At 37.1% G+C, this 72,089-nt stretch overlaps 5 protein-coding genes across 6 annotated transcripts; 2 read left to right on the forward strand and 3 right to left on the reverse strand.

Annotated features, from left to right (window-relative positions):
- Positions 1 to 5,766: 5,766 nt before the first annotated feature.
- LOC120089061 (probable H/ACA ribonucleoprotein complex subunit 4) lies at positions 5,767 to 6,507 on the reverse strand. Its single transcript, XM_039046487.1, has one exon. The coding sequence runs from the start codon at positions 6,505 to 6,507 to the stop codon at positions 5,767 to 5,769; it is 741 nt and encodes a 246-aa protein (XP_038902415.1).
- A 5,101-nt stretch (positions 6,508 to 11,608) lies between these two features.
- On the reverse strand, positions 11,609 to 18,104 carry LOC120089062. The gene is made up of 2 exons (XM_039046489.1): positions 18,022 to 18,104; positions 11,609 to 12,323 (listed from the first exon to the last, which is right to left on the reverse strand). Exons 1-2 carry the CDS (start codon positions 18,102 to 18,104, stop codon positions 11,609 to 11,611), a joined length of 798 nt encoding a protein of 265 aa, XP_038902417.1.
- Positions 18,105 to 24,242: 6,138 nt separating this feature from the next.
- On the forward strand, positions 24,243 to 30,252 carry LOC120087675 (pentatricopeptide repeat-containing protein At5g27270). The gene is made up of 8 exons (XM_039044531.1): positions 24,243 to 24,891; positions 25,261 to 26,659; positions 26,802 to 27,110; positions 27,780 to 27,884; positions 27,976 to 28,063; positions 28,178 to 28,299; positions 28,491 to 28,555; positions 29,016 to 30,252. Exons 1-8 carry the CDS (start codon positions 24,346 to 24,348, stop codon positions 29,568 to 29,570), a joined length of 3,189 nt encoding a protein of 1,062 aa, XP_038900459.1. The 5' UTR covers positions 24,243 to 24,345; the 3' UTR covers positions 29,571 to 30,252.
- Positions 30,253 to 32,566: 2,314 nt separating this feature from the next.
- LOC120087677 (NADH dehydrogenase [ubiquinone] iron-sulfur protein 6, mitochondrial) lies at positions 32,567 to 42,992 on the forward strand. The gene is made up of 3 exons (XM_039044532.1): positions 32,567 to 32,802; positions 42,427 to 42,511; positions 42,618 to 42,992. Exons 1-3 carry the CDS (start codon positions 32,686 to 32,688, stop codon positions 42,725 to 42,727), a joined length of 312 nt encoding a protein of 103 aa, XP_038900460.1. The 5' UTR covers positions 32,567 to 32,685; the 3' UTR covers positions 42,728 to 42,992.
- A 2,312-nt stretch (positions 42,993 to 45,304) lies between these two features.
- Positions 45,305 to 52,538, reverse strand: LOC120088786 (ATPase family AAA domain-containing protein 3). Of its 2 annotated transcripts, XM_039046224.1 has the most exons (9): positions 52,084 to 52,538; positions 51,373 to 51,468; positions 50,703 to 50,813; positions 50,297 to 50,606; positions 49,018 to 49,108; positions 47,560 to 47,890; positions 46,720 to 46,868; positions 45,913 to 46,431; positions 45,305 to 45,633 (listed from the first exon to the last, which is right to left on the reverse strand). In XM_039046224.1, the coding sequence occupies exons 1-8, from the start codon at positions 52,408 to 52,410 to the stop codon at positions 45,915 to 45,917; spliced, it is 1,932 nt and encodes a 643-aa protein (XP_038902152.1). In that variant the 5' UTR covers positions 52,411 to 52,538; the 3' UTR covers positions 45,305 to 45,633; positions 45,913 to 45,914. The 2 variants fall into 2 exon arrangements, with proteins under 2 accessions (XP_038902152.1, XP_038902151.1); XM_039046223.1 differs by lacking the exon at positions 45,305 to 45,633 and having other exon boundaries at positions 45,699 to 46,431; positions 52,084 to 52,537.
- Positions 52,539 to 72,089: the final 19,551 nt, after the last annotated feature.

Genomic DNA, 72,089 nt, shown 5'->3' on the forward strand with positions numbered 1-72,089 from the left:
ATCTTCAAGTATAACATAACAAATTTGAATACCTTTACAAAAAATGAACGCTTCATTTATATTAAAAGATATTGTATATAATTATTCTATAATACAAGCTATAGATATCAAATTCCTCTTCATAAAAGGTGCATACAAAACATTTTTAAGTACTAGATATATATCTTCAAAAAAAAAAAACTTCAGATCTCCCACTGCTTCAGCTGAGACAACCTCTCTTGTTCCAACTTTGAGGGTTATCTCACCTTCTTCAAGCTTTTTCTAAGAACTAGTATCCTGAAACGAGAAACAAATATGATTAGTGGCTTCTGAATCTAGTATCCAGGTTGAACTATCATATTCCACTAAACATGTTTCAACGACCAATAAATCATATTTACCTTGTGTCGTTTTCTCAGCTTTCTTCTCTACAAGGTACTTCGAATAATTTCTCTTCCAATGCCTAGTTTTGGTTACAGTGGAAATATTTTCCTTTATCTGTATCCTTCTTTCCCTTCTTTATCTTGGGAGCCTGACCTTTTTCATTTGAGCTTTAGAGGTCTAGCTTTGGCTTTAGAGGACGATCCTCTTAAAAACTTTTTCTTAGTGGTAGCAACATTTGCTTCCACTTCCTTTCCCTTACTTAAAGTAAGGTTTTGGAATCGCTGGAGCTCGTTAAGAAGGGTAGTGAGGTTAAATTCTATCTTATTTAAAGACGCATTTGTCTCGAAAGGTATAAAACTCTTCAGAAGAGATTGTAAGATAAAGCTAACCTAGTTAGCCTCATCAATGGGTCCGCCATTTACTTCAGTGATATTGAAGTACATCATCATGTCCAGGACATGTTCTCTAATAAAGGTCCCCTCCTTCATCCGCTTCGTGTAAATGTGTTTAATTGCCTCGTGTCTAACGGACCATGATGGTTGCCCAAACATTTCTCTTAATGAATCTATTATCTCTTTAGCTTAGCTAAGGATTCATGTTTCTTTGCCAAAACATTAGACATGCTGACAAGAATGTAAACACGGGCCTTTTCATTAGCTTTGACCCATTGATCGTATGCTTCCCGAACAGTTCGATTAGCAATTGAGTCTGGGACTTGAGGACATTCCTCAGTTAAGACAAATCTTAGATCGTCAACTACCAGTATTGTGTTTAGATTTGATTTCCAGGCTGAATAATTATCGTCGTTTAGTTTCTCGGAAGCTAAGAGTTGAATTATTGAGCTATTCATGCTGAAAAGATAAAGATTTTTTAGTAAAAAAACATTAATTTTTTAAATCCAATCAAATTTAGCAAAAAAAAACTAATAATGTACCCTTCATTATTATATTTTGCAACGATATTTCAAAAGTTTAGAGTAACCTCCACCGAAGGGCAGTCGATTATTCCTCTTTTGAACCAAGACAATCTTGACTAAATGCTAACCCCAGAATAACTCTTTATTCCTATAGCACTTTAGTTATCGTTACTTTGGTCGAGAATATACTAACATCTTATTAATTCTTGTAAGTGTAACCTTCCATTTTTGGATTTCAGAAACCAGAATCAATATACTTCCGAAAGTGAAAAGTCAATATGAAAACTGATCTAAGAGAGCCTATCCAGATTTGGAGTTCGCAGTGTTCCGAATCCTATAATACAACCCTCCGAAGGGAAAGGTCACTCCAGGGCAGACATGCAGGCGCATTATAGAAATCTTACGGTGCGACCTAATGGAAGAGACTGTGGGTTGCTGTTACATACCCCTCACCCACTTACTATGAACTACTTCCCCTATTCACCTTGATATTGATCCACGAAAACACTTTCCGAAAGGAGTACGCTTCTAAGCATGGCCCAAAGCCCTGCATGGACCTCACGATGTGAACTCTTAGGGACGCTAGAGCTAAAATATATAAACAAAACCACTATATCACATATACTTGTTGGTTTCTCCCTCTTTACCTAATTCGAACAATTCAAATTATTCTATCATACTGTTCTAAGTTTATTCCATATAAGCTAGTAGGGGAACCTAATGAACCTATATATCATGGGCTTCAACGATCCGAGATTAGCTGGCTAGACTCTTTAGATGGAGCTAATCAACATTCGCTAACTCACGGGTAATTCCACTATAGTCCCGTAGTTGCACACCCTTCACTATAGATATATTTGTGTCCATATGATATAATCATGATTAGTAAGCTAATCCTTAACAGGTTGTTCGTAATCTCGGCTGGGTCATAAAAACCGTTTTACCCTCGAGACTACATCTTATTCCTTCAGTTCCACTGATCCTCTAATGAACAATTGGTTTAAGGTCCAACCTATAAACCAAACCCCTCTTGGGTCAATGAGAGGGTGGGACCCCTTGTTCAAGACCTGGATTTAGTACTAAAGGGAACAACCTATCTACTATCCCTATAACGGGTAGGAGTGAATTCTGTCTTGCACTCTATGTTCCCAGCTATCCACCTGATCTTACCCCTGAAAATGGGAGGCTTATTAGGCCAGCGATAATGAGCTTCCCTCGCCTATGCAAATCTATGGATAATTCTGAGTGAACAGGAGTTCATAGTTATCTCAGGATTAAGATTAAGTTACCTAGGTTATCAATTAACGAAATAGTCAGTTTTATAAATTAAACGGCGTTTAGAACGTAAAAAGTGACTATTTCATGGTTCAGTCTAATGTAAACTCTTATAAATCGAACCCCTCTCGAGCCAAGGAAACTCTTATTAAATGGCGTTTGGTAGTATGCATACCCTTATTCTTATCTAAAACAAACCTCTACCCAAAGTTCCCTTCTAGTTTTGAGAAGAATGTTTTACCTCTTCTTGCAAAAATAACGAAGTGTGTCTTTATGCGGTGGCCTGGTTGCGTCATCGTATAGAGAATGTTGATCATGGTTACACCCTTCATTTTGGCTTGCTCCCATGGGTGTCATGCGAGCATCCAACTTTGATTGTGTACCAATCTCAACTTCAACTCTTGATCCTCAGCCACGTTTTACTTTTGCTGGTCAGAGGAGTTGTCTCTTTTATTCTTATTTTCTTTTTTTTTTTTCATATTGCGTCAATCCTGGAAACCTACCTTTGTTTTGGCTTGTTCCCACGGGAGTCATGCGAACATCCAACTACAAGCAAGTTCCTTTCATGACTTAACTCTTATCAGGTTGGGATTTTCCCTTGCGCTGACAGCGGAGTTTTTATGATTTTTTTTTTTTTTTTTACGATAATGAACACATTTGCCTGATATTACCGCATCCGCTCAATCGCATCTGCTCAGATCTTCCCCACCCTCAAATTTAGAGATGTGCAAGGTCCTCATTGCGTTATTTTAGACAGAAAAGATAAAACACTTAGTCAAATTTTTAAAAAGAAGGTTTGAGCAGAGTCTTGAAATAGGGAAGGTAAAGTAGAGCTATTGCGGTGAATTCTCTAAGTGTTAGTAAGAAAATGCAATGTATAGAGAAATATTGCTAAGGGTATGCATACTACTCATCATGGCAGCACAATTAAACAACACAAAATAAAATACAAGAATTACCGCAATAATTGGCAAAGGATGATACAAGTAAAGAGGCTAACGCATATGGAAAGAATAATTACTCAGTTGTACAAAATGTGTCTAAGTATACAAAGAATTATAAATATCGCAACACAAAATTGTAGCACGTACAAAAGAATACAAGGTATAGCTTCTATATAAAAAAATGAAATGAATGAATGGCCGCAAAGAAAAATTGTAGAATTGTGGAGAAGGTGGCACACCCCCAAATTTAGAGTTGCGGCAGGGGATCTTGAGGAGGATGTTGCAGAGGAGCTCGTTGAGGCACTTCTTGAAATTACAAAGGTTGTTATAGATGGGAAGGCACCATGAGCCCATGTAGATATGTTGTTAAAAAGTTGAAGTACTCATGGTTGCGCTCTGCCATCTGTCTCTGATTCAAACGGATGGTAAAGATATTGCGTTGAATATTAACCATCGCCTGTCGCACCATTATATTGTTGCGTTGCAACTCTGTGTTGCTCTTTTGTAACTCCATTATTGCTTGGCGGAAGAAGTTATGTTGTTGAGAAAAGAGGGACCGCATTTCTGCTAAGTCAGCAGCAAGGGTTACAATGGTGGGTTGCGCCGTCGATGTTTCACCAGCAACGGTTTGAGGTTGAGTAGAAGGGCCTGCTCTCAAACCATGTGGGTCATCAACATGTGGCGATGGAGGTGAAAAGTGAGGTGGAGATGGATGGCTGGGGGACGCTGCTGGAGATGTGGGGTTTGAATCTGGAGCGAGGAGAAAGTTGGTGAAATGTTCAGGAAGAGGGGAAAGGGGCTCTATTGGAGGGCTAGGCGAGCGAATGATTAAAGGTAAAGGGTCCAAGTGTAGTTGGGTTTGCTCTTGCGGTGATTGTTCTTGGACTTTTTCCTTTCCTTTATCATTTCGACACTGCTTCTTTGGCTTTGGTTGTTGCGGTGCATTCAGATCTATGAGGGGCCTTTTGGTTGGAAGATCGGGGCAATGTGGGGAATCCTTGAGAAGCATTCTTAAGATCTTCGTATGGATGATGTCGTGAAATTTAGGCATGGGCTTTTCGTCAATGCCTACACCCACAGAGAGGCACAGGCTCGAAATCGTCCACGGAAAGAAGCATTGGCCTTTCACACGGCCAACAAAGCCTCAAATCTGCTTTGCAATCAGCTGGCTTACATCAATCGGAATGTCGCGCGTGATACAGTATGCAGCCATGACTCGATCTCTTGAAATGGTTTTGTCATGCATTGTCGGGATGAGTCACCGTTTCACCAAATATACCCAAAGTCGCGCCTTTGGGAGCAGCTTGTTGGAGGCGAGGATCCTAATGTCTGTTAATGATACCGACCACTTGGTGCTCGGTAGTGTTAATACCTTCACCGCATCCTCCATGTGCTCTTCTTCAGGATCATCAATTAACTTGTTACCTGGTGCTTCCGGGATGTCCTTCAACTTGTAGAGCTCATTGATGTCCTTTACGCTGAATGGCACTATCCACCCTTCAATGATCACCGCATTTTTGGTGTCATGGAGCTGGCCGTGATAAAAGGCCCTCACTACCGCAAGAATAACAATTGAGGGATATTGGCAGAAAGTCTCCCACCCATGTTCCAACACAACACTCGTGATCAGATCCGGTAGTGGCATCGACGCAGGGAAAAAACCCATTTCCATCATCATATCCTTTCTTTGTTGATGAGCGCCTCCTGGTCAACGCATGCTCGTTGCTCTCAACTTTAGCTTTGCCCTTATCTTGAGCAGACGCAAGGTGGGATTTTTGTCTTTTTTTGCGTTCCCTTTCCTTTTATTGCTCTTCTTATTCCCTTTTCCATTCTGCCACTTCTTTTCTCTTATTTTCTCTGACGCGTTGCACATTGGCTTTGCGGCGCCTTTCCTTCTTCTCTTTCTCCTTCTTCTCTTTTTCTTCTTCTTTTCTCATCTCTCTCTCAAACCGCTCCGAGGCAAGCAATATGCATTGCTCATTCTCGAGCCTTCTTCTTTCTTCTTTTGACACCCTTGCGTTGTCACGGTGCACGTTCTCATCGTGCAGTTTTCTTGCCAAATTGCCTGATGCGATGATTTGGCGCGCACTGACATCTTTTCTTTCTTCTCCTCTGCTTCTCTTTTTCTTCTCTTCTCTTCTTCTACTATGCATTGAAAGAATAGTGGGTCACTTGTAGACCCTTGCGACGCCGTATAAGAGGGGTGATGTCAGGGTCTTCTATGTCCTCAGACGCAACCATTCTGATATGTGGTGATGAAACTTGAGGTTACGCTGATGCTTTGATTTGTGTTGACATCCTCTTTTCCACCCTTGTGGTGGTTGATTCTCTGTCAAAATCTAGGTTTTCCACCCTCTTCCTTTTCTTCTCCTTCTTCAGGCGTTTCTCTTCTCGCTTGCGTTGTTTCTTTTTGCTTTCCTTCTTTTCTTTCTTCTCCTTCTTCGGTCGAGCAGCTTCATCTCTTTCCACCCGTTTTTCTTTACTTTTTCTATTCTTCTTCCCTTCAGCCATCCCTGTCTGCTTCTTCACTCCTACTACCTCCAAAATGGCCTTGATGGGTCCCTCATTGGAGTCTGTTGGAACAGTCTCCTTAGGATCCGCAATGGCCAGGGCCCTTCTCCGCGAAGCTTCCACCATTTTTTCCTCTGAAGGCAGGGGTCGGTTTACAACTCCAGCTTCTGGTAGTCCCCCCTCTCTTTCCATATTTCTCAAAATACTCCCAAATACCTCTTTATCGTCCCTTCGCTTGAGTTTGCTTTCTGTTGAAGGTATTGGGAGCGCCACCTCAGGTCTGATGGCAGGGACACTCTCCGTGCTCAGCCCCTCTCGAATGGTGAGTGGTTTGGCTACAGAGGTATTTCGCCGAGATTTTTCGGCGATTCTTGATGAAGGCTTGGGTTGGGTAGCAAAGCAGCGGCTAGCAGCAAGGAAAGTCATCTCCCGTGCGGAGATGGGTGCTTGGGAAGGTGATGATGGTAGGGAAGATGAGTATGAAGATGGGTCGGCCATTTGCTTGGTTGAGTGAAAGAGTTAGGAAAATTTTGGTCTGAGGAAGGAAATCAGAAGGGTATGGTATGCAGTGGAAATTTTAGGGCTTCTTTCGTGAGAGATTCAAATAAGCTCCTCGGTTGAAGGAGGTGAGATTTATAGGTTGGGCCTTGATAGGCCCAACGTAATCTCTGCATGGCAGGCTTCGATATTCTCAAAAAGCTTGCCGTTGCGCCCCTCCCCTTATGATTTAGCAGAAAGGACATCCTTTCGTCTGCTAAGTCATAATTTCTTTGGAAGCTTAAACGACTCGACTACTCTCTCTGCAAAAATTTTATCATTTTATTTTATTCGAACGGGCGCAATGTTAATTATTAACGCAATGCATTCGTTACTGCAAATGCATATTTGCGAAGGATGGGCACAACGTATGCATTAGCGCAACACACCCCTCAATTCAACGCATTTTTGGAGGACAGGTGCATGGTATTTCTACCAGTGCAACACTACCTCGACATAGTCCGTTTTTGCTGAGGACGGGCGCAGTGTACATACGCGCACAACTCATCCGTCAATGTAATGCATTTATGGAAGATGGGCGCAACGTGTATCTTTCAGCACAAGATACACCCATCATCGCAATGCATACCGGATGTTATTAAAGTTTATTTTTTTATTTATTTATTTATTTTTATTATTATTATTTTTTTTTTTTTTGTATCATCAACATCGCAATGCTTATCCCAAAACCAAGTTGATACGACGTTGTGGTGTTCATTTTCTTTTTAGTATTCATTCACATAAATTAGGTTCAACGCAATATTGAGATATGAATGTAAATAAATTCAACAAGGCATGAAATTAACACAACTAGAATTGTAAAAGTAAATTCAGAAAGCAGTAAAAACTAATTTAAGAAAGCAGTAAATTAAGAAATAAAGAAAGCGGTAGAGAAAAAGATAAAGAAAGCGATGAAGATAGATGTAGAGATGTTAATTGAAAGAGGTTCTTCAGGGTTACCGCAATAGCATCCATGCAGGCGGTCAGACATACCTGCACAATGTTACTACTGACATTATTCCTTCCCATGAGATCCGGGGGCTTCTGAATTACTTGGCAGCGTTCCCGGTGTTCTATTTCAAAGCTCGGCTTCTAGTTGCCCTACTTGGACCTCCAAATTCCTTATGGAAGATGCCTGCAATTGCATAACCACATCATTTTTCTCGATGTAATGCTTCAGCAAAGCTTCCAATGATGATGAATTTGTAGAGGTGTTTGATGTGGAAGGTTAGTTATGCGATTATCTTTAGTGGTGATGACTCTGATTTAGATCCTGGTCAAAATCTGGAGGGTTTCCTCGATTCCTAGAGTTGTTCTATGAATTCCTCTGGCCTTCTTGGTCGTTGTTACCTCCCCAACTAAAATTTGGGTGATTCCGCCAACCCGGATTATATGTGTTGTTGTATGGGTTATTCTAAATGGAGTACACTGTTTGCGGGTTCGATGGGCACATTTCTGCAGAATGACCCCTTTCGCATTATGCACAGCTGATTACTGCCACTTGTACCGGTGCATTGGTTTGCACTTCACCCTGAGAGAGGGTTCCTTGATTTATTTCCATCGTCTGGAGGAGAGAGGTCACTGTGGCTATTTGTGCGGCTAATGTTGTCACTGTATCAGCTGGTACAATAGCATTTTTTATTCTTCTCTCTGGGCCTCTTCCTCTGTACCCGTCATTTACCAAGTCATATGTGTTTCGCGAAATCCAAGATGACCTTGGCTTTAGTGTAGGTTTTGTCCATAAATCCTTATGCTGCGGAGGCATCAGCAACAGCTTGCGTTGATCTGTCCAGGCCATTGTAAAAGGTTTCCATCAGAATACAATCGGAAATCCCGATGTGCGGACAGTTCTTCATTAATCTTCTAAATGGCACCCAGGCGGTGCTCAGAGTCTCGTTTGCCATCTTGCCAAAATGTCCCTTCGTCTTTTTGCGTTGACGGCTGGCGGGAAGAATTTTTGCATGAATCGCTCTACCAACTAGTCCCAGGAAGCAATTTTATTTGGCTCTGGTGAATGAGCCCACCTCTTCGCCTCATCCCTCAATGTGTATGGGAAGAGGTATAATCTAATTCCCTCAGAAGTAACGCCAGGAATGGAGAAAGTATTGCACATTTCCATGAAGCTGGTCAAATGTGCATGCGGGTCTTCACCTTGCATACCTCCAAATTGCCCCGCATTTTGGATCATCTGAATCATGACTGGCTTTATCTCTAAGCGTGCATTCTCCTCAACCATGGGTCTTGAAATTCCGGGCAAGAAGTCATATAGATTAGGCGCTGCATAGTTCCTCATTGAGATGTTGCAGTCGGCAGCAAGAAAAACAGGGTCTTGCGCTGGCCGATTTACCCCTCAATTTCCATCAGGCCTCTCGTTATTATTAACATGTTTCTTCCTCGCCGAATGCGGTTCTGGCGTACTCGTGCGCAAAAAGTATGCTCGATCTCTGTGTCGGCTTCAAATTTTGGATCAGTACCAATACTCATAAACCGTCAGCCTGCTCTCCGCGATAAACAGATAGTATAGTAGAGATCTGTCCTGCAAAATACCACAAAAGATATTCAACACTAAACGTTACCAATCCCTGGCAACGGCACCAAAAACTTGTAATGATAATTTTGTTATCTTATGCTCATGTTGCATTATGAATGAATGATTCAAGTTCTTGTCCCCGGTAACGACGCAAAAACTTGTAATGATAAATTTGTTATCTTATGCTTATGTTGCACTATGAATGAATGATTCAAGTTCTTGTCCCCGGCAACGGCACCAAAAACTTGATAACAAAAATTTAATCTCTTTAAGCATGCACTTTGATGAATGAATGAATGTTGATGGCTCTATGCGCTCAAGTGCTTTGCGATAAAGATATTATTGCGATACTACGTTCTAGGTGTATGCAATGATAATAATATACTTCGTAGTATGCGATGATGTAATGTGTGTCACAAGTTTTCTTGCGCTGGAACCAAGTATAATTCCAACGCAAGTTTCTCAGATTGACCTAAGGTCGAACACAGGGATTGTTGTTGTTAATGCGATACTAGTGTGGTAAATGCGACTGGTTTATCATAAAGAATAAAGAATTGGTTTGGCAGAAATGTAGATTGCGATGAGACGTAAATTGCGTTGTCAATAAAATGCGTTAAAGTAAATTGCGATGATAAAATAAATGACTAAACTACTAATGATACATGGTGAGGACTGGCTATGAAGTTGTGCAAGATAATCTAGTGAATGTGGTGGCAAGTCTTATGAATGAATCAGAAAGAGAATGGGTTGAGGGGAAAGAACATCGCAAGTTCGTCAATCTTGTTGAGGATGCAACTAAGGTTCCACTTTCCCTTGGCTTACACCTTTCAGTGATCGATCGCGTTCCCATATGTCTATGGTGAAACAGAGATGAACATAATGAACGCAAGGTTGTTTCCATCTCTGGAAATACTTCTCGCTTTAGTTAACGCATTCTTCCAACCTTCTCTCGATAGGCGGAATAACATCTTCACTTCTGCTCTCACAGGTGAAGATGCCATCGAGCATGCTTTAGCTAAGTCGATTTCCTTAACAAGGATTAACTCCTGTCTCTTATACACATCTAGATGTGTATAAGAGACAGGTGTGGATGAAATGAAGTGGAAAGCTTCCCTCTCGGGCTTGCTTTCCAAGTAGAAGTGACCTCTTGCACAGAGCTTCAACTTCGGGAATGGGAAGAATTTTGTGCTCGGAGACTTACCTTTCAGCCTTGTCTCGTCGTTCTCCCAGATTTTCTCTGTAGTGTCTCTTCAGACCAGCCTCTTTTACAATAAATTTGAGGAAGCTATTTATAGACCTTGGCTCTTGTATTGGTGGTCCCACTTTGAAATTCTGATAATTCTTGCCATAGCGTAATGGAAATGTCCACTCTACTCCACGATCAATTTGTCAAAATCGTACAACAGAAAAGCTATACACTTGTCAGAATCTCCTGCGAATGCATTGCTCTTCACATCTTTGATCGATCACCGCATGCGGTGTAGTTGTTTTGATCTCTTGTTGATTTTCGCATGCGGTGGAAATGCGTTAATCGCTTGAATCCATGATCCATGAATTGTTTTACCTAATTCATTCTCAACTTCAGCCTTATATTCTTTGAACTTTTTAAGAGAACCAGACTTGTGATGAAGCAGGTAAACATGACCATACCTTGAATAATCATCAATAAAACTGATGAAATATTCATACCATCTCGAGCCTTAACATTCATTAGTCCACAAAGGTCTGAATGTACAAGCTCTAATGGTACTTTGGCTCAGAGACCTTTCCCAGTAAAAGATCTCTTGGTCATCTTTCCTTCAAGACAAGATTTACATGGAGGTAAAGAGTTATCTTCTAACTTACTTAAAATTCCACTCTTGACCAATTTCCCAATCCTATTGAGATTTATGTGATCAAGTCTTAGGTGCCATAGATAGGCGTTGGAAGAAACCTTTTGTTTTTTATTTTGAGTTTCTAATGTTCTAAAAATTTCAGTATTTAAAACAAAATTTGTTCTAGTTTGTCTTAACTTATTATAAGTTGTCTTCAAGTGTAGCAGAACAAATTTGAATACCTTTACAAAAAATGAACGCTTCATTTATATTTAAAGATATTGTATATAATTGTTCTATAATACAAGTGATAGATATCAAATTCCTCTTCATAAGAGGTGCATACAGAATATTTTTAAGTACTAGATATCTATCTTCAAAAAAAATACTTCAGATCTCCTACTGCTTCAGCTGAGACAATCTCTCCTGTTCCAACTTTGAGGGTTATCTCACCTTCTTCAAACTTTTTCCAAGAACTAATTTCCTGAAACGAGAAACAAATATGATTAGTGGCTCCTGAATCTAGTATCCAGGTTGAAGTATCATATTCTACTAAACATGTTTCAACGACCAGTAAATCATATTTACCTTGTGCCATTTTCTTAGCTTTCTTCTCTGCAAGGTACTTCAGGCAATTTCTCTTCCAATGCCCGTTTTGGTTACAATGGAAACATTTTCCTTTATTTGTATCCTTCTTTCCCTTTCTTATCTTGGGAGCCTACCCTTTTCCCTTCTTTTTCATTTGAGCTTTAGAGGGTTCAGCTTTGTTTTTAGAGGACGATCCTCTTATAAATTTTTTCTTAGTGGTAGAAACATTTGCTTCCACTTCCTTCCCCTTACCTAAAGTAAGGTTTTGGAATCGCTGGAGCTCGTTAAGAAGGGTAGTGAGGTTAAATTCTATCTTATTTAAAGACGCATTTGTCTCAAAAGGTATAAAAATCTTCGGAAGAGATTGTAAGATAAAGCTAATCTGATTAGCCTCATCAATGGGTCCGTCGTTTACTTCAGCGATATTGAAGTACATCATCATGTCCAGGACATGTTCTCTAACAGAGGTCCCCTCCTTCATCCACTTTGTGTAAATGTGCTTAATTGCCTTGTGTCTAAGGGACCACGATGGTTGCCCAAACATTTCTCTTAATGAATCTATTATCTCTTTAGCCGTAGCTAAGGATTCATGTTTCTTTGCCAAAAAATTAGACATGCTGGCAAGAATGTAAAAATGGGCCTTTTCATTGGCTTTGACCCATCGATCGTATGCTTCCCGAACAGTTCGGTTAGCATTTGAGGCTGGGCCTTGAGGACATTCCTCAGTTAAGACAAATCTTAGATCGTCAACTACCAGAATTGTATTTAGATTTGATTTCCATACCGAATAATTATCGCCGTTTAGTTTCTCGGAAGCTAAGAGTTGAACTATTGAGCTATTCTTGCTGAAAAAGATAAACATATTCTTTTAGAAAAACTATAATCACAAAGAAACCAATTTAATTTAGCAAAAACTAATGTACCCTTCATTATTATATTTTGCAATGATATTTCAAAAGTTTAGAGTAACCTCCACCGAAGGGCAGTCGATTATTCCTCTTTTGTAGATGCTAACCCCAGAATAACTCTTTATTCTTATAGTACATTAGTTATCGCTACTTTGGTCTATAATATACTAACATCTTAGTAATTCTTGTAAGTGTAACCTTCCATTTTTGGATTTCAGAAACCAGAATCAATATGCTCTTAAAAGTGGAAAGTCAATATGAAAAGTAATCTAAGAGAGCCTATCCAGATTTGGAGTTTGCGATGTTCCGAGTCCTATAATACAACCCTCCGAAGGGAAAGGTCGCTCAAGGGCAGACATGCAGCCGCATTATAGGAATCTCACGGTGTGACCTAATGGAAGAGACCGTGGGATATGTTGTTACATACCCTTCACCCACTTACTATGAACTACTTCCCCTATTCATCTTGATAATGATCCATGCAAACATTGTCCAAAGGGTGTCCGCTTCTAAGCACGGTCCAAAGCCCTGCATGGACATCACGATGTGAACTCTTAGGGACGCTAGAGCTAAAAGTACGCTACTACTTCTCTCTAGCTGAAGTGTTTTATAACGGTTTAGGGTATATATTAAAAAATACTTAGAGATATATTTTGTCTAAATTAAACATATCCTAAATCTAGGTGATAGATCCATTTATAACTCTTATACTAGATTTTAACCTACGATGTCTAGGTGATAAAAAAAATTTATTACCTCACATCTCTCACGCATGCTCATTAAAACTAGGGTTATTTGACTTAGACGCCAGTTTGATCTCCAGGTAGGAGGTGTTCCGTAAACCGTCATCTTAAGAACCCCCAACTTTAGACAAGATCTCCCCGGGTAAGTAAATAACTCTTTGTTTAACAAGTAATCGACCTATTCTAACTCTTTAGAAAAGCCGATTGAAATTGTACCAATTTAATCCTAGGTGAGCATGCGACTTTTACCTTTGTTATAGATTTTAAAGTCTAGGTTATTTTGTAACAATTATAAAATAAAATTACAACCATTATAATCCTAGAATCATACATCTATAACATACATTCATACTTGATTATCAAGCTTTAATATAACACTTTATATTAAAAAAAACTTAACATGCATACTATATACATTATAACATATATCAAATGCATGTACACATTAACCTATGGTGGGATTTTAAATATATATGGCATATTATATGCACAACAAGATTCAAAATTTAATTAAAACATACATCAACATGCATAATTAATTAAACACCCTAAAATAGATTGGTTTTGGCTCTTAAATTAAGCTAACAACTAAATTATTACAATAATAATTTGGTGTAGTACAAAAAATCACTCTCGAACCAGCTTCAAACACTTTTGAATCAACTTGAACCGGCCAAAAAATTCTCGAGCCGGCCCAAAAACTCCAAAAACTAGACTAAACTGATCAAACTGGCTCAACTGGACCGGTCCAGACCGTCTAAACTGGTTGGTCAACACTTGCAAGGGCAGTCAACGAACATTGGAGCGCGCGAGTCGAATCTGGCAGAGGAGGCGTGAGAAGCCAGGCGCGCGTGTGAGAAACTGGGTCGAAGCGCTGCTCAGGTCGGGTCTATCTCTTTCAGGTCTGGTGGCTATTTCAAGTCTATGAGCTATTTTTCTCCAAATTTGAAGTTGTCCTCTTTCCCAGAATTGAGCAATTAAAGCCTAATTTCAACTCTAATGACTCTAGCAAATTTACAGACCCTTTGCCACACATTAATGCTCATAAACATGTGAGCAATTACAAATTAATACTACAAAAAAACTTAATTTAATTGCCAAATTCTAAAAACCATTTTAGTTTCCAATCTCAGTTTTATCTAATAAATTGAAACCCACCACGTGCAATTGAGTAAAATTAAAACATGCTCTGATACCACATGATGGAAAAATAGGCATGCACAGCGGAAATGAGGATCAATTTTACTCTAATTGCACAAATTAAACGCATAACCCTAAATTAATTAATTAGAGTTTTTTTTTTTAAATATTATCTTTGAAGCTCTCGAAACTCTTCTATCTCCTCTCGAATACGAACCGGATAACCACTAGAGCTAATCTACTATTCTCTGGACTCAGAACCGGGTTGTGGGACCCGATGGATGAAGAACCCCAGAGAGAGAAAGAGATGGAAATAGAATATGGGTTTTTGGATTGGGTTTTGGGTTTTGATTTTTCCTCAAAAAAATGATGATTTTTTCCAGCCCAAATTTAGAAATCAATTTTGGCAAAATTTCAAATTCTTTTATCCAAATTGAAAGCCAAGATTTATGGAAAAAAAGCCATGCAAAATTGCATGAAACAAATTCATAAAAACCCAACACCTCAAAATCCACTATCTAAGTGGGCTTGATGTCTCCACTATAAGCCAACACCTAGTCCAGTATCTTGTTAGTGGAATTATCCAACAAAAATTTGGATATTCTCACTAACTTTGGTCAAAGGGCAAAATAGTCATTTTGTCAAAGTCAAACTTTGACCGAAAAGTCAACATTTTGACTTTTTATGATTTTTTCCATGTTGACTAATTTTGACCTCTCGAGCATGAATCCGCATTCATTTTCTCAAAATTCAAATCACATTTGAAAATAAGGTCGGTCAAAATTTGACTTTTCAAAGTCAAAAGTCAACTCTTTGACTTTTTAACATCTTTGACCATTTCCATTATTCCTGAGCTTTCCGAATAATGAACGTATTCATATTCTTGATATTTAAATCACATTTAAATATTAAAGTTGTATCTCTACACTGAAAAACCAACCACTATATCACATTTACTTGTCGGTTTCTCTCTTTCACATAATTCGAACAATTCGAATTATTTTATAATACTGTTCTAAATTTATTTCCATATGAGCTAGTAGGGGAATCTAATAGACCTATAGGTCATGGGCTCCAACGATCTGAGATTAGCTGACTAAACTCTTTAAACGGAGCTAATCAACATTCGTTAACTCACAGGTCATTTACTATAGTCCCGTAGTTACACTCCCTTCACTATAGATATAATTTGTGTCCATATGATATAACCTGATTAGTAAGTTAATCCTTCACAGGTTGTTTCGTAATCTCAGCTGGGTCATAAAAACCATTTTACCCCGAGACTACATTTTTATTCCTTAAGTTCATTGATCCTCTAATGAACAATTGGTTTAAGGTCTAACCTATAAACCGAACCCCCTCTCGAGCCAAGGAAAGGGTAGGGCCCCTTGTTCAAGACCTGGATTCAGTACTAAAGGGAACAACCTATCTACCATCCCTATACGGGTAGGAGTGAATTTCGTTTGCACTCTATGTTCCCAGCTATCCACCTGATCTTACCCCTGAAATGGGAGGCTTATTGGGCCAGCGATAATGAGTTGCCCTCAACTATGCAGATCTAAGGATAATTCCGAGTGAACAGGAATTCATAGTTAGCTCAGGATTAAGATTTAAGTTACCTAGGTCATCAATTAACGAAATAGTCAGTTTTATACATTAAACGGCATTTAGAACGTAAAAAGTGACTATTTCATGGTTCAGTCTTATGTAAACTCTTTACGTAGGATGCCCCCATTTTTATATCACCACATGAACGGTTTAGGATCACATCGTTTGTACTAACTATAAAATGGGTCGCATCCATAGTGTCCCCAGAATAAGGCGCCCAACCTTATTCATATACTATAGACCAATTTGGCTATATATTTGAACTTGATCCACATTTATGTCACTACATAAAGTTCAAACTTAAACTTAATAGCCTCGAATCCTTAGTTTATTGGATTCATGAATATAGAATTTAAATTTACTAAAAGATTTTCAATAATAGCTTTATTGAACAAGAATATGATATTACAAACTACGAGTTTTAGGACATAAAATCTAACACACACATCCTTCACCCATTTACTATAAACACTCTCTCCGTCCACCTTGATATTGACTCATGCAAACACCATCCGAAGGGGGACGCTCCCAGGGCACCATAAGGCCAAGCATGAATCTCATGACGTGAACATTCAGGGAGAAACATGAGTGGAATCATTGACATATCAGATACATCTCCTCTTCCCACTGAGTATTTTTTGACCTAGGGTTTAGTTTACTTAGAAAAAACACGACTAAGAATTTTAACTAAGTGACTTTTTAGGTTTGCCCAAGAGTAACATTTACCTTGGATAGTTGAAACAACTTTTGATCATCATCCATTAAACTCTTTAACAGAATCTTTGACCAACTGTCGCATACTTGCAGAAAATCTATCTAATTCACCTTTCCAGGTAGGTTCTTACGTAGGGGTGTTCTATTTCTGTCAGCTTAAGTACCCCAGCCTAGACAAAAGGTCCCTTATAGATAGATTTAATACAATTTCAATCTTTTATGCCAATCAATTTAATCCTATTAAACCAATTTAAAAAGATTAAACTAGGTTGCTAATCCCATTAGAACTTTGAACTTAGGTCTATCTCAATCCAATTTTAAAACCCTTTTAAAACATAAGTTCACCCTAAGTCCGCATGCAACTCTTTCTTATCGATTTTAGTTCTAGTTTCTATTATAACACTTATAACAGAAACAACCAAAAACATTCACAACACAAAGCAAACACATGAAAGGCATTCATAACACTTATAAACAACCTAAGTGTCATGCTTCATGTATTGTTCATTCATTGCTACTTTTTATATAACACTTATATAAAACAACAATGAACCAAGCGAAACATGCATCCATTTACCCTTATACTATAACGCTTATAATATAAAGATGATGCATGAATATGCTTACTGCATGCATAAATATACTCTTATATTTCATGATGCATGCACATGCTCTCTTGTAATTTTATCATGCCATATTATAACACTTATAATACATGATGCATGAATAATTGCACAACCTAAGGTGGGTTTCAAAACTATATGTCATACACTATGCCATATAAACCACATACATCTCATGTATGTTAAACAAAAGTTGATGAACCGGGATAATTAGCCTCAAAATCCTTAAAACTAAAAGCTAACTATTACAAAAACAAAGAGTCTCCGGTTCAAACAAGCGAACCAAGTCTTAAAGCATCAGGTCGAAGTCCGCGTCTCCAATGATCATGTACCAAAACCCAAGCGATCGTCTACACAAAAGAGTAAACGCTTTACTCAATCGTTTACCAGCACTTCCAGAACTAAACGATCGTGTACCTTTTACTATGTGATGAAGCATGAGGTACGCGATTGTGCAATGCGCTTTGCATAACACAATCTCTAAACGATCATCTAAACGACAATGATGCGGTGAAGCACAATCGTCTAAACGATTGCTGAGTGAGTGCCTAAGTATTGTATACCGTGTGATCGTGTAATTAGTAACTATGCGATGAGCATGCTAACTACACGATGGTTTAGTGTGTGCGCCTTTTATTAAATGATGAGCATCAAATGCTCCACTCGATCGTTTACCTCCAACATCTATGTGATCGAGCAACCAACGTTACGCGACGGAGCAAACACTTTACCCCATCGTTTAGCATTAGTTAAACGATCGTTTAGTAAATACTACATGATCGCATAAAAATATACACGATCGTTTACCTGAGGCTACACAACACAACTAACTCTTGGACTTCTTCTTCGCTGAGAACCACATCTCCATACTTTGAAACTTCATCACGCATGACTCGAAAAACTCAAACACTTTGAATTACATACTCGATTGCTTGTTAATTATGCCCAAAAACACAGGGAACCTTACAAATTAACACTTTGTAATTTAAAAGAAAGATTTAAAACAAAGACAATTAAACCCGTAAACATTCATCAACATCAACCACAAATGCATTTAACAATTAAATGCAATGCAGAAAATCCACCACAACTTAAAAGAAGTTCAAAACAGAATTGTAATTTGGAATATCAAAACAACCTGGTTCTAATACAAATTGAAGGAAATCGGACATGAGGATTTCCATGAGCAGCGGAATGATCGTTCTAAATTCCATTCATATTTGAACATATATAATTAGAATCAAGAAACGGAAACTAACCGGTCATGCACAAAACGAAATTACAACATGCTTCACAAAGATCGAGGGAAAGAATAAACATACCTTTGAAGACTCATCTTCAAACACCCTCGATCACGAACGCTCGTTCAATCTCTAAGACTGAAACACACGAACGCTCAAACACAGCGACTGCAACACAGCACGATCAATCAGCAAGCACCACACAAACACCATGAACTCAACGAATGACCTCCAAAGCCTCGACTTAGTCAAGTTGAGTAAGACACCACTATAATGGTTACCTTGGTATTCTCGATGTGAGAATCCATAAGTGTGGGCTCCGTATGGACTTGGTTAGAGTAGAGACCGGAGGAATAACAATCGTATAAATAATTGAGCAAGTGGGAGATGACAAAGGTCTATCGTATAGATTATGCCCAATCGTTTAGAAAAATCTTTGCGATCATATAACAAAAGATCCTCGATCGTATAGCTAATGGCCAGTTGGTCTCTCTTCAGCTATCGTTTAGTGAATCCTATTCACTTGACAGTAAAACCATGAGTCTTTTTCCATAATAAAAACTCTCATATCAACTACTAAATTTAGGAAAATATTTTTTCTTTTATCTCACGGTTACCATGAAACCACCAATAACCTCCTACTTAATTGGTTATTGGAGAAAAAGAGATAATTATCCAATAATTATTATTATTATACGATAACCAACTTACCATATTATATTTATAACCTATAGTTTTAATATTTCATCTCATGAAATATATAAACCATAGTTCTTTTTCTATTTCATGGTACTTAATGTAAATCTCATTTACATTAATCCGCCGCTTGATGTATCTCATACATCCCACCGATCATATCATATATAATCGAACTTCCTCTTGTCAATTTGAACATTTCAAATCAACACCAAGAACTGATTCTCAACTTGAATTCATTGAGCTACCAAGGGAACCTTATGGACCTGTAGCTTGAAGCTCCAACAATACGTGAATAACTGACTAAATTCTTTAGTCATGGGATCCACCATCCGTTAACTACTAAGCACTTCATTAAAGACCAATAGCTGAACTCTCCTTATCACAGATATATTATGAGTCCATATCAACCAATCAACAATGCGATAACTGTGTTATGCCCCTGTAGTTACATCTAACTCCTTAAGTACCACTGATCCCTCTAATGAACATAAGTCATAGTTCTACTATGACTGAGTCCTCTCTTCCAAAGAGAAGTTGTGGCCACTATGTTCAAGACCCGGAATCAACCCTTAAGAGAGCAATCTATCTACTTACCCCTGCTTTGGGGAAGGAGTGAATTTCATCTTGTGTAACTGAGTTCCTAACTCTCAAATCAGACAAATCCTCAAAAAGGTAGGCGTGTTAAGTTGGCAATTTGGCCACTCTCACCCATACTAATCAAAGGATCGCCCTCAAAGGCAGGAGTTCCCAAAACACTCAGGATTGAGGTCATGTCACCTATGGTCATTTAGGTGAAATGTAAGTCACAAGTATCAATGGCGTTAAATACAGAGACTAGTCATCTCGTGGTTCGGTCTTATACAAACTCTTTGTATAAGACACCCCTGCTTGCATATCTTCACATGAATGGTCAGGATTTATCATCTGTAGTAGTTCACAACACTTGCAAACCTCTACAAAGTGGGTCGTATCTATAGTGTCACCAGGATCAGGTATCTCTCCTTAATCTTTATACTACAGACCTATTTAAGTTATCACTTAAGGCATGATCCACTTGTATATCTCATATACATGCTTAATTTACATATAATAACCATGGAGCTTTGTTTATTGGATATGAGTAAATCCCAAATAAAATAACTCTTATTTTATTCATAACAATGTGTATAGATTACAAACTACGAGACTCCGGGAGAATTAAGACACCAATCCCAACAAAATCGTCATAGCCTATATTGATTGATTTAGTTGCGCATATTAGGATCGCATGTATAAAGTCTAGACTTTTTCTGACCAAATGCATGTATGCCCTAATATATTCCTTTCCAAATAAATCATGATAAGATATGGTTTTTTCAGCTTGTGGTATGTCTCAACAATTGAACCCTTTCATAATGCATTTCAATTTTAACTTGTATGTTGCTAAGAAGGAAGAGTTGTAAATTGAATTACGGCTAATTTGGTTGTATATCGAGTTTGGCCAATTGGGCTATTAGATTTTCTAGTAGATTGAGGGGTTGACAGATTCAATGTAATTAATTGATGCCCAATGAAAGAAATTGCATAGGAAACTCTCTCTTGCTCTAGAAATTAGATAGACTCCTATTCTAGATTACATTTATCTTTTTATTTTAATTTCACGCATATATCTCTTCCACACAAAACCCCTCATTTATCACTCTAGTTATAAAATTAACTTAACCTAACAAATCGCACTTTCCTGTGGATTGACTCAGACTTACCACTATTGCTACATCTTTGTAGTGATAGAAGTAGTTCAATATTTACAAATTTTCTTTTGGTCAAGTTTGAAGCTTATTAACGACGTAAGTTTTGGGCTCTATCATTCTCCAACCTTCAATCGATCCTAAATTATTTCAAAAATTAGATTGGAATCTAAATTTATTTTATCTAGGGCTAGAATATCCTTAAATTATCTTTCTGCCCCTAAACTTCACTTATCCAAATTATGCAAAACTATGTGTGTTGACACTCAATGGGTAGCATTTGGTGGGTCGAGCGTGCAATTAGGACAAACTAGGTACGTAGAACACGATAGGCAGACGGGCTCATGCATAGGCATGCACTGCTAAGACTGCTAGTGCGTCCAAACGTAAGGCAGTGTCGAGCTGGGCAGCACGTAGGACACACAGGCGTATAGAGATGGACACCTCCATGTGCGCGTGTGGCATCGAGCGAGAGCACATGAGGTCTAGGTGGTGCACAAACGAGCACTAATGAGCACCCTCTTGTACGCGTGATGCATCAAGTGTGGGCACACAGGGTTTGGGGGATGCGTACACGAGCAGCATGTGCTGTTATCAATTCATTTTTCCTTTTCATTCACCTTGGCTCCTCTAAAAAAAAAAAAAAAACAAATCGACCATATCAACTAACCGACCCGACCGATGGTCGGGCGAATTTCACTCTTTTTTTTCGATTTTCAGTGCCGGTTTTCTCCCAAAATCGACACCAACCAACGGAGTACCCCTATTCTAAGGTCACATGACATGGCATCCTATGTTTAGGCTCTTAGTCGCATATTTCCTCATAAAATCTATGATATTGTACTAACTTTCTTTGCATTAAGACTCAACTTGTATGTTAACTCAAGAGAATTGTTTAAATTAACAAAAACAATGGATTTAATAAAGAAAATAACACAAAGTCAAATGGGTGATAATACAAACTCAATTTGCTAATTAAGCTAGCTCATTCGTTGGTGCATCCACTACATCAAAATCCTTAGGAAAAGTTCAGCTCATCATGAATGAAATAAATCAATACATCATTAAAATAGAATCCATAATTATAAAATAAATGAATTTAGTTGAAAAAAGACGATAGGAAAGAATGAAAACTAACAAATTAAAATCTGGATAACAGTTATCCATGACCCTCTTGGTAATTCATACATTCAAATGGTGCTTTTTCTAGCTCGATTCAATCTCTCTCAAACATAACATCGTCTCATAACTCTAACTCATTACTAGAAACCAATCTAAGCCTAACTTTCAAAGAATTTTCGTTCTTGAAGTGTTGGAATGATTTTCTTGATTGTAGGTGTGATTTTTGTCAAGGATCATGGCCCCTCAAAAAATTGGAAAAATCCACTGACTTAAAATGATTTCAAAAATCATTTTCAATTTTTTTAATTTAGTTTTATAAAATTAATTCAAAATAATTACTTAAATAAAACTAATTTTAATTTATTTTTAATTAAAATAATATTAATTTAATATCTAAATCTTAAATCAATAAAATATCAATATCACCAATAAATCAATTTTATATTTAATTCATAATTTAAATATTAATTGATTTTTCAATTTGGTTTAATTTCAATTAAATTAAATGTTTATAATTGTATCATATACAATCAATCGAAAACACTTTTGAATTTGAACATTTCAAAATCATAACCCTAATTTCATACATCAATACTTAATTTGTTATTCCAATTTAATGAGTTAGTAGAGGGACCTAATTGACCTACAGATCATGAGCTCCAACGATCTATAATTAATTCATTAAAACTCTTTAATCGAATTAATTACTATTCGTTAACTATCAAGACACACCACTATAGCTCGATAGTTACACTCTCTTCACTGTAGATATATTTTTGTCCATATAAATCATAATCAGTAAGTCAATCCTTCACATGTTGTTCGTAATTACAACTGGGTCAAAGTTATCATTTTATCCCTGTAAATACATCTTGTTCCTTAAGTTCTCACTGATCCTCAATGAATAATTTGATTCATAATATTACTTGTGAATCATGTCCTTCTCTACCACAAGAAGGTGGGGCCTCGATTGTTCAAAACCTGGAATCAGCATTTAAGAGAACAACCTATGCTAACCCTAAAATGGGTAGGAGTTAATTCCATCTTGCAGGGTTATGTTCCCATCTATCCATCCGGTCTTATCCCAAAATGAAAGATTTATTGAGTAGTGTTGTTGGACTACTCTCACCCATGCAGATCAAAGGATAATCCCGAATAAACAGGAGTTCATAGCTAGTTTAGGATTAAGATCGAGTTATCCTAGGTTACTTAAGTATAAAATAGTCAGTTTTAACAGTAAATGGTCGTTATAAAGAAAACTGGTTATTTCGTGGTCCAGTCTATATGCAAACTCGTTGCATAGGATGCCCCCACTCATATGTCTCTACATATCTGTGGATCACGTCATCTGTATTACCTATACAAAATGGGAGCATCCAATAGTGTTACCAGGATGAGATACCCAATTTCATCCCTATACTTATAGACCATTTAGGCTATATACTTTTTAACTTGATCCTGTTTATGTCACCACATAAAGTTAAAGTATTCATATGATAGTCATGGATATGTTTATTGGATTTTCATAATAGAATGCAAAATCAACAACTTTATTAAATAATATACTCAATAATATTTCATTGATAATAAAATGTTTAACATAAAATTTACAAACTGCGAGTTCTAGGACAATCCCAACAACAAATAAGTATTTTTTCAAAAGAATATTCAAATATACACAAACTCATCAACTTATTTTAGATACAAACTCATTAAATTTGTAATTTAAGAAAATTGTTAAATATGCAATTGATTAAACATGTGGAAATCAATTAATTGGAGAGGAAATAACATTAGAAGGATTTGAACACAAAACTTTGTGGACCACATGCCATCTTAAACGATAAATCAACCCAAAACCTCAAAAGAAGATAAATATAATATTATACCATTTAAAAAATAATGTTACATCTATAGTATTAAATTTCTATCTACATGTCAATATTTCCATCGATATTTCTACGTTTCCATGGGTTTGATATTGATATAAAGAAGGAATGATATTTTCATTATATTGTAGAAAAACTCATAAAACATAATAATTAAATAACAAAATTTTTCATTAATATAAATATAATATAAACTTGTTTAAAAGTCATAAGCTGTTTTTTTTTACTAATTTTTTTTTTTTTAAATGGTTTGTTTTTATAAATTTTCTTAAAATATTTATCAAAATCGAAATTTGATCGAATATCGAAATTTGGATCCACATCATGACCGTAATAGAAACCGTAATAGAAAATTTTAAACCAATTCTTCTGTCCTCACTTATCCAGTAAGGCTCTACAGATGTCGGAGACCGAGCAACCAATTTCGCGGTAAGTTTCTTTAGAAATCTTCTTATGGAGTCCCTCAAGACTTCATTCCTCAGTCCAATCCACCTCCCTTCCCCTTCCAATCGCAGCACCCGCTACTCGTTAAAGTCCAAAAATGCCCAAATTTTCATCATCCGCTCATCGGTAACGCCCGATCCTTGGTCTCTCAGCGATGGCAATCCCGCAAGACCAAAACCCAGGTCCAAAAACGCCAAAAAGCCGCTCTCCGACGACAACGCCCGCCGAATCATCAAGGCCAAAGCTCAGTACCTCAGTGTACTGCGTCGAAATCAGGGCCCAAGAGCTCAAACGCCCAAATGGATCAAGAGAACTCCGGAGCAGATGGTGCAGTACCTTGAGGACGATAGAAATGGCCACCTCTATGGAAAGCATGTGGTGGCGGCGATTAGGCACGTGCGGAGTTTGTCTCAGAAAACCAAGGGAGAATACGATATGAGGATGGAGATGGCTTCTTTTGTTGGCAAATTGACCTTCAGGGAGATGTGTATTGTTCTTAAGGAACAGAAGGGGTGGAGGCAGGTCAGAGATGTGTTTGATTGGATGAAATTGCAGGTGGGTTATATGGAATTGTATCTTTTCTATTGAGTTTTGTTTGGAATGTTGCTGTTTTCATAGAATTTCTGGATATTGTTGGTGGGGTTTTGTTTTTCATATTATGAAACGTCTTGTTTTTTCCTAGATTCAGCTTGCGTAAGAGTAATTAAACTTGATTATTTTTTACTTGTACTGTATTTCATACATGATGATGAACAAACTGATCTTCAGGCAACCTGAACTGATAGCTTTTTGTTGGATATTTAATGAAAATCAAATCCTGCTGGGTCCCTTGTAGTTTCCTGTTGGAATGATGACTGTATATGATAGTTTTGATATGAACCATTCAATTGACTATGTTATAATAGTAGGCTTCTGTTTGGACAGTTGAGTTATCGCCCAAGTGTCATTGTCTACACAATTGTTTTGCGCACATATGGGCAAGTTGGAAAAATAAAGCTGGCTGAAGAAACTTTCTTGGAGATGCTTGAAGTTGGATTAGAACCAGATGAAGTTGCTTGTGGAACGATGTTATGTACATATGCCAGATGGGGACATCATAAGGCTATGTTGTCTTTCTATTCTGCTGTTAAGGACAGGGGAATTATACATTCTATTGCTGTTTTCAATTTTATGCTGTCCTCTTTGCAGAAGAAGGGACTCCATGCTAAGGTCAAAGAATTATGGATGCAGATGGTAGAGATAGGAGTGACATTCAATGATTTTACCTATACAGTAGTTATCAACTCACTTGTTAAGGAAGGCCATAGTGAGGAGGCTTTCAAAGTTTTCAATGAGATGAAGAACTGTGGGTTTGTTCCTGAAGAGGTGACTTATAACCTACTTATTAGTTTAAGCATTAAAAGAGGGAACTCAGATGAAGTTTTGAGACTCTACAAGGACATGAGAGATAAGGATATTGTTCCAAGTAACTATACTTGTTCTTCCCTTCTGACATTGTTTTACAAGAATGGAGATTTTTCTAAGGCCCTTTCTCTGTTTTCAGAGATGGAAAGCAAAAAAGTTGTGGTTGATGAAGTCATATATGGATTACTTATTAGAATATATGGAAAATTGGGTCTATATGAGGATGCCCATAAAACATTTGAAGAAATGGAGCAGTTAGGTTTACTTACAGATGAGAAAAGCTATTTGGCAATGGCTCAAGTCCATCTCAGTTCAAGGAACTTTGAGAAAGCTTTAGACATAATTGAGTTGATGAAATCTAGAAACATTTGGTTGTCAAGATTTGCTTATATAGTATCGTTGCAATGTTATGTAATGAAAGAAGATATAAGGTCTGCAGAATCCACATTTCAAGCTTTATCCAAAACTGGACTTCCTGATGCTCGTTCTTGTATTTATATTCTGAATTTGTATTTAAAACTAGATTTAGTGAACAAGGCTAAAGATTTTATAGCCCATATAAGAAAGGATGGGGTAGTTTTTGATGAGGAACTTTATAAATTGGTTATGAGAGTCTATTGCAAGGAGGGGTTGTCAAAAGATGCTGAGATTTTAATCGAACTTATGAAGAAGGATGAATTATTTGTTGATAATAAATTTATGGAGACATTTTCATTTATGTTTAAACTTGATGGAGGTGAGATAAATGAAAACACAATTGTCAGTTATGACCAACCTGATCATATGGCTCTCGATATGATACTTCGGCTGTATTTGGCAAACGGTGATGCTGGTAAAAGGAGTAAGATCCTGAAATTTATACTTGGGAAAGGTGGCGTGACCGTTGTGAGTCAACTCGTAGCTAATTTGATTAGAGAAGGCAAGAAAATAACTCGTATCTTTTGTACATTGGCGTGTGCACTCACACACTCATATTTTGAAGTATGATAATATCTTTTTATGGATTTATATATGTATGCTTTCAGTTTAAGGCAAGCTCGATTAATTTCTTTACTCTACAGGTGATTCATTAAAAGCAGGAATGCTTACAAAAGAATTACTCAAGCTTGACTGCCGACTAGATGATGCTACTATAGCTTCCTTAATCAGTTTGTATGGGAAAGAGAAGAAAATAAATCAAGCAGCAGAAATTTTGGCAGCAGTTGCAGATTCTTGCACATCGACATTGATTTTTGGTTCCATGATTGATGCCTATATCAAATGTGATAAAGCTGAAGAAGCATTCACACTATACAAAGAACTAATTGAAAAAGGATATGATCTTGGTGCTGTTGCTGTCAGCAGAATAGTGAATACTTTGACTGTTGGTGGTATGTTGTGGAGTCATATAAGTGACCAGCATTACTCGTTTTCTGCTTTTCTTTACTCTTATTTGATTAGTCTTCTTTTGCTGTTGCAGCTCAAACCATTTTCTTAAATAACTTAAAGGCTAAAAAGAACAAATGACTGGTTATGGAATCGACGGAGACATTAATCTGTGCTAGTTTAGGCTTTGGCTTTAAATGTTTTCATGGGAAGTTTTAGACACATCTTTCTTTCCCCACTCAGACAGAAGCTATCTTAATTTGAGAACAAAGTTTCTGAAGAGCACACTTTGTGCTGACATGGTATCTAGTATATCTATAGAGTTCTTATTTATTTATTTATAATTATATTTTAACAAAACCTTTCATTGATGGAATGAAAAAGTTACATTATCCAATGACCAAGTCGAAGTGTCCTGTGGAAATCTTAGAAATTTTTGTAGCTTATAACTATCAGAGGATAGAGCTGGGTGCTCTGCTTAATGATGACTGGCTTGGTGGAATAGATTCCCCGAGCCAACCCATCCCTTCAAGCGGTCATTAAATTTAAATTTTGTGAGAGTTATCGGATAATCTAACCAATTAAACACAATGGTCTATCTCTGATAGCATTTTAGACTTTCTTATGCATTCGCATTTGCTTCTACTATTGAGGTAGTATTGGATTATTTCCAGGAAAACATCGAGTGGCAGAGAATGTGATACGTGCGAGTCTTAATTGTGGCTTGGAGCTTGATACGGTGGCATTCAATACATTTATCAAGGCAATGCTGGAGGCAGGTTGGTTCAGTTCAAACATATTAATTAATTATGAGTGATGAATACTTTTTGAAAAACATTCACCATGATTATAACATGTTCTAATTTGCAGGGAAACTGCATTTTGCATCCAGAATATATGAGCATATGATTGCCCTTGGCGTTGTACCATCAATTCAGACATATAACACCATGATTAGGTATGAGTTGAAATGACTCCAGATTCATTGAAACTGATTGCTAAACAGCTATTGAGGCTGCCACACCTGTTAGGAAAAGATATTGATGTTGATTTTGGCTTTCTGTGGATTCAGTGTCTATGGACGAGGTCGGAAGCTCGATAAGGCTGTGGAAATGTTTAATGCAGCTCGCAGCTCAGGACTCTCTCCCGATGAAAAGGCATATACAAACCTGATTAACTGCTACGGGAAGGCTGGTATTATTCTTCTAGATTCAATCAAATAACCCTGTAAATCATTTACATAGCATTGAACTCAATTGTACTATGGCTCATGATCCTTTTTGGTGTTCCACCAATATGTCTAAGCAGTCTGTTAATAATGTAAAATATTTTAACAAAGGCAATGAAATTCTGGCGAATTAATAATTAACTGTTGCAATTTGTAGGTAAGACGCATGAAGCAAGCTTGCTGTTCAAAGAAATGCTGGAAGAAGGGATTAAACCTGGGATGGTACTTTCATAAGTCATAATTTCCCTTGGATCTGTATGGTGTTGATCATCTGTATTATTGATTAAATATACCTTAGCCTTTCCATTTGAACTTTTGGGTGCAGCGGTGATTTAAAAGATAATAGAAACCTTCGCTCTGTCGGTAGAACTAGAGTAAGGGTTGTACATGGGTAGGGTCGGGTCAGGTGTTAGAATGGCTCTACTGCACTTTAGAATTGCAACTTGGTTATTTATTTGTTTTACTTTCTAATTGAGGAATTGTGATGATAAAATGATTTTGATATCTTTGAACTTCTAACAATGTTCTAAGAGACTTTTCTTTGACATCATTCTATTAAGTTAATGGATGTAACATGTGAGAAAGAGAGAGAGAGACAAGAGACTAATCTTTGCTTTGGTATCTTAATATGTTTATGTGAATTGGTCTACAAATCGTGCTGACTTTTTACTAAAAAATGCAGGTCAGCTACAATATTATGGTCAATGTATATGCTAATGCGGGACTTCATGAAGAAACAGAGAAGGTTTTCAAAGCAATAGAGCAAGACGGTTTCTCACCCGATTCTTTTACCTACTTCTCGCTCATTCGAGCTTACACACAGAGTTGCAAATATTCAGAAGCGGAGAAAATCATTAACTCTATGCAGGAAAAAGGCATCCCCACGTCTTGTGCACATTACGACCTGTTGCTCTCAGCTTTGGCAAAGGCAGGGATGATAAGGAAAGCAGAAAGAGTCTATGATGAACTTCAAACAGCTGGTCTATATCCCGATGTTACATGCAATCGGACGTTGATGAGAGGTTACCTGGACTATGGATATGTCAAAGAAGGCATCAAGTTCTTTGAATCTACATGCAAATATGCAGGAGACAGGTTTATAATGAGTGCTGCTGTGCATTTTTACAAGGTTGAAGGAAAGGAGGATGAAGCATTGAATATTTTGGATTCCATGAAAACTTTGGGTATTTCCTTCTTGAAAGACCTTCAAGTCGGATCGAAGGTAGAGTCTGCTTGAGCCTCAGCATATTCAGTGATTCGATTCACAGAAACATTACCTGCGGAAATGTCATTTGACTGAGAAGCAAAGGGAGTTAAGAAGATGCACATACAAGAGAATGTACTGGATATGTGAATATTATACATGGAGCTATAATATATGTCTCTTGGACCAATGTGTTCATCAAACGTCTTGGAATGGTTGCAGAAACATCCCTGGTTACTGTAAGGAAATTGAGGACAATAAATGGGATCGAAAGATCACATCAACTGATTTAACTGCTGTTCTGATCTCTCTTTTCGATCTTGCTGAGATGACACGGTATTGAGGAATTTTATTGTCCTGGATTGCTTATTTGGTTATTTACGCTATACCGATATGACAGTCAGGGCTGAAAAGTGACATTGATTGGATGAAGATGACATCTTCTTGCCAATCTAGATACTGTTCTGAGGAAGTTGGATGAACTTGTGAATAGAATATTCGTTGTACTGGAAGCTGTCAAGGGGAAATGGGAAATATATTAGCAACTAGAGTGTAATCCTCATGTTGCTAGTTGATCTAGTTTGTAATTGTATCATCTTTTCATCTATCTTTTAAGTTTGTTTCTAAACTAAAGTTATTCAAATTTGAAATGCTCTGCAAATTATCATTGTACCCCTTCATTTTTAATGGAACAACTTGTCAAAATTAAAGTTCATACAGTTAAGTTTCAAATTTACGAGCCATGAGCAAACTTCCAACAATCAAATAGAAGTGCCAGTTTTTTTGTTATGTTATGATTAGGTCTTTGCAGTTTATGAACGGGTACATTTTGTCCTAATCATTTTATTAATCTATATATGTCGGAAACCCCTTCAAAACTTAGTGATATTTGCATAGGGACTAAATTGGTATAAAGTTTAAATACTAATTTGTTATCAGCTAAAGCAAAAGTGTATTTGAAAATATTTAGATCAAATTATTGCAAAGTGAAGTTTAAAGATTAAATTAACATTAAATTGTTAATTTAATGAAATTACAAAGATCCTACGAAAATCTTTTAACCTATTTTAAATATATGGTCTAAATTAAAGGATAAAATTTAAACCTTTTTATTTGTGGTTTTATTTTTAGCTATGAAGTACATATACTTCATATGAGGCAAAGAATAAGTATAAACACGTATCGGATACCGATACTTCCAGATACTTCCCAGATACGTATCTGACACGCGATTTGACATATCTATATTTTCAGATACTTTCTAGATACGTATTTGACATGCGATTTGACGTATCTATTTCTATGCGTATTTTTTTTTAAATAAAAAAGACAAGTAATTCATCTAATCTTTCCCAATCTAAAATTAGGCAACTTATTACAAAAGCTCATTACTTGAGTTCAAAACTAAAAGAAAAAAATAATAAATAACGGATCAAACCCTAGACTAGAATCCTATAATCTCCATATTCACATTTGAGTCCTTACAAAGTCCACCAAAATATAAACCATTTGGATGTCTTAACAATTCAATAAGAAGTTATTCGTTTATCTTCATACTTCTCCCTCTAATCTTCTTCTTCTTCTTTGTAATATGAGTCACTTTTCTATTGCATTTTATTAACTATTATACTTCAACATCTTAGATGTTGCTTTTTTTGTATTGTATTTTAGTGTTTGTATTCTATTTTGTACTATTGTTATTAACTTGTATGCTAAATTTATTTATATTCTATATTTTCTTAAATAAAAAAAAATGTATCTTCAACATATAAATATCCTCATTTTTTAGAAATATATATATTTAAAACATATATACAAAAATGATGTATTCTTAAACGTATCTGTATCTTAATTTTTTAGAAATTGACGAATCGCCGTATCCGATCGTATCTGTATCGTGTACCCGTATCTGTGTCTGTATCTGTGCTTCATAGATTTTTAGTTAGTAAATACATTGGCGATAGTTATTTGAGTTGTACTCATGTCGTTTAGATGTAATGGTTGTTTTACAACTCTAATATCAATCTCGGGGAAAGGAAAAAACCCCAAAATATTGTTTAATCTCTAAAATTTAACTTTAATATTAGTATTAGATTTAAGTACTATCTTGACCGATGTATTTTTAGCTTTAATTCATTTTAGTTCTTATACTTTCAAATTTTTAATTTAGTTTTTGTACATTCAATTTTGTAGAGACAAAAGTGATTGAGTTCTTAAATTATAGGAACTAAAATGAACATTTTGTAAGAATAGAGACCAAAATGAATCAAAAGTAAAAAATATATAACTAAAATAAAAAATTAGAAGTAAAAAAACCAAAATGAACTAAAGTGAAAAATAGTAAAAACAAGAGTATTTATACCTTATTATCACTCTCATTATTTATTGGTTCACATTCTATTTTGGTCACGTGTTTTGAATATGTTTAATTTTAATCTCAATACTTTCAAATGTCTAACTCTAGGGATTGTACTCTCGATAAATCTTAAATTTCAAAAATTTTAGTGAAAATGTTAATAGATATATATATATTTTTTTAAATAAAAAAATTTTATTTATTAACCTTTTTACTAAAAAGGTTAGAAACACATTTTTCTTTAGACTATTTTCAAATATAGGAAAATAAACAAAAATATTTATAAATATAGTAAAATTGACTATTTGTCATATTTCATTGTCTATTCGTAATGACAGTAAAATTTTGCTATTATTTATAAATATCTTGAAAATTAGCTTAAATTTAATATTTATTAAAAAGGAAAATTGCATTGTATAACAAATACATTTTAAGAAAACAAATCCATGACTTCATCCTTTTTATAGTTGCAAGTGTGATAATCACATAACAATCACATATAAATTAGATAGCAATCAAATTTTGAAGAGGAAGTTTTTTACCATGTTTACAAAAAAGCAAAATATGCACTCAATTTTGAATTTATTGTTTATTAAAGTTGTAATTGCCGTATTAAAAATACAGGATTGGAACAAATTTTAAATTATAGTATTTTAACCTTATTTATTTGCGAGGGGAAAAAGTTCCATCCAGAGTTTTTACTTCAGCTCCCCCTGACCTGACCGTAGCTCTTCTTCGCGCTCTCCCTCTCGCTCTCTCCCATCTCAGGTTGTGCGTTTGATCGGTGGATCAATGGCGTCGAGTCTGTTCAAAGCCCTTGTTGAATCTTCCTCCAAAATCCCATCTTCGGCTAGAAATCTGAGTCTTGTTGCCAATCAAATCGGCCAGCACACCGCCAAATGGATGCAGGTATCCACTAATTTCTCGCTTATCCCCTTTTCGAAATTTACTTCTTCTACGCCCGTGTTTGAGTTGATTTCTGCAGATTCTGTATTCTCGTTTACAATTCCTTATTCTTTCTAACTTTACCTGATTACTGATTTAGAGCTTGGGTTTGGAGTCTCCCAATTAATGTTATTATTGTTGTTGTTTTCTTAAATCGATTGTTTTTATGTGGAAATAATTCATGTTATTTGAAGAGAAGGGAAGAGAAGAGAAGAGAAGAGAAGAGAAGAGAAGAGAAATAAGCTTGTTTTCCCGCGGCATTGATGGAAGCTAAATCTTTTGATGCTTGTCCTTCATCGAAGCAAATTTATCCAAATTATACAAATATTTTGTTTCTCATTAGCGATCACCCCCTCCCATCCCTGCTTTAGATTATGACTTATCTTCTTCATGTTATGTGGGTTTTATATGTACATGAAGATTATTAGAAAATATGCCTTTCAAACTTTAGAAATATTAACTTTTCATTGATATTTAAAGTCTCGCCTCACAACATCAATCACCTCCTTTTTTCTGATGACACTCTACTTTTCTCCAGCAATAATGAGAGGATGATCCAAAACCTCTTCAATTTAATCACTCTTTTTGAATATGCTTCCGGTTTCAACATCAATAGGCAAAAATCTGAATTTCTGGGCATCAATTGCGAGGATGATTGGGTGGTCTCTATTGTCAATAGATTTGATTGTAAGGTTAGGATATGGCTTACCACATATTTAAGTCTGCCCCTTTATGGAAAACCAACAACAGTTACCTTTTGGCAGCCAATTTTAGACAAAATTGACAAGAGACTTCATTCCTGGCAACACAATTTCCTTTCAAAATGAGGCAGACTGACCCTTCTGAAAGCAATCCTATCTAATCTATTTGTCTACTACTCATCCCTCTACCGTGCCCGTGTGAAAATCATTGATGCCATTGACATGTTTTAGAAACTTTCTTTGGTTGGGTCACAGGGATAGCAAATTATCTCATTTATTAAAATGGGACAAACGGAAGAAATCACTGGATGAAGGGGGATTGGGGATCACTAATATAAAACAACAAAATAAAGCGCTCCTTGCCAAATGAATCTGGCGTTTTCATATGGAAAAAGAGGCCCTTTGGAGGATGCTTATCAAAGCCAAATATGGATCACACCATTTTGATCTCAAGGCTGCAGAATACGAAAGAATATCAACCAAAAACCTTGGAAATACATCCTACAACAAACGGACCTTATCTGTGGAAATATACAGTGTGAGATTGGCGATGGTTCCTCCACTGTGTTCTGAACAGACTATTGGCTTGTTGGTTCAGCCCTCAATTAGACCTTTCCTAGGCTCTTCCGGCTATCTACCACAAAAAATATTTCAGTTAAGGAGGCTTGGAATACTACAAATTGTTCTTGGTCCTTAAACTTTAGAAGAAATCTTAAAGAAGATGAGATTGAAGAATGGGCTGCTCTTACTCAACTTATCCCAAATCTAAACCTTACTAATAGAAAGGACCAATGGATATGGAAGCTTGGCTACACTGGTTTCGATACAAAGTCTATACTCTTCCCTCATATCTAACCCACTCTCACCATCGACCGGTCTTTTCAGGAAATTTTGGAACTGTCCCTGCCCAAAGAGAGTGAGAGTAAAATTCCTCCTTTGGGAAATCACTAACTCTTGTCTAAACACTATGGACAGATTACAAAAATGATACCCTTGGATCCACCTATCTCCCTCTTGGTGCTGCCTCTGTCAAATGAACAATGAGGATGCCCAACATGTCTTCTTTGATTGCCCCTTCTTTAGAGGGATATGGATGGAAGTCTTTTCTGCTTTCAACTAGTCCGTGGTTCCTCCAAATGATTTGCAAAATTGGTTTCACCTACTAATCGGCTGGACTCCATTCAAAACTGACAAAGAACACCTCTGGTAAGCATCACTTGTGCTGTAATGTGGAAGATTTGGGACGAAAGAAATGCTAGAATCTTCCAAGACAAGGCTAAGACAGCAAAGAACCTTATTGATACCATCATACATAATGCTTTTTTTTTGTGCAAAGATTTACAGGCTATACACATTTACAATTTTTCTTTCCTTGTTGCAAACTGGAAACACGTTTTGCACTCCCTTTGAAAGGGTTTTTTTGTACACCCTATGATTGGGGTCCTCATGTACCAATGGATATCTTGGGATTTCATTTAATCAATGAAATTGTTTCTTATCAAAAAAGAACTTTTCATTGATATTTGAGAAGTTACGAGCTATCGCTTCCTAAAGAATGCAACAAATTTAACATTTCCAAGTTGCATTTATGCTGCTAAGAAAACAAAAAAGAGAAGACCTGTCATGAATAACAAAAAAGAGGATTGATTATCGATGTTTATTTATAATGGCTTTCATACGGAACATGACTACCAAAAGAGGTTCTAATTATTAAGAACCAAGACTAAAGAATAATTACAAAGCAAATAGAGGGAGACACTTAGATAGAGGTATTGAAATAAGTCAATCCTCACACCTCCTCCCAAGAATCCTTGACCTTTTAAGAATCCTCCAATTTCTTTCAAACCAAGTGTACCCCAAAATAGTTAAATAAGCTGCTTGCCTCAGAATTTCCCCTTTACCAACGTGCAGGTATTCCTCACACACACACACACTGACTTGATAAAAAACAAATTTCATTGATGTGAAATTTACAAAAGAAGGGTGATGCCTAAACCAATGGAGTTGCAAACGATTTCTTGAATTGGTTAAATCTATCCCACATATTTATGACATTTATAGAGATCTTGCCCTGGAATTGTTTGCACAGAGCTTGCTTTCTAGCTTGAACTGGTGTGTTTTGTGTACGTATGGTCGTATGGGAAAAAGACTGAAACAATGTTTTGGGGTATGCTTTTTTTCTTAATGAGTTTGCAGCCATTTTTGGAATAGTTTTGGATTATTTGTTGTTTGAAGTTGAGCATCCATGACACAATGGATGTAGTTGTTCAGGTTGAAAATGGGGTTCTCTGCATTAGTTTATTTGTCTAGAAAGGAAAAACAGAGGAATGTTTGTGCAATTAAATGGATGGTGGGATGAAATTTAGGATTTGATGTATGCTATTTTTTGGGTTCTTAATTGATATTGAAGAGCTGGTTTGTGTTTAACCCCCCCGACCAAAAGTTGAAGTTCTTTGTTGTGAATTTTCTTTAACTGCCACCTTTGATTTGGCCTTTGCAGTGAGTGTTTATGTTTTCCTTTGTTTCTCTCGATAAAACTTGAGTTTTCTAGTTCAATTCTATGACTGTAGGCTGCCATATAACAAGAGCAAACCTCTGAAATATTAGGAATTTCATGCATTGGTAAAGTAAATTTATTGGGTTAGACTTTTAAGATGGTACTTGTTCATTTGAGTTGTTGATGACTGCCAAGAGCCTAGTTCCCTAGTTCTAGTAAAGTTGTTTTTGAAGCTCTTGCCTATTATTATCCTGGTTCTCTGATTTCTTGTCCTTTCTCTATGTTAACATGCTTACGGTACCACTGTCTTGTTTGTAGAGTGATAATGCTTAATTTAGGTGCCTTGTCAATTTTTTTAGTAACACTCCAGAGGTCTCTCCCCTACCTAGTGTTGCAGCACTTTAAGCCGTTGGATAAGGAGTAGTCCGTTTGGGCACCTCCAATGCAATTATGGTTCTTGTTGATTGTAGGAGCAATGTTTGAAAAGGCTAAAGGCGGCCTTGATTCATAGTGAGACGAGGCATGAGCCTCGAGGCCATATGAAGCATAAGCCTCATTTGAAATTAATAAAACATATTTTAATCATAAAACATAAAATCTCATATATTTTGAACATTATAACATCCCTTAAAAGTACACAACATAGTAAAAAATTAATCAAGATAATGAAAAAAAAAATCTCAATAGTCCACCAATATTTTATTACTAGAAATCTAAAGCTCATCCCCAATATCATTATCACGATCATTTCTGGAATCTTCCATAACATCATCATCATATCTCATGGTTTCATCTTCATTTTTTTGTCACTTTCAATATCTACCCATTCCTCTTCATCCAATATCATTGGAAAAAAACAGAAAAAGAAACCAAGAAAGTTTATCAAATAACTAGAAAGAAAAAAATTAAAAGAGAACTAAAAAAGAGACACAAACAAAAAACGGAAAGAAGAATAACAAGAAACAAAAGAAAAGAAAGATAATAATAGAAAGTTAATAAGTAAAACGAAATGAAAACATGCAGATTGTTGGCACGCTTGAAGTTTCAATGCATTGTATATGTATTCTTGAACCCACAGTGATTGCCCACCACCAAATGAAATTAGAAGACATGCAGATTGTTGGCACCACTTGAAGTTAATTCGCCTCAGCATGATGGACCACGTGGGTCCATGGCCCACCAGCATTCTAGACAAGGCATACGCCTTAACGCCTCAAAGGCACAGGGTGCTTGATGGTAGCAATATCCTGTTGAACATGACTTCAATTCAAGGAAGTTGCACGGTATCTCTTTCACTTGTCTTGAAGAACATGTAGTGTAGATTGAACTCCATGTTTTCAAGATCATTTCCCAACATGTCAATAATATTCTTAAATACATGGTCAATCTGTTGATCTCAATCTGTTTCGTGTCTAGTATTTCAAGGTTGCACCTCGTGAAATAATAGTCAGTTTTTTGCAATAGAAAGGAAATGAATATTGAAAGATTGTCAACAATATCATTTCTCATGTTTTGTATAATCGTTTGAAGTGTATTCTTCCATCCACCATAAAAAACAACTAGCTTTTGTTGCCAATAGACAAATTCTAGATGCCTCTTCAATAGCGAATGAACTAATTGATGATTGGACTTTCTCTGGAGGGAAGGAATGGTTCTCAAACTAGATCTAGGAAAGGCTTTTGATATCATTGATTAGGACTTTTGGATGTCGTTCATTAGGCTTAGGGCTTCGATACTCTTTGGCAGTCTTGAGTCATAGTTTCTATAGCTAATGCCAACTACCCTATCATTATAAATGGTAGAACTTGAGGGAAGATCATTCCATCTCGTGGAATTAGACAAGGTGACCCTTTTTTTACCTTGATGGAAAGGGGATCCTATTAATTAATACAAAATCTAAACCCAACGGCAGAAAAAATGAGATATCAAATCTAACCAATATCTTCGGAACAAGAAGAAAGTATTCAAATCTGGCTACTTGAATGGAGATGGATTTTTTTTCAAGTGAATCTACTGATGGTTAATGGTTAAAAGGAAAAAAAAATTGTTGATGGTTTGGTGGAGGATTGTTCTGCTTCATAAAGCTGTTGAAGCTTCTCCAGTAAAACTTGTACCTTGTCCTCCATCTTTTGAAGCTTTCTCCATCTATAGCCAATCCAAAGAGTGAATCCGCCATGCACAACAATTTACGAGCCCCATACATAAGGATATGTTTCTGCATTCTCTTTGATTTCTCTGTACTTCTCTTTCCATTTACCCAAAAACCCACTCGAACTACCACCACCACTTATCTTCTTCCTTTTCCTCAGTTTCTATTCTCAACGAATCATTACAATCTCATAAAAAAGATTCAGACCCAAAATTGAAGAAATGGAATCATGTAGATGCCCTATCAAGGATTTTGCACCCGTGATCCCTCTCACCTTTATTATTTATTTTGGTTTATGATTGCTTTAGTCACCTTTTGGCCCATAGTGCCCATTTAGAGACTATTGGGACCCATCGATTGGTATATCCTCTTTCTATTTGAACCATTAATTTGTTTATGACACCCTTTTGTTTTCGACTATTGATCGGACTGCTGTAGTACGTCTTTCTAAGTTTGTTAATATTTTTGAGAGGGCGTTTGGGTTTAAAATCAATCTATCTAAGAGTGAATTGAGTGGGATTCATATTGTCGACTCCAAGATGAAACAGATATTGTCTAAGTTTGAATGCAAATTGGGCCACTAGCCATCGACATACCTAGGTCTTTCCTTGGGAGGTAATTCTAAAATTTTTTCTTTTTGAGTAACTTCTTATTGAGGGGCATTCAACACAAGCTTCATTCTTGGAAGTATGCTTTTATCATAAAGGGTGGTAGCCATACACTTATGAATAAAGGGTGCTACTCTGATTAGTGTGCCAACTTATTATTTATCTTATTTTCGTTTTCCAACAAAGATTACAAAAATATTAGATAGTTGATTAGGGATTTTTTCTGGGAAGGTTCTCATGGTGATGGCGGTATGGATAATGTGAACTGGGAGACTATTCAACTTTGTAAGTTGATGGAAGGTCTTGACATCGGAAATTTTAAACATCGTGATTATGCTTTGTTGGATAAAGCAATGTGGAGGTTTTATACAAAAGATAGTGCTTTATGGCGGAAGCTTACTAATGCTAAGTACTATGCATCTATGATGGGACGAGGTTACCAAGACCGAAATCTGTGGAGAGATATTTCTTCTTACCTATCTTCTTTCTCTCATCTTGTTTTCTGTGTGGTGGGAGACGGTAAGGAAGCATATTTTTGGGAAGATCATTGGGTGGGGGATAGACCCCTCTTCTTTTGTTTCCTTGGTTATATTGTCTTCCTTAATAAATTTTTGGGTGTCGGAATTTTTTGGTTTGGTTGAAGAATTTCATTTCTTTCTCCTTTTGCTTTTCATTGGTCTTTGTCCAATAGGGAAACGATGGAAGTGGTCTCTCTTCTTTTCTTGATTGAGGGTTATGACTTTAGAATCGGGAGAAATAATGTTCGTGTGTGGAGCCGTTCCCCTATGAAGGGCTTCTTGTGTAAGTCTTTCTTTAAGTTTTTACTTGATCCCTCTCCGGTTGATGAGTCCGTCTTTGATGTTTTTATGGAGGATTATGATTCTAAAGAAAGCTAAAGTTATTCTCTTGGCAAGTTTTGTTTGGGTGCGTGAACATGATAGATAGGTTCGTGAGAAAGATGCCTTGGTTATTGGGCCCTTGGTGCTGTATCCTTTGCCGGAAGGTGGAGGAGAGTCTGGATCACCTTCTCTAGGAGTGTCAGTATGAAAGATCTGTGTGAAATGATTTTTTTAGGAGTTTGATTTTGCGCTTGCTCATCAGAGGGATGTTCATTTGATGATCAGAGAGTTCCTCCTCCATTCGCTTTTCAAAGAGACAGGCTGTTTTCTTTGGTTTGTAGGGGTGTACCCGATTTTGTGGGATCTTTGGGAGGGAGAGAAACAATAGTGTTTCATGGAGTGGAGAGAGATCCTAGTGAGGTTTGGTCCTTAGTGAGGTTTCATGTTTCTCTTTAGGCTTCGGTTTTGAAGACTTTTTGTAATTATTCCCTAGGCAATATCTTACTTAGCTGGAGTCCCTTTCTATAAGGAGTTTCGTGAGCTTTTTTTTTTAATGCCCTTGTATTCTTTCATTTTTTTCTCAATAAAAGCCGTTGTTTTTTTCTTTTTTCTTTTTTTTTTTTAAAAAAAACCGTGACCTATTCAGTCAGTTTTTTTATAATCCCCTTGGAGATTCATTGTCAGATTATTGACCTGGCTGCTAGTTGTGCTCAGCATTGTCTTGGTAATGGGATCTCTACTTCTTTCTGGAAGACCTCTTAGCTTAGTTGTGGTTCTATTATGATTGCATTTTTCTCATCTTTTGTCCTCGGTCCACGTTCGGAACTCTCCTGGTTCATGGACTTGGCCTTTTGCACCACCATCTATAAGATACTCTGTTTAATCCCTTACAGCTTATCTTGATTTCAAATTGGAGAACACTGTTGCAGTTCACCTATACTTTAGGGTGTTTGGAGTTCTACTCTATTTCATTCATCAACGAAATTATTTCTCCATCCAAAAAAAGAAAGGCTGTCAACTATACAATGCATGTCTCACATGAACCCCTGTGTGTTGTGAATCTCCAGGAAATCATGAGCGAGACCCTCAGATTTTTTACGGACCTAGGGTTTCTATTGAATGTTATTTACAACCCAACATTTCATTGCCTTGCAGTGGCAATATCACTGTTCGAAGAATTTGTATATCAAAGGAAACAATTATCTTTGATTGTTGTAACGGTTGTATAATCTATTGGACGGTTGCAGCATGTAGCATTCTTTTGCACTTGAAGCTTAAATCAACCCTTCTAGTGTGGTGCTTGGTTGGAAGAGTAGGGGCCTAGTAAACAAGTCAGAGAGAATGTCATTAGCAGAGGCTTTTTATCACTCTAGTGATGGATCTGATCAGCTCTCGGATAGAAATATGAGACTAAAGAACTCTTTGTTGCATATGATTTTACATCCGTGTCCATTAACTAGGATTGAGTCAGTCCAACGGTGGAGACTTTTCTTATCTTGAAGCATGTACAATTTTGTAGATTTATTAAATTATTCTAGATAGCTTGGTCTTCCTTCAAATGCTCTAGAGTATATGAGAACTATCCAAGGTTTCTATTATTTTAAGTCTAGGATTCTATCCCACTGCAGATTAGGGTCCTTTCTATGTTTTGACAATTGAAAGAATTGTGATTGCTTTGAAGTCTTCAATTAGGTTATTCATCAACATCTTCTGTGTTACTTAACTATTCTACATGTGCCATAGAGCTTATTGAGTTATCCCCGTGCTCAAAACTGGAAGTTTTTCCCAATTTCTGTATCCTCTTCAGTTACACACTGTCTTACAGGGTGTCAGTACGTTTTATAACTGCATCAATTTCAATGGCCTTGTTAAATATCTCTTCGATGTGAGCTGTGTAATAAATGGTTTGTTATTATGCTCATGGAAGTAAGCCACATATTCTTCCTTTAAGAAGATGCTCATTTTCTGTCTTAAGATTCTATTGGCAGTTTATTATAACACAAATCGAGCCTCCGTACCAGATGTCACAATTCTTCCTTTTTTAGCTAGTTAGCTAGTGATTGTGTGACATTTGTTGATTCCTTCAAGGAAAAGTTAACCCAGTGAATGGGAATATTTTTTTAGATAATAAGAAAGGTAAAGTTTTGGAATGTTATTGGCACTACGGCTGTAAGAAAATTTTGGACGCCCTGATGTAAATAAGCAGACAGAACGGGTAGTAAACAAATCTCTTTAATAACCCATGTCTGCAAAGATTGCAATGCAAGAAGGTTTGGGCGTGGATGTTATCAATTGGAAATTCTTAAATATAGTTTGTGATATCACAAACTTCTTCCTGATATGTGGTTCACAACTAATTATTTTGGAACTGAGGTAAACTGGATTCGGTATTATAAACAATGATATTTTGTAATCGATGACTGTTTTTAGCCCAAACATTTTTTTAGCTTTCTTGTCATCTAATTTTCAAGTGATATCTCATGGCTTCATTTCACTCTTGGAAATTTGTCTCAATTATGGTTCTCTTTTGATAATCGATACATTGTTTGACATGTTTGTATATTGAATTTTCTTTAGCATGAGTTCAAAATATTTTGCTTTTTATTATCTGTTTCCTTAAATTATAGAGAATCAATTAAGTTCTACTGATCGTTGAGACATGATATAGTTCTTTCTCAATTTGTTTCGTTTACTTTTAAGAAATATCCTACCGTCTTCTAGGACTCGATATTACTCTTTGTGATCCTGTCCAATGCTGAAGGATATATAAAAGTTTTATTATATTTCTCTCTAGGATACAAGTAAGAAATCACCCATGGAGTTGATAAACGAGGTTCCACCAATCAAGGTCGAAGGCCGTATTGTTGCTTGTGAGGGAGGTTAGTATATCTTCATACGTATATCCATGCATGCCTATTTTTCAAGTAATCAGTTTATTAAGGGAGGTGTGATTCCTTATTTGGATTCAAACTTTTTTGAATGCAGACAACAATCCTGCCCTTGGGCATCCAATCGAGTTCATATGCCTTGATCGGGAGGAGCCCGCCGTGTGCAAGTACTGTGGCCTGCGCTATACTCAAGACCATCACCACTAGAAAATCTGCTAGTGATCCTTCCAGCAAGCAACCCGGGACTTGGAAAGACAATACCCTACCTTTCCAAACTCGACTTCTGTAATGATTATACTCTTCCTACATGAATTTGGAATTTGAGAATTCCATTCAATCGGCACTTTGGCCGGGTCCATTGTCTTTTGCCAAATATGTTTAATTGCTCTGTCTGATGACTATCTTCTTGACTCTAATACCAATAAAAGCTTTTGATCTTTTGGGAGTCGCAAGCTTGAAATTACAAGCTAAATGGGATTTTTTCACGGATGATTCTTTTCTAAAGGCACAAATGAAATTTGGCTCAATGTTTGAAATCAAATAAAATTTGGTCTTTTGTTGACGGAAGCATGGTGTAAAGTTATTCAACCCATGAAAATGTTCGATGGACTGAGGAGTGAATGTAGATCTCGTTTCTTTTTGTTTCTTTTGTCTTTTTCCTCATCAAATTTGTAATTTTTTTATTGATTTTTTTCCTTCATTTGGACTCTCCCTCTCACTTCTTTCTTGCACAAAAAAAAAAAAAAAAAAAAAAGAGGAAAATTTTGCTAAAAGGAAGAAAAAAAGGTTTGCGTACAGATTGGAGGAAGAAAAAAGTTTTTTAGAGTTTGGTAATTTTAGTAAAAAACTAGGTTTTTAAGAGTCTGGTCATTTTAGTAATTTCATTTTAGGTTAACATTAAGCAAAAAGCCAAACAAAAACATAGGTTTCTGGAATATAGGCAAGATTTCATTTGGACTTCCAAAGAAAAGGTCATTGGTGCAATTTTCTCTCTTATAATATATCACCATAGTACAACCATAGTACATACTTTCTAGTATTACTATGGTACATATTCCTATTAATTATATGTTAAGCACATCTTAAGCGTTAAGTGGTAATTATTATTGTGACAATGGTAACAATATTTGGTCTTATTTGGTGACCATTTTACCTTTTGTTTTTAGTTTTTGAGAATTGATCCTTATCTATATTTCTTATAATGAATTGCATTTTTGTTAAGTTCAATGGTTGAATTCTTAGCCAAATTTCAAAAACAAAAACTTTTTGAAAGTTATTTTTTTAATTCTCAAAATTTGGCTTGATTTTTTAAACCATTGGTGAAAGTAGATAATAAACAAAGAAATTTAGAGAAAAAAGTAGTGTTCATAAACTTAATTTTTCTTTTTTTTAAAAAAAAAAAACTAAAATGATTACTAAACAAAGTCTTAGTTTTTTAAGTGCTAAAAGTTCACTATTTCGAGAGAATGAAAGAGGGTCATGTGCTGAGGAACACTTTCACATGTTTGAAAGCGAAATTGAAACTATCATGGATTGACATAGTGGTAAAAAGAGAGACATAATCTCAATAAATGGTTGAAAGGTGAAGGATTCAATCCATAGTGGTCAAACTCATTATTATTATTTTTAATTAATTATTAAATATAAATATATTAAATAGACCAAATAAATTTTATATAATAGCATTACAATTAAGATTTTATGATATCTTAACTATTTATTATTATTATTATTATTTAATTATTTATAGTAATTAATTTAAATTAATCAATTTAAATAATGCTAAATTTGTTTGATGATTACAATAATTGGGCTCTTATATTTAATTATATAATTATTTAATTTTGGTTTTTATATACAAAATTGGTAGATTGAACACATATTTAACTTCCAAACATTAATTATCCTACATATCCAAACACATCTAAATACAGACATTAATTACATTTGTCACAAAAACCTTATTATAATGACTCGACTTTTCGAGATCTCTAACTGGGATCATTGCTACCAAATATGAAAAAAAAAAAAAAAAATGGTACAGGCACAATTCCGCGATGGGATTAACCGAGAAATGTTGCAGCTCTAAAGAATTTGATCAAGATCAAATGTTGTGCCTTCCAAGAACAAATGTAGCAAAATGACTATATTAATTTTAAGTATACATCTTTCTCGACAACCCATCAAAGGTGTTAGCTCTATCATGGTGACTTGCCAAGTGATGAAAAGAACCTTATTTGAAAATTTCACCATCCACAAGATAATCTAAGACCTTTAAAAACGCCATTCCTTTCTCCCTAAACTTAAGTCGAGCTCCCAAATCAAAAAGTTAGAACTCATGCAAGACTTTGTTGACTCAGAGGAAACTGTCAACGTCAACTACGGCAACATCATTTAGCCAACAAAAATTTGTTGCAGACCGTCACATTTTCCGATTCAAGTCTCCCTAGATTCATTCACTTCCCCACCATTTCCCACTAACCAAGTGTATAAGCTCCGACCCACCTTAACTCCTTTCCATAAAAGTTTTACATAGAACAGAGGCTCTGAAGAGAACTAAATGGAGATTTCACAAAAAAAATGAGAGCTAAGCTTCACCCTTAGAGAAGTATCTCAACTACGGTTGGGTTCAAATGAGTCTCATGCCAACATTACATCAATATTGGGTGAAAGGATTCCAAAACTTTAACTAATCAAGTTCGCAATATTAATTGCATAAATCATAAGTGCAAAAATCCATCTAAAGTTCGTAAACTAAGTACAAATGACAAATATGTAATCTAGCCGTAATTAGACATCGATTGCAACATTCTCACAAATCTCATCTCTATATCCATATTTGGAAACCTTTGTATTTTTACAATCTCATCTTTGCAAAGATGAACTTGTAAAATATCATATCTGCCCTCTTTTGATAAATCCATGAAAAGCTCAATAATTTTTTCGCATTTTCCTCTCGGACCTTGCTTCTTGAAATTTAAAAGAATTCAAATATTTTATAGTTCAATGACTCCAAAATTTACTTATCCCACTTTAAAAACTGCAATCCTTTGTATATGTTGTACAAAATGGTCGATTGAGATGATCAATCTCAAGGGCTGAAATCTTTTCACCTACACATTCATTATTTCATGTAACTTGTTAGAAGTTTGTAAGAATACCTTATGGATCTTCTATATGACCTCTAACACTTCAATTAACAAATGACATTTTAAATACCAAAGTGGTAGGTACAAATACCACTTAAATGTAATGAAAATTCACATCAGAGATACAAAATTTCCCTCTTCAATGAATGGACAGCCTCTAAAATAAACTACCAGACAGAAACAAGTCAATTTTCCTCCATCTGAAAGTACTAGCCTCTATAATAATATCATATTATAAAATACCTTCAATTTTGCACACTGCCTTCTGATGCAGCAAGTTTCCTTCTCTGTTGATGTTCTGCAACCTTATAATCTACCACCTCACGAAATAGGCTCGGATCAAGAACACACGTCTCACTACCGTAAACAGCAGCTTGTACACTTGCCATCAACTTTGCTATTTCTCTCCCTGAAAATCCTTCAGTTTTTGCAGCTGCTTCACGTACAATATCATCAGTCAACCCTTTGATCTCGATCTTCTTTTGTTGTCCTTTAAAAAGGTTTTGGAACAAACCAGACTTCCTCAATCCAGCATTTGCTATATACTTTTCTAGATAGAGCTTCAAGAGCTTGAAGCGTTCCTCTTCCCTGGGCAAGGGGAATTCTAGGACTTCATCAATACGATCACCAACAGCTGAATCAAGATCACCAGGGCGATTTGTAGCAAGAGCAAGAACAATATCCTTTGACTGGTCACCAGTGCGAAAAAGAAGAGCATTGAGTGCACTTCTTTGGGCTTCACTCATGTATGTTTTGTTTCGCCTACAAATTGAGATAATACTCAACTATTAGTGATTGCAAGTATCATCACATCAATTAGAAAGCTTGGAAAGGGACGAAAATTTTCAATTGTATTAATTTTTGTGAGATTATAATAAATGAATGAATTATAGAAAGTTTCTATAAAATGAGAAACAATATTCATAGACCAAGAATGAAGTGCTATAGTTGATAGATCATTACATACATGATTAGAGAGAAGAAAAAGCAAAAAAGACTGAATAAAAGAAAAAAAATGACATTTATTTGTACCAAGCAAGTTTTACTTACTCGCATAAAAATGCATCTGCTTCATCAATGAAAAGCAGTAAGCCCTTTCGCGATTTCTTAGCCCAATCAAATAACTGGTGTATCTTAGTAACAGCTTGTGATCCCAGAGGAGCAACATCTCCTCCTGTCATTAATGCATAATCCAGACCCTATGAGAGTAGAGAGAAGTCCGTTATTACACAGTAAATAAGAAAAAAGCTCCCACCACATCAGCAAAAAATTCATGGCTAAAACTGGTCACTGAATATGTGCTAGCCAGAAAATCATCAATTGTACAAGCAGTAGTTCGAGTGTTCGACAACAGTTAAAAATTCAAGAATTCAATGCTTAACCACAACTAGGAAACTGCACATGTAAATCTGAATATATACTCCCAAAAAAGCCATGTAGCCCAGTTCACAGGATGTGTTCTGCCCAACATTATAAATTGAATCAAAAGAAAATTCATTTTGGAGTGGATAGCCTACAAAACTCAGCAGCAAGCCAGAATCACCACCCACTTAGGCTGAACAGTCAGGAGGGCATTGACCAAAAAAAAAAAAAAAAAAAACCCAAGAAATTCCAAGAATTCTTGTTATATCCAGAATAGTTGATGCTCCTCTAGCTACATTAATGGGTTCCTAAATCTTAGGAAGAATGAAAATACAAAAAATTTCCTTCGAAAAGATGGTCTAATTTTAAGAACCGAACATTCTTTCAATATATTACTACGATCGTGAAATTTATCACCAGCAAACAGAATTAACATTCGTGATAATGATCAAATATATTAACAATTGATGTTGAATCTATTATTTCGAAGCCTTCAACAATTTAGCTAGAGAAGATATAGACTCTTACAGATTTCTGAGCTAGCTCTCTAGCAGCCATTGTCTTTCCTGTTCCAGGGGGGCCATAGAAAAGCATATTCCGAAATGGAGCCTGATGAGACTTTGTATTTGCAGTTGCATTTGCTAGATGTTCTATCCGCTTCTGAAGTGAAGGGTGTAAAATTACATCTCCAAACCCATTTCCCTTTTTAGAGGAAGACATCTTATCTGAATGTGATACAGTGCCCTTGATACGTGAGAGCAACCCTGACCAAGGGTACTTTCCTCGAGAGGACTCTCTAATCAATGATGGCTGACCTAATATTCTATCCACATAGCTCCAAATCACCTTCGCACCTTCCCTGCGGTAAAGGAAAATCCATAAACTCTGCAGTCAGAAAACAGGCATGGGAAAAAGATGATACATATGTACAACAAAATTTATGAAACTTAAACGACCATTCATTGCAAATGGTATAGACAAACCAGATTAAAGTGATCTACAAGAAGAATTATGGTTTAGTATCAGTTCACAATAACTGCCGAGAATGCATACAGTTCATGATGACTGCCTCACTAGTGTCATGTAGCGAGGAAATAAACGTATTTACACAATTGCTTCGCATACCTGATAGTGAAACCCGTCTCCTAACCTCAAACATTACAAAATAACAAGAGACAAGACACAAAATGGAAATTGAAACAACAAATCTTCCTAATAGCATAAAGTGATAAAATAAAGAAAGCTCATCTTCCACAAAACATTCCATGAAGTTGTTTAGTGACAAATGACTACCAAGACAACAACCATCCACTCATCTTCTGATCTTCTGCAAAGATATAGTTCATTTTCTTGTTGATTTTATTTTATGTTATGTTCACTTTTGTATGAACTTGAAGAGCAACAAAATAGTAATTGAATAAATTGACAGAATAAAAGAGATTCCAAAGCACCAGGAAGCAATCAGAGGACCTCAAGAAAACCTAAAGACTGGCTAGAATGCTATATAAAGGCCAAAAAATGCAATCCCATTACAAATATCCCCCTATTATCAAAAATCAAAAGCGAACTGGCCCTAGAGTTGGACTGTAGTAGCACAGAACAAGGCATCATAATGAATATATAACAACTCCGCACCTCCCTCATCAGCAAAAACATATCCTCAAAAATTTTCTGCTGTAGGTGCCCCAAAAAGTAGCAAACATATGATCTGTCAAACAACCTTCCCTCTTATTAGGACAGAACAAAGTAAACGTCCAAAAAGAGAGGGGGGGGTGTTGGGGGTTGGGGGAAAAAACCTAACTAGCTACTTGTGAATGAATTCAAATCCAAAATCTAAATACACATAAATTGCAGTCTCAAAATTTTCATTTCAAAATGGCAAATAAACATTTGACATGGCTGAAAACACAAAATGCAGGCAATAAAGGGAATATTTTCATACAAATACAAAAATTCTCAAAAAACCTTCTAGCACTTGATAAATACCTTGTCGTGTAAATGCCTGCAGCTAATGCAGTAACTCCACCAACAGCAACTACCAATTTATTTTGATCAGTCAAAATGGCCTTCAAACCTCCTGCAAATGTGAATAATATCAAAATCAGAGCAAATACAAATACAAAAGAGAATGAGAACTTTTCATTGATGAAATGAAAAGAGGCTAATGCTCCAAATACAATGAAACAAAAGAGCAAAAATACATGAACATAGAAACTTACTTGGCTACAACTTGCTAATATGGAACCATTTTTCACACAAAATTTTATAAAGTCACCAGCCTATTCTATATGGGCTGTGGTGCATTGGCATTTGAAATAAAACAAAAAACCATGAAAGAACTCAGCCCCCAACATAAAGGCCCCAAGACACTAACGCAAACGTTAACTGTTATCGTAAAGAAAATTTCTTTTAATATTAATTATTAAATCATATTTCAAGAGCCTTAAATTGGTTATGAAGGTCAGCCATCCCTTTATGATGTAAAAAGATAATCAACTCTCTGCTCCTCTCCGAAAAGATCAAAAGCTAGGGCACAGAAAAAACATACCTTTGTCCTCCAAGAGAGTAAATTGTTAACCTTATGGCAGGTTATTCAAGATGCCACCTAGTAAATAAATTTGATTGTTTTTGACATGGCCTCATTATTGTGCGTGTGTTTGAGATTGAGCACTGATGACTTAAGGTTCACTTCACAAACAAAACATGTGAAATGGATTGGCTGGGAGAGGTTTAGAGGTAACAAATTGATGGAGGAACATATAAAGTAAGGTATACATGATTCCAATTTATTTACAAAAGGAAAAAGCTTAGAAGCACGGGCACTTTAGTTTGGCTAGCCTATTCGTGCTCGACACACATCAAACACTAGTTAACGGTATAGATGTGTTAGATACTAGTTATACAAAGTCAGAGTAGGTCCAACTTTTATTAGACATGAATCGAACATTCGTTAAGTAGTTTTTATATTAATGTATACTTTTATTGTCTTCAAATTTCCTTATTGTAGTTAAACTCATATACATTTTTTTTAATTTATGTTTTAGTAAATGTGTTCTTGCCATATCAATGTCCTAGATTTTTTTAAAAAAATATGTGGTTCCGTGTCCATGTCATATCTTTGTCTTGTATCCATATCCGTGTTTCTTGGGGAAAAAGCATATGTTTGTCACAGAATGGTTAAACTGAAATATCATCGGAAAGGTTGTTTCATCAAATACTTTATGCATATATCATTGATCTAAACTTAATATAGTTAATTTAATACCTCCAATATGATCAAAAGTAGTATTAATTGCGGCAATCCATTTTTCTCTCTCTGCATTTGCACGATCAACTAGCATTCGCCTGTTTACCTCTTCAGCAAGTTTTGCCTCATGGGCTCTTCCTTCTGCTTCTGCCATTGCCCTAACTCTGATGGTCTCACGCTCTATCTCAGCCTTCTCCCTCTCTGTTTGCCGTCTTTGGGCTTGAATTTGTTCTTCAGTAGCTCGACGTGCTTGCTCTTGCCGAATTGATGACTCTTCTTGTAGTTTTACAAGCTCTTGATTCCTGGCTCTTTGATACTCATTTTCTGCCTGGGAGCATATACGTCAAAAAAAGAAGGAAATAAAAGCCTGCATATTGAACGAATTTACACACTACTCAACACTTGGAAGTTAGCAAGCACCTACCTGCATCCTCTTCCTTGCCAACTCATCCTCGTACCGTGCCATTTGGGATTTAGTCTGTGCTTGATGCTGAGCCAACTTCTTCTGCTCATCGTATATAACCCTTTGTCTTTCCTACAATGCAAACAAGAAAAACAAATATATCGTATGTTGAAAACATAATTATTTGATGTAACACATTTCTTTTTTTCTTTTTTCTTTGTACAAATGAATAAATATTTGACAGGAATAAACACATTTTCTGTCACAAACAAAGAAGGAACTCAAGGCACCCATGAAAACTGCTTTTATTTTCAATAATGTCCGACCAATAATTAAACCTACTCATCTAAAAAAGAAAAAAAGTTCTATTTTTATCCTGATACAAGCCTAGAAATTAACGTATATATAACTGAGAACCTATTTCAAGATTCATGACACTTTAAATATGTAAAATTTTAGTATTGAATATGGTGAAGTTAAATTTTTAATAAATATAAAGTTTTTTCTCCTCTTGTAAAAATAATCTTCATTCATCTTTAGCATTTTAAAGAATTGGTCCAACACTGGATTCAGACCTTCAGAAAAATATCCAACAAAGAAGAATAGAAAGTAAACTCAACATTGTTCAAAGGACACAGAGAGGGTATTGGTATTATAAGAGTAGTCAATTGTAAGGACTTGCAGAACATACTGTTTCAGCTTGTGCTTGCATTGCTTTAAACTCAGCAACCTTTGCCTGCAACTCTACTTGTCTTGTCTCTTCTTGCTTCTTCATGACTTCAAAAGCCTACCCCCATAACAGGTCAGCAAAGGGCATAATATAAGATTTTAAAAGTTAACGAAACATAACAGTATTTCCATAACGATCTCTTCATATTACAATTGAACTACACTTAGAAACACCCAAAAAAAAGAAAAAAGGCTTCAAATTATACAAGCAACAAAATGATATTAAAATTGGAAAAAGAATTAATTAACTAGGGAAACTAAAGAACAAAAAATTTAAACAATATAACCATTTTTGTAAAAGTAGTACCAAATACTAACTTAAAGCCTTACTTAAAGCCATTACCTGACGAAGAAAAACAACAATCAGTTGAACATATTTTTTTCATATTTTTTTCAGTATTAGTATCTTATAGGATTTCCTAGTTCGGAATATCTATCTTTGCAGCTTTCCCCTTTCTAAACCGTTCTTGTTTCAGCTCTATTGTACCAGCGGAAGCCAAATATAAAAAATCAGCAACTAAAAGTTCTTAGAAGCAATTAAAAACACAAAACATACACCAACAACCCTAACCTTCCAGAGAAGAGAGCAACAAACTCCTACCCAAAAAAAAAAAACCCATTAAAGGCCAAGAAAAACAAAAAAAAAAAGTTTTAAAGCTTAAAAAATTGAAACCTTCTTGGCATGCGAAGAGCTAGTAATCTCTCTGAGAGCTTTGGCACCACGCTCGAGCGCTTCCGGATCAAACCCAGATGACGACGTCCTCGGATTATCATTACGAGGCTTTGGCGCAGACGGCTCAGAATTAGCACTAGCAGCAATCGAAGAACCAGGTGATGAAGATTGTGGAGCAGGAGAAGGGTGAGGAACATTGGCGGCAGGAGAAGAGGAAAAGGGAGGGAAGTTGAAGGGGCCATCGGCATAGGCAGAGTGATTTTGAGATAAAGACGCAGAGGCTGCAATGGCGGAAATTAAACCCATGGCATACGTCGTCTTCGCCATTTTGCTGCAAAATCCTTGGGAAAATCGGACCCCCAAGCTGAAACCTAGAGCTCGGCTCGAGGTTTCGTGCTAGTGAGGACTTAGAAATGATAGGGTTTTAAAGAGGTTTTACGGAAAAGGCTTTCCAAGGGTTTAAGACAGATCTAGTAGGAACTTTGGAAGACTTTGGGCCCAAGTATTGGGACATGGATTCTAAGGAGAAGGGAAAACTCGGAATAATTAGCTGTATGAGGTATATAGGAGTACTGTACTATCATTCCTTTTGAATTATAACAAAATAGATAAATGTAACACGAGTTCAATTTTTTGAAATTCTAAAATGCTCTCAGGTCCCTTTTTTATTTCGCTTTGCTGCCTATTAATGGGACTATAATTAATTGATCGTCGTTTTAAATTGATAATTTGTCACAAATCTTGCGATTTAATAGCTGTTTTGAATTTTCCAATTAGATATAATAGTTGTTTTACATTTTCAATCTTGTACATCAACTAATTTTCAAATCTTATTTTGAAATTTAAAATATCTTATTACGTTAGTTATCCTAACTGAAATTTGTTATTTTTATTATACTTTCTATTGATCTTAATCAAGATTCACGAGTTTTAAATTTTTTTGAACATTATATTTATTATTCTTTTGTTTTAAACATAAAATATTAGAATACAACATGTAACCCTAGCTTTCTTCATCCTCTGTACTGAGCGCTTTCTTGTTATGGTTGTTCAATGATCAAGAATTTTGTTCAATGGTAAGTGGGATGAAAACAACCACTATCATGGCTTCCAATTATTGAGGTTTCTGTTGCTATCTTTTCAATTTTCATATGTTTTTACTGATTTTATTTTTTGTTCTCAATCGACGATAAATCTACTTTAGAAGTTTGACTTAATCGATCAAATCCATTGGTGCATAGATGAAAGACTCGACTTAATCGACCATTGACCAAGAGTTCGAGTCACAAAGTCTCTTCTTTCCAAAGTGATTCCTATTGAGTCATTGTGAAAAGGTAGGCCAAGCATAGGGACGGTGTTGGTATTAACCAGTTTGCTTTGGGGGTCTTAAACCCACCTTGACAGATTCGATCAAAGAATGATGTACCATCGTCGAATATTGTTTGTTTCTCTTTTGTTCATGAGATCTCTACGATTGGCACCAACACCACATCATAATTGGTTAATAATTTCAATTGACGATTTTTAATTGGGATTTTCATACTCTAATCTAAATCAGTTTCTTTATTCATAAATGCAATTATTTAAATAAAGTTTTTATTAGTCCAACCCTTACTTTCTAAATTGATATTTTGGGTTTAGAACAAGAAAATGTATTGTTATAGAATTTTGGCTAAGTTTGGTTAATTGATTTTCAATATGTAGTGTATTTGTTTTTAAGTTTAGTATATTTGTTGGCGGTCTCTTAGTCTCCTTTAAAATGTTCTCTCAATCTCTGGGTCGTAGTTCGCCAGAGATTGAGAGTTTGCAAAGAAATCACAAAAATTACCATTAACAAACTATTTTGCCGAAGTCCCCGATAACGACGCCAAAAACTTGATGCTCGATTTTATGTGATGGAAATATGGATGCTATGCGTTGATCGAATTGTGTTATGCACTCAAATTTCCCTAGTGGAATCCAAGTGTAAATTCCTCTGAGTTTCCTGGTAAGTCCAGGGTCAAACATAGGGACTTGTGAAAATAGATTGTGTTGGTAATTTTTACAAAAAACTTTGTAGTAACCAAGTAAATAAATAAAGTGTTGGGTGTGTTGATGCATTGATGAAAAAGAAATAAATAAAGGCGGTGGATTTGAGAAAGACAGTTGCGTTGATAGATGCAATAAGTATGTGATGAACGGGTTGAGAAGATCTTTAGCTAGCGTTACTCGGGAATCTATCAGACTATGCGATCATGTTACAACCATGCACAACAAGTCATTTTCCAATGTAAATGTGATGCTTCTAAGTCTAGGACACATGTGTGAATGCAAAGTGTCCATAGAGCTTATCCCTAAGTCTCTACTCTTGTCCTATGCGTTGATGCAAAATGCATGAAAGCAAGGTGACTGCATACAATCATATCTTATCGTTAGGATGCATGCGATGAGTTAACAACAAATAGTGTTCATTCCTAAGTGCCTATCTCTCGTTTATGCGTTCTAAGCTGGTTCTTCCAAACCTAGATTTTGACCTGACCTTCCCAAGTCTAGATCCTGCCCTTAGACTACCTTTCCGAGTATCTTTAATAGACGAATGAAGCATTCATAAACAAGATAATCGCAAAAAATGAAGATTCCCTCGTTATTCTAGCTAATTGCTTCTCAACCCATTCAACTAATTTAGCTACTCATGCGTGAATAATAGAGAGTGAATAGATATAGAGAAAGAAATTCCATTCTTATAAATGAGTTGAGTACAAAATGACAATGGAAAGTAAAGGTAGAGGAGCCTGAGAATTCCTCTTGCCTGACGAGGCTTTTACACTGAATCTCTTTCTGATCTAAAGATGTTCCCCGCTTCCGCAGGTGTCGGCCCCTCTCTCTATCTTGGAGCTTCGGCACTTTCCCAAGCTTACCGGAACGATCTACGGGCACAACTTTCTTCCTTGCGTCTGCCTTAAAATGAAAGAAAATTATGGATTGAGGTGTGAACTTGTGGAACAAAAGATTAAAAGTCGTGAACCCCCATTCTAAAGAATGCACTTGATATTTATAGAAGCTTCCAATGTGAAAGGCGGCTTCTCTCTCCCTGGTGTACAGATGGGACAACTTTAATTCTTGACTGATACGTCGGATAATTGTCAACGATAAAGCTGATGTACTTCATGATCGTTATCGGCTGTCAACTTAATTTGGATCCGACTGTCATCAGCTTTCTGTCCCATCGCTCTTAATTATCCTTTCACCCGGATGCGCCCACCATGTTGCGCTGATCAAGTTACAGCGATCCTTCTCGGGCGAATGTGTGCGAGCACGATCAACGCAAAGCCTTGCGGTGAATTTGCGCTCGACCAATGAATTCCTATGATTGCAATCTTTGCATTGCGTTAACGCATATTCTGCACAAAAATATAAAGATCAACTGTTCTAATACGTTGGACGCGTGCGACCACAATATTATAGAAATTATGCTTAATGGACGCAATTTAACATATTTCATCAACGCAATCCAACATTGTTTAAGAACTTAACGTTATGATAACGTGCATTTTTGCCCGTTATCACTCCCCCAAATTTAAGCAATGCTTGTCCTCAAGCATAAGCTAAAGATTCCTTTAGCAAGTCAACCGCAAAGTTCTTTCCTAGATTTCTCAAGAATACTTCGTTCAAATCATATATACCGGAATTTCCTTAAGTCTTATTCAAGTCTCTTCCTAAAATATTTCTAAGACCTAGGGACTGCAAGCTTAACTTTCAAAAGGACTTTACTCAATTCTGGAACATCGCATGATTTATTTCAAAAAGAAAATTTTCTTTCAGGATGTCAAATGATTTTATCCTTGCATAAAAATTTTCTTCATTGCTATTTATTTTTCTGACCTTGCGTTGATCCAAGTGTCTTGCCTTCATTTTGGTTTGCCCCCACGTGCATCATGCGGACATCCAACTACGAGCAATGCACTCTTTCTCAGACTAAACTCATACTGATTGGGCAGTAGAGTTGCGGTCATTGATTTATGCGTTGATCCTGGTAACTTACTTTCGTTTTGGCTTGCCCCCACATGTGTCATGCGGATATCTAACTACGGTAAGTGCCTTTCACAACTTAACTCTTATCAACATGGGTTTCCCATTGCGTTGACAGTGGAGTTGTTATTCTCAAATTTTTTTTAGAGAAAGAAGCAAGGTCGGAAACAAATGCCTCACCCCCAAATTTAAAATGCGGCAATGTCCTCATTGCCAAAAGATTAAAATAAGTCGTGAAATGATCATAGAATGCGTTGTAAAGAGAGTTTGAAAGAAAGCTGGCAAACCCCTAACTTCTAGAAATATTTCGTGAGGTGACTATCTTAAGACTAAGTGGACTCTAATATATACGAAAGAAATAGAAGTATATTTTCATCATTGAAATCATACTTGGCAAAGAAACAGACTGTGGTAACTTACTAAATTTATCTACTTGTTAAATGATTGCGGTAATCAAGGAGGATGCGATGATAAAACTTTGAAAAATAAAATGCAATGTGATAGCACAAAATTTGAAATAAAGATAAGGAAGAGTACACCCCCAAATTTTATGTTGTTGCCCGCATTGAGTATTGATGCATCCATCCTTGCGGCGATCTTTGCTTCTGTGGATTGCGGTGATGGAATGAGATCATTTGCTTCTTCTTGTAATATCTCCGCAATCCTGTGCCTTAATCATCGTAAACAGACAAAGAGAGGGCCAAATGATTGTAAAATAAAACAACAAGTTTTTTTCTTTAGAGAAGGAAATTATAAGAATGAGTAAGATGCAGATAGCTTGAATAAAAGTAAAGTGACGAAGGGAAGAGAGTTCAAAAGTCATGTAAGAGGGTAGTCCGGATTTTTCAACTTTGCGAAGGCTGTTTCTGGTTGGAAATCTCCTCCGCAATATGCCTTGATTCATTGGCCATTAACTTTGAATGTTCGATTGCCATCCTTGGTGATCAATTCCACTGCACCATGTGGAAATATTTCTTTGATGATGAAGGGACCGGATCAGTGTGATTTAATTTTCCTGGGAAGAGCCACAATCTTGAATTGAAGAGTAAGACCTTTTGCCCGACTTGGAGGTTTCTAGCGCATATGCGCTTGTCATGCTAGCGCTTGGTGCGCTCCTTATAATCTTCGCATTTTCATATGCATTGATCCTCCATTCTTCTAGCTCGACCAGCTGCATTTTTCGCGCTTCCCCTGCCTTCTTCAAATCAAAATTCAGCTTCTTGACCGCCCACAATGCTTTATACTCCAGCTCCAAAGGTAAATGACACGCCTTGCCAAATACCAATGCATAGGGGGACATACCTATAGGTATTTTAAATGCGATCCGGTATGCCCACAACGCATCATCAAGCTTTATTGCCCAATCTTTCCGTGAAGGTTTTATTACCTTATTAAGTATCAACTTAATTTCTCGATTGGACACTTCAGCCTGGCCATTCGTTTGCGAATGGTATGCGGTGGCCACTTTGTGAAGGATATTGTACTTGTGCAGCAGCTTCTTGATATTGTGATTGACAAAGTGTGATCTTTCAGCACTTATGATGGCACGGGCAGTGCCAAAACGAGTGAAAATATTTCTCTTGAGGAACTGGGAGACTATCGCCGCATCACTTGCGGCGCATGCTATTGCCTCTACCCACTTGGAGACATAATCGACGACCAATAAAATATAGTGCTTGCCATGCGAAGGAGGGAATGGCCCCATGAAATCAACCCTCATACATCGAATAATTCCAGCTCTAAGATGGTGTTCATTGGCATTGCGTTCTTCCATGAAATGTTGCCTATGCATTGACACCGATCACATTTCATTGCGTAGTCAGCCGCATCCTTAAATAATGAAGGCCAGAAGAATCCACTTTGCAAAACTTTGGCTGCAGTGCGTTGCCCTCCAAAGTGCCCACCATATGGTGAGTCGTGGCATTGTGACAATATGCGTTGTTGAGCATCATTTGGCACGCATAATCAAAGGATTTGGTCTGCATCTCTTTTATACAGATTCAGCTCATCCCAATAATAATGTTTGCATTCATGCTTGAGCTTCTTCTGTTGATGGTAGGTATAATCTTCAGGAAGTTGTTCACAAACCAAATAATTAACGATGTTCGCATACCAGGGCAATTCTTCTATGTGGAACAGCTGCTCATCCGGGAACACGACACTCACCTCAGATTCATTGCGGTCAACCTCAGGATTTTCCAGTCTGGACAAGTGATCCGTAACTTGATTTTTTGTCCCCTTTCGATCAATTATCTTGATATCAAATTCTTGAAGGAGGAAAACCCATCTAATCAACCTCGGCTTTGCGTCCTTTTTTGTCATTAAGTATTTGATTGTCGAGTGATCAGTGTGAATGAGTACCTTGGTTCCCAACAGATATGCCCTGAATTTCTCCAATGCAAAAATCACAGCTAGGAGTTCTTTCTCTGTGGTGGTATAATTTATCTGAGTAGGATTTAAAGTTTTACTTGCATATGTGATGGTGCTAAGGCTACCCCCATCGCATACCCGCTTGCGTCGCACATGATTTCAAATGGCATTGTCCAATCCGGTGCAATCAAGACGGGCGCGGTAATCAACGCATCTTTTAAAACTCTAAATGCGTTAAGGAAATTGTTGTCAAACTCAAACTTTCTGTCCCCCTCTAACAACGCACTCAGTGGTCGTGCTATCTTAGAAAAGTCCTTGACAAATCGTCTATAAAATCCAGCATGCCCCAAGAAGCTTCGCATAACCTTCATGCTGGTTGGAGGTGGAAGTTTTTCAATTGCTTCAATCTTTGTTTTGTCCACCTCCAACCTTTCCCGGGAGACTTTGTGTCCCAACATTATACCCTCTTTTACCATGAAATGACATTTTTCCCAGTTGAACACCAGGTTCTTCTCTTCACATCTCTTCATAATTTTCTTCAAATTGGCTAGGCAGACTTCATAAGTGTTCCCATAAATGGAGAAGTCATCCATAAATATTTCCATTGAGTCCTCGAGATAATTTGAAAAGATCGCCATCATGCACCTTTGGAACGTGCTTGGTGCATTGTAGAGGCCAAACGGCATGCGGCGAAAAGCGAATGTTCCATATGGGCAGGTGAATGTGGTTTTATTATTATGATTTAAAAAAAAACTTGGTTCTTCGTGCATATCTTCCGGCCGAGTCTTTAGGCCCGCCCTTGCACATTCTGAGGCTGTCTGCCTCTTTCTTATGCGATAGTTCCACGCTGAAGGCCTACAAAAGACATGGCTTTCAACAGTTCAGAGCATAGTTTTTTACTTCCTTTCAAAAGTTCTCCTCTTATACTCTTCCACTCTCCATTTTTCGAGCAGTGGTCAGAAAGGTTGTGTATTCCGATCGGTTTTTCTTTTTAGGGTGTTTTATCCTGGGGATGAATATGGCAGTATTTCTGACCTACTTGTACACTTGGGCAAAACCGCGAAACCTTTTAAAGAGAGCGAGCTCCACGACTCAGCCTATAATGAGCTTTTGTTTTGCAAGTTTTATTCTTTACTCGACTGCCGTGACCTGACCGTTTGTTGCTATCCTGTTCGTTGTCTGAGGGTCTTGCCATTTCCAACAATTTTAAGACATTTCACTGCCACATCACTAATGGCCATCACTAACAACAACGAAGTTATGACATCTATCCTCAACCGTCCATTCCGGTTCGAAGGAACGAACTTCAAATGGTGGAATCAAAAGATGTTGTTCTTTCTCACCGTCAAGAAAGCTGTCGACACTTATACTAGAGATAAGCCGTTCGTCCCTTTAGAAGAACCAATTGAACAACAGATAAAAGAAGCTGCTGACTGGGAGGAGAAAGACTTTCTTTGTAAGAACTTTATTTTAAATTGTTTGACTGATGATATGTATGACTACTACAGTACAATGAAGATAGCAAAGGAGGTCTGGGATGCCCTACAAAAGAAGTACGACACTGAGGAGGTTGGGTCGAAGTAATATGTTGTTAGCCGTTATCTCAAGTTCCAAATGATAAATGACAAATCTGTGGAGGCCCAGTCCCATAAACTCTAGAAGATAGCCTAATAGATAATTACTAAAGGTATGCATCTAGACAAACAATTCCAAGTTGCTGTTATTATTGATAAACTGCCCTTTTTATGGAAGGACTTTAAGAACACTTTGAGGCATAAGACCAAGAAGTTCTCCTTGGAGAGTCTTATCACCCGGCTAAGGATTGAGGAAGAAGCCCAAAAGTAAAACCAGAGGGAGGAGGTGAATGCCGTACCTGGGAAACCCGCCTCTGCCATAGTAAAACCTGACCAAAAATCAAAGGGGATAAAGAGGAAAGGTCAGAACCGTGGCTTCAACAACCAAAACCAACAGAAAAATAGAAGCACCCTTCAGGAGAAATGGTACAGTTCCTCTGCTTTAATTGTAATAAACCTGGGTATATGGCTAGGAACTGTAGGAACAAGCGTCGTCCTACTGGTCAGGCGAACCTGACAGAAGAACCGTTAGTCGCCATGATCACAGAAGTAAATATGAGCGGTGGTTATGAAGGGTGGTGGATAGACACTGGCACTACGTGCCATGTCTGTCACAACCTTAGTCTCTTTAAAACTTATATTAAAACTAAGGATAAGAATATTCTATTGGGGATCACCACTCCATGAAAGTTGTTGGAACCGACGAGGTGGAACTGAAGTTTATCTCTGGGAAGACCCTTACATTGAAGGATGTCCTGCAAACTTTAGAGATAAGAAAGAATTTGGTCTCGGGTTATCTCTTAAAAAAGGACGGGTTTACTTAAACTATAGGGGCAGACCTATATACCCTTACCAAAAATAATGTATTCGTAGGGAAAGGGTATGCAACTGAGGGAATGTTCAAATTAAATTTAAACCTTAATAAAATGAAATCTTCTGTGTATATGCTGTGTTCTATGAATGTTTGGCATGCTAGACTCTGTCATGTGAATATGAATTTAATTAGTAACATGATTAGGCTGGAAATGATACCTAAGTTATCCACGAATGAATTTGATAAATGCAAGTATTGTAGTCAGGCTAAAATTACTAAAACTTCGCATAAATCTGTACTTAGGATTTTTTAGCCTCTAGATTTAATTCATATGATTTATGTGAATTTGATGGCATTTTGACTAGGAACAGTAAAAGATACGTCATTACTTTTATTGACGGCTGCTCTGATTTTACTTTTGTATATTTGCTGAAAAATAAAAGTGATGCTTTTGATGCCTTCAAACTTTTTGTTTCTAAAGTAGAGAATCAGTTTAATAGAAAGGTTAAAAGACTTCATAGTGATAGGAGAATTGAGTACGACTCGGACGATTTTAATGAGTTCTTTAACTCACATGGAATAATACACGAAAAGACCGCACCTTATTCTCCTGAAATGAACGGAAAAGCCGAAAGGAAAAATAGAAATTTAGCTGAGCTAGTAGTTGCTATTTTACTCAGTTCAGGAGCCATGTCTTATTGGTGGGGTGAAATCATCCTTACCGTGTGATATGTCCTAAATAGAATCCCAAAGTCTAAAAACAAAACTTCACCTTATGAAATTCTCAAGAATAAGAAACCAAACTTGTCTTACTTTAGAACATGGGGTTATCTAGCCTTTGTAAGGATTCCAGGCCCAAAAAAGAAAAAGCTGGCTAATAGAGCTTATGAGTGCGTCTTTATAGGTTATGCCTTAAATAGTAAAGGCTATAGGTTCTATGATCTAGTAAATGAAGTGATCATTGAGTCAAATGATGCCGACTATCTTTGAAGATAGATTTCCTTTTAAATCAAGGAATAGTGGAGGGCTTGAGATCAAGTGGTCTAACCCCCCATTAGAAATCTTAACCCTAGAGAGAAAACCGACCCAGAACTTAGAAGAAGCTAAGAGCTAGAACTGCTAAAGATTTCGGGAATGCCTTCCTATAATGTAGAAGAAGATCCTAAAGATCTGAAAGTTGCCCTGTCCTTAGTAGATGCCAACTTATGGCAAGAAGCCATAAATGATGAGATGGACTCACTTGAGTCAAATAAGACTTGGCACTTAGTAGATCTACCCCCAAGTTGCAAGGCAATAGGGTGCAAATGGATCTTAAGGAGGAAACTTAGACCTGATGGAACCATTGACAAATTTAAAGCTAGGTTAGTGGCAGAGGGCTTTAGACAAAGAGAAAACGTAGATTTCTTTGATACCTTTTCCCCTGTCACTAGAATTACCTCAATCCGTGTCTTATTTTCTCTCATTGCCCTTTATAACCTTATAGTACATCAAATGGATGTAAATATCGCTTTTCTAAATGGTGAACTTGAAGAAGAGATTTACATGGAACAACCTGCGAGTTTTGTAGTCCATGGTTAAGAAAATAAGGTGGATAAATTAAACAAATCTTCCTATGGACTAAAACAAACTTCTAAGTAATGACATAAAAAATATGACAACCTTATCCTATCTAAAGGTTTCAAGGTAGAAAGTGATAAATGCATCTACTATAAGTTTGAAAATAATCTCTGCACTATCTTGTGTTTATATGTAGATGATTTGTTGATCTTTGGGTCGAACTTGCACGTCATAAATGATGTGAAATCAATATTAAGTGCAAACTTTGACATGAAAGACTTAGGAGAAGCTAGTGTAATATTGGGCATAAAAGTGAATAGGTCTGAAAAGGGAATTTCTTTGGATCAATCTCACTATATAGAAAAGATTCTAAAGAAATATAATTATTTTAATTGTAAACTAGCTTGTACTTCTTATGACCCTAGTTTTAAGTTGTTCAAGAACACTGGTGACAGTGTAATCAATCTGAGTGCACGAGCATCATAGGCAGTCTTAGATACGCTGCTGACTGCATTAGGCCTGACATAGCTTATGCTGTAGGATTACTTTACAGGTTTACAAATAGACCTAGTAAAGATCATTGGAATGCTATAGAAAGGGTAATAAGGTACTTGAAGAAACCCAAAACCTAGGATTACATTATCAAAAGTTTCTCGCTGTCCTGGAAGGGTTCCACACTACTGACTGTAACTCTCTTTCGGATGATTCAAAGGCTAAAAGTGGCTATATCTTTAATATAGTAGGCGAGCTGTCTTCGTGAAGTCCAAGAAACAGACTATTTTAGCCCAATCTAAGATGGAGTTAGAAATGATGGCACTAGTGACAGCTAGTGAAGAAGCAGGCTAACTTAAAAGTCTGCTATCAGAGATTCCCTTATGGGAAAAGCCAGTACCATCCATATTGATCCAATGTGATAGTACTGCAGCAATCGCAAAAGTTCAGAATCGTTACTACAACGAAAAGAGACGAAAAATACGTCATAAGCATAGTACCATTAGAGAGTTTCTCACTACTGGTAAAGTTAGAGTGGATCATATACGAATTGATGAAAATTTGGAAGATCCTTTGATGAAAAGACTGACCAGAGAGAAGGTTTTCAAAACCACAAAAAGGATGGGACTCATGCTTATAGAAAGATGAATCACGGTGAGGAAAACCCAACCTGTAGACTGGAGATCCTAAGAAACAGGTTCAGCAGGTAATAACTGATCACAAGTGATATATAGTGAATCATGCTAAACCAAACACAGAGTTCCATTCCTATGACTTAGAGTCTGAGCATGATATCCTGAAGCGTAAGAAAGATTGAACTCAGTTCTTAATGAGATCTATACTTGATGACAAGTGGGGTACCTAGCTACATGTGTACTCTTGATGACTCACCTATGTGATGTGGAAGTGAGGGTTGCTTTCTATGGAGTTTTTAGGAAAACTTTCTAGAGCGTTCACTAAATCGGGATACACGTCCTAGGCCTTAAAGCACGGACTTTCGTATTACACCCCAATGACACTCTGTGTTAGATGTTGTTAGAGATAGAGTTTAAAACCAAGAGTTACTCTAGTATATTCTGAATCATCTATACTACGTAAAGGTTCAAATTGTAATATACCTTTGCTTATGCACAGTGTTGTATAGACTGAAACTGCTCGATGAAAAACCTTTTTTCTCTTCTCTTTTGTTTAAAATTTCAAGTGAGGGATTGTTGGGTGAAAATTTAATTTTAAAAAATAAGAGGGAACCAAACTTTGGTTGGAGAATCCCACATTAGAAAATTTTGATTGGGAAGCCTCCCTTTTGTACTCCAACTTTGGGCTTTGGGTTTGGGCCCCAAGGGGTACCCATGTGTTTGGAGGGAGTGAGGAGATAGATCAATGTGGGATCGGTGGATGTCCCATGCAGGCGTGGCGTGACGCGTGTGTGTGTGATTATTATTATTATTATTATTTAAAATCGAAAAACAAACTTGGTCCTCCGCACGCGTCTTCTGGTCGAGTCTTCAGGCTCGCCTTCGCATGTTCTAAGGCTATCCACCTTCTTCTGACGTGACAGTTCCATGCTGAAGGCTTATAAAAGGCGTGGCCTTTAGTAGTTCAGAGCACAATTTTTCACTTTCTTTTGAAAGTTCTCCTCTCCTACTCTTCCACTTTCCGTTTTTCGAGCAGTGAGTCAGAAAGGGTGTGTGTTCCGATCGGCAATGGTGCATTTTCGATCGATTTTTCTTTTTAGCCTGTTTTATCCTGGGGACGACGTGGTAGTATTCCTGACCTACTTGCACAGTTGGGCAGAGCTACGAAACCTCTTAAAGAGAGCGAGCTCCACGACTTAGTCTATAATGAGCTTCTGTTTCGTAGGTTTTATTCTTTGCTCGACCGTCTTGGCAACTTATTTACAACATTGCCATTTCCAACATTGTTCTTGAGCAAGACAGAAACATACATTAAAATAAAATGTTCACTTAGTTGCATGATTCATAACTCTAGCCTTAATGCATTTCAAGGATAATGTTTGCAAGAAAAAAATCGCGCAAGCTTATTCAGTCCATGAGACAGTTAAGGGCGTACACAGGTTGGGTTGGGTTGATTTAAGTTGAGGGTATTTTTTGGACCAATCCGAAAATTTGGGTTGGTTTGGTTGGCAATCCAAAAGACCCAAATAAAATCTCCAACCCAACCCAAACCAAGCCTTAAAATTCGAGTTAGGGTGGGGTGGGTTATCAGATTATAATTTATTCTTTTCCTTATTAATTTAAAATACATAAACTTATTTACAACACATGCTAATAACTAGAATATCATAAAAGCCAAATGTTAAAAACAAAATATCTATGACATTTATTACAAATTTTAAACAAATACAAACATCATTACAATTCTAAAAGAAAAATATTAAAAATTCATAAATTCATTAACCCAAAATAGTCAAACTTTAAACAAAGAGAAATATATATATATATATATGATTGGATTGGGTTTGGTCAACCCAAAATTTTATTTAACCAACCCTAGACCCAATGCAACCCAACAAAAATTAAAAAGTTCAACCCAACCCAACCCAAGAATAAAACTAACTCAAAACTTAATGCAACATTTATAGTTTGGGTTGGGTTGTTGATAACGGGCAAAAATGCACGTTATAATAGTGCTAAGTTCTTAAACAATGCTGGCTTGCGTTGATAAAACATGTTAGATTGCATCCAAAAAGTCCCAAATTCATAATATTGCAGTCGCATGCGTTCATCGCATAGAAACAGTTGATTTTTGTATTTTTATGCAGAATATGCGTTGACGCAAAGCGAAAAGAGCGATCACAAGAAATCAACGGACGAGGGCAGCATTACCGCAAGGCTTTGCGGTGATTTGTGTTCGCAAACATTTGCTCAAGAAGGATTGTCGCAAAGATTCGGTGCAACTTGGTGGGCGCATCTGGGTGAAAGGCATAATTAATCACGATGGGACAAAAAGCTGATGATAGTCGAATCCGAATTAAGTTGACAGCCGCTACGATAGCAAGTACATTCAACTTCGGTGACAAATATTCAGCGCATCAGTCAGGGAATTAAAGCCATCCCATCTGTGTAATCATAAGAGAGAAGCCACCTTTCACTCGAAGCTCTATAAATACCAAAGGCATCCTTCAGAAAAGGAGTTCGAAAGTTCGGAGAGTTAGAGAATTTTTCCTTAGATAGTTAGCCTTGTTCTTAGATTTTCTTTTATTTTTAAAGCAGACGCGAGAGAAGGAGGTTGTGCCGACAGATCGTTTCAGTAAGCTTGGGAGAGCGCCGGAAGCTTCAAGATTAGAGAGAGGGCCAACTCCTGTGGAAGCAGGAATATCTTTTGAACTGAATAGAGATTTTCAGTGTAAAAGCCTCGGTCAGCAAGGGATTGCTACCAAGCTCTCTACCTTTATCTTCCATTTTTATTGTGTACTCAACTCATTTACAGAAATGTAACTTACTTCTCTATATTTGTTCACTCTTTGTTATTTATGCATGAGTAGCTAAATCTGTTGAATGGGTTGAGAAACACTTAGCTAGCTTAACTGGGAATCTTCATTCTATGCGATTATCTTGTATTATGTATGCTTCATTCGTCCATTAGAGATACTCGGGAGGGTAGTCTAAGGACAGGATCTAGGCTTGGAAAAGTTAGGTTAGAATCTAGGCTTGGGAGAGTCAGATTAGAACGCATAATCAAGAGATAGGAGCTTAGGAATAAGCACTATTTGCTATTAACGCATCGCATGCATCCTAGAGATAGGATATGATTGTGCGCGATCACCTTGCCTTTGTGCACCTTGCATTATTGCATAGGAAAAGAGTAAAGACTTAGGAATAAGATCTATGGACACTTTTGCATTCAACACATGCATCCTAGACTTAGGAGCACCGTATTCGCATTGGAAAATGGCTTGTTGTGCATGGGTGTAGCATGATCGCATAGTCTGACGCCTTCCCAAGTAACGCTAGCTAAAGACCTTTTCAACCCGTTCATCCACATACTCAGTGCATCTATCACACAATCAAACTTTTCTCGAATCCGCTGCATTTGTTTATTTTTCATTACCGCAATCAACAAAACCAAACAACTATTTGAGTTACCGGTTATCGCAAAATTGTCTAAAAATTACCACTGCAACCTGTTTTCCCAAGTCCCTGAGTTCGACTCTGGACTTACTAGAAACTCAGTGGGGTTTACACTTGGATTCCATTGAGAAAACTTGAGTGCTCAACGCATTTTCATCATCGGATCTCATCAACAATTCCACATCATAAAATAGCGCATCAAGTTTTTGGCGCCGTTGTCGTGGACTTCAGCAAAATAGTGTGCTAACGGTAATTTTTTTTTATTTCTTTACAGACTCTCAATCTCTAGCGAATTACGACCCAGAGATTGAGAGGACGTTCCGAAGTAGATTAAGAGACCGCCAACAACAATAGTCAAATAAAGAAGATATGGCAGAGCACCAAATGAAAACAACGTCATGGTGAATCCAATTCTACTAGCGAACGATCGCAATAGACCCATTAGGGACTATGCATCGCCAAACCTCTATGATTTCTCTCCAGGAATCATGAGGCCTGCCCTCGATGGAAGCAGATTCGAAATGAAGCTGGTGATGCTGCAGATGATCCAGACTGCAGACAATTCGGAGGACTGCGTGGTGAGGACCCGCATGCTCACCTCCGAAGCTTTATAGAAATATGCAACACTTTTGTGTTCCTGAACATCTCTGCCGAAGAAGTTTGACTAACTTTGTTTCCATTTTCTCTTTGTGATCAGGCAAGAAAATGGGTGTACTCCCTCGAGCCGGGAGAGATCACTTCTTGGGAACAGGTCGTAGAGAAATTTATGAAGAAATACTTTCCACCTACTGAGAATGCTAGAAGAAGGAAACTCATAACGAATTTTGAACAAGGGGATGAATCGCTCAGCGATGCCTGGGCGAGGTTTAAGAGGTTGGTCCAGGACTGCTCACACAATGGGTTGCCAGACTACCTCCAGATGGAAATCTTTTATCATGGTTTAAATCCCGCTTCACAGACCGCTGCCATTGCAACAACCGCTGGTGGTCTGCTTGACAAGACGTATGATGAGGCTAAGAATATCTTGGATCACATCTCTAAAAATCATGAGGATTGGAGAGAGAGTGATCAAAGACTGAGAATCAAAGATAACGACTGTCACACCCTACCCCAGACTACCCTCTGAGTCTGAGAAAGGGTGTGACTATAGCAGTTATCAACTCTTTTATTGATACTTACTGCCTAATAACTCTTGCGAAAATAACTCTGATACCAAGGAATAAATTCAAAAACCAACTGATTAAGTAGACCCATTTTATTACGACAATGTAATGTTTATCCAACTTCAAGACTTGGCAACAAAGTTTACAACAACAATTGTAAAGCCCTTCGAAAGTGTAATTGTGGCATGTGGCAGACCTTGACCTTAGCAATACCCTGGAATTCCTCACCTTCCGCTACCAAGGAGGGGGGGGGGGGGTAAAACATAAAACATGGAAAATGTGAGCTATAAAGCCCAGTGAGTGGTATCTTTAAATAAACAATAACTTTGATTACAAAAATATACTTTTGGGAAATCAATACATAATCAATGAGTACACTACCACATGTTCACTATTATTCTTCCAGCCAGACCGCTGGATTATCCCCAGCTCAACTGCTGGTTAAAACAAACAACCCTAGCTTGACCGCTGGTTATCACATAATAAAACATCCTCAGCTTTACTATTGGTTATCCCTGGCATGATCCTACATTTTCCCCATTGTTTTCACACGTATACTCAAGCAATGTATCAACAATTCCTGTGGAAACTTTCCCTGTACCCTATTATCCCGCCAATGTGCACATCGACTATTGTTCCCGCTAGCTATGCTTAGATAACTTGACTATATTTTCCGCCAGTCGTCATCGACTATAATTTTTTGCCATCCGAGGTTGACTATATTTTCCCACCAAGTACCTTTTCAAGCATGCTAACTATATATCCCGGGTACAATTCTAGTTTCCAACACAAATATACAAGCAATATCTTAACAAGCATAGTAATCCGATAAACATATATCTCTGATCATGCCAATTTAACATTATCCCCTATATATATTTACCTATATATATAAATTATATCAAAAATACAACAAACAATAACCACTCACCTTGGTTGGTTAGGAACTTTCCTTTCCGAAGTTCCTTAGGTTTCCTTGGTTTTCCTTTTGAACCCTAAATTCTAGATTCAAATATCAGCTTAGATTACTCATAGTTCCAGACCTTATTTTAAGATACTTCCTTGAAAACATGTTCTAAAATTTCTCAGGAAGCTTACCATAAAATCTTAGCTCATAAATTCTCGTGATTTGGCCGAAATCATCAAAACATTAAAACTGGCCCAACTTACCCGATAGCTCGACCCTTATGTATTTTTCTCATCCTCCAGCCCGATTACTTGGAGCTTCTTCTTTGGTAGCCCCACCATGAAAACTAGACTCTTTTAGCTTTCAGATGGCTTTGAAATCACATCAAACGCATGAGTATTCTGGGAGAACTTCTTGTTCTAATTTGATGTTACTTCTTGTCTTTTCTGCCCGACAGCATCTCCCCTCTTGGAACCTCTTTGACTGACGCATGGTCTTGCTACCAACGCAATAGTCTTCTCCTCACACACTCTTCTTTATGTATTTTGAAAGAGAATTTGAGTTTTCATTTGAAGTCCTTGGCCCTATTTATAGGCGTCTAAATTGCTCCACGGCCTAGACCTTCTACTTGGCCGCATGACCAGTGTCTCTTCCTTACACCATCAAACAAATCTTGCATCAGCACAACCCAAGGTGTTCTTCTTCTCCTTTCACCAACGCATAGCCCTTAACTTTGTATGTCTTCTTTATGCTTCCACCTCTTTTACTTAAGGCTTAAGAATTCTTCCTAACAAGCCACATGTCTAGATGACAATCCTCCATGAGTTCATCCTTCTTATGCGTCCACAAACCCTTAGATATTCAACGCATATTAGGCCATCAACAGCATAGTTCTATAATCCATGCATGCAAGCAACTCACTACCATTGCAATCCAATTAGCCATCGCAAGAGCCTCCATCACTCCAACGCATAGGATGGGCCGTCCATCCTCAAGCTGGCTCACTAGGTAACAACCGAAGGCATTGGCTCGGATGGGCGCATGGTGCTTTGGCATAGGCGCTGCCGACTCGACGCATGGGCCGTGCTGCATAGGTGCTGTGCCATCGCTCCAAGAACTTTGCTCGGCCTGCATGGGTGTGCTGCGACACATTTGATACTCGTCGCAGGTTGTTTCAAACGCATAGGCTGTGGCCGCTTGGCATGCAGCCGCTCGGTGGCATAGGCAGGGGCGCTTGCTGGCCGCTCGATGAATTGAGCAAGGGCGCTTTGGTTGCTTACTCGATGCAATTGGCAAGGGCGCTTGCATGAGCTGGGCATTTGGCCAAGGCTGCTCGACGCATAGCCTCGGCCCGTTTGGCCGAGCCTACTCGACGCATGCCACCCTCCAGCCCTCGTGCCATCCCAATGCCTCACCCTCGGCTGCCATCCTTCAACCGCCTACCACCCACCAACGTATCCCTTCAACTTTCTTCCTTCACCAACGCATACCACCACAACTCTTCCAACGCATCCATTCAGTCTAATGCATTGGTCTAACCTTCAAGGCATGCATCACTCCCACTTCAAATTCTCCCTTTGATCAAATAATCTCTCCAAGATCTTATGGCCAATGCATAGCAATGCTTAGTCTAACACTTAGTCAATTTCCATCAATTTAGGCTTAACTCAAAACTACACAAGGAAAATCTATTTAACACTTAGAAATTTCCTTCTCTTCAACATAGGATTTAACTTTCTCCTAGTTAATCCCTTAATCACCTGCTTAAGTAGGAAAAATGGAAATTCGGGTTTCACAACGACGCAAGTAATTGTGCTATTGCTTCACTACATAATCAGATGACCGCAATGATGAACTTAATTCAGGGAATTGCGATCAGTAGCCCAACATCGCAAAATGGGCAAGTCAACACAATTAGTCAAAACACCGCAGGGTATGCGACTTGCGGTGATGGGCACATAATGGAAGAATGCCCACAGAATCCACAGTCTATTTACTTTGTAGAAAGTAATCCATTTTCGAATACCTACAACCTTGGGTGAAGAAATCACCCCAATTTTGCATGGAAGAATCAGCAGTAGAATTTCTAATTTGTGGCGCAGAAAGAAAGACCACCTAGATTCTTCCCGCGCAATAACTGTCAAACAAGCAATCAAGCCAGTAGCTCGCAACCGCAACAATCTTCTTCTTTGGAGAGCCTGTTGAAGCAGTATATAGAGAAAAACGAAACTATGCTTCAAAGTCAGGCTACGTCCATCTGCAATCTAGAATTACAGATGGGCCAGATTGTTAGTGAGCTAAAGAACAGACCGCAAGGGGCTCTGTCGAGTTCAACAAAACTCCCATGCAACCCGGGGGGATCAGGTAAAGAGCAATGTCAAGCTGTGACATTGCGAAGTTGAAAAACTGTGGAGGGAGAAAGAAAAGAGCCTAGCCAGATTGCTCCCATTGCGGCGGAACCTGAAATTGCGGTGACACAAGAAGAAGAAGGAGAAAAAGAAGCAATAGAGCCAGACGTTGCGTCCACTTTAAAGCCAACAGAGTTGAGGACCGTGAGAGTGCAGTTACCACCTTTCCCGTAGAGACTGAGAAAGAAAAAGAATGAAGAGGTACAGTACCAACACTTTCTGACTATGCTAAAGAAATTACATATTAATATACCATTCAATGAAGCGATTGAAAAGATGCCGGCATATGCCAAGTTTCTGAAGGATATGGTAACCAAGAAGAGGGGCACTGGTAAGTTTTCCACGGTGGCTTTAACACAAAGTTTGAAATCAATAATTCCACCGAAGATGAGCGATCCTGGGAGCTTTACTATACCTTGCTCCATAGGAGGACTGTACATCGGGCAGGCATTGTGTGACCTTGGAGCCAGCATCAATTTGATGCCTTTGTCGATCTTTAAGCAGCTGAATGTGGGTCAACTTGCACCCACGACCGTGACTCTCCAACTAGCCGATAGATCTCTGGTGCATTTAGAGGGGAAGGTGAAGGACGTACTACTCACCATCGACAAATTTATTCTAC

Source organism: Benincasa hispida, chromosome 10 (genome assembly GCF_009727055.1).
Source record: "Benincasa hispida cultivar B227 chromosome 10, ASM972705v1, whole genome shotgun sequence".
NCBI lineage: Eukaryota > Viridiplantae > Streptophyta > Magnoliopsida > Cucurbitales > Cucurbitaceae > Benincasa > Benincasa hispida.

Bases quoted from the DNA above. Each gene is read 5' to 3' on its own strand.
- LOC120089062 (XM_039046489.1), bottom strand. From the start codon at position 18,104: ATGCGTGATGAAGTTTCAAAGTATGGAGATGTGGTTCTCAGCGAAGAA. The intron at 12,324-18,021 runs GTAAACGATCGT...TATCTTTTTCAG, and splicing joins GTTGTGTTGTGTAGCCTCAG to CAAGAATAGCTCAATAGTTC.
- LOC120087675 (XM_039044531.1), top strand. From the start codon at position 24,346: ATGGAGTCCCTCAAGACTTCATTCCTCAGTCCAATCCACCTCCCTTCC. The intron at 27,111-27,779 runs GTATGTTGTGGA...GATTATTTCCAG, and splicing joins GAATACTTTGACTGTTGGTG to GAAAACATCGAGTGGCAGAG. The intron at 28,300-28,490 runs GTATTATTCTTC...TGCAATTTGTAG, and splicing joins TAACTGCTACGGGAAGGCTG to GTAAGACGCATGAAGCAAGC.
- LOC120088786 (XM_039046224.1), bottom strand. From the start codon at position 52,410: ATGGCGAAGACGACGTATGCCATGGGTTTAATTTCCGCCATTGCAGCC. The intron at 51,469-52,083 runs GTTTCAATTTTT...TTATGGGGGTAG, and splicing joins GCTCTTCGCATGCCAAGAAG to GCTTTTGAAGTCATGAAGAA. The intron at 50,814-51,372 runs GTATGTTCTGCA...TTTGCATTGTAG, and splicing joins TGCAAGCACAAGCTGAAACA to GAAAGACAAAGGGTTATATA.
- LOC120089061 (XM_039046487.1), bottom strand. From the start codon at position 6,507: ATGGCCGACCCATCTTCATACTCATCTTCCCTACCATCATCACCTTCC.
- LOC120087677 (XM_039044532.1), top strand. From the start codon at position 32,686: ATGGCGTCGAGTCTGTTCAAAGCCCTTGTTGAATCTTCCTCCAAAATC. The intron at 32,803-42,426 runs GTATCCACTAAT...ATTTCTCTCTAG, and splicing joins ACACCGCCAAATGGATGCAG to GATACAAGTAAGAAATCACC. The intron at 42,512-42,617 runs GTTAGTATATCT...TTTTGAATGCAG, and splicing joins TATTGTTGCTTGTGAGGGAG to ACAACAATCCTGCCCTTGGG.